Source organism: Vicia villosa, linkage group LG2 (assembly GCF_029867415.1).
Source record: "Vicia villosa cultivar HV-30 ecotype Madison, WI linkage group LG2, Vvil1.0, whole genome shotgun sequence".
Taxonomy (NCBI): Eukaryota; Viridiplantae; Streptophyta; class Magnoliopsida; order Fabales; family Fabaceae; genus Vicia; species Vicia villosa.
The window spans coordinates 218,397,161-218,458,683 of NC_081181.1; the positions used below are offsets into that span (position 1 = coordinate 218,397,161).

A 61,523-nucleotide genomic window follows, 5' to 3' on the forward strand; every position below is an offset into this window, starting at 1 on the left:
GCCTGGGACTTAAAGAATGAAAAATAAATAACAGAGAGCCAACACGGGTGCCCGTGTTGCTCAACACGGCCCGTGTTGGGTGGTGACGCTGATTTCAGTGATTTTTATTATTTAGTTCAGTGGTTGGCCTGCAGGGGTGTTTTTGGGATTTCCAACCAACTTAAGTGAGTCTGCACTATTTAGGAGGGTTTTCAAGATGAATTAGGGATCTTTTTGCCACACGAAGAATTGGAGGATTGAGAAAAGAAGCCTATGCAATTGGAGAAGAACAGAGAACTCTCATGAGCGGAAGCCATTGAAGATCAAAGTTCATCATCTCTATTGTAATGTCTTTATTTGATATCTTTGTAATTTCTTTGGATGATATGAGTAGCTAAACCCCCCAATGCTAGGGGGTGTCCCTTATTAACATTTGTGATGATTTTGAATTCCGAATTTCAATAACATATTTCTCTTTCATGTTCAATTTAATGGTATAAGGTTTTTAATGCTTTCCTCGTCGGACCAACTGGATTGATTTATGACTGACAATTAGGATTGACATCCATTGTTAGGGTTTTTATACCATTATACTATAGTAGATATCACCTAGGACTAGGGATACCCTATAGTAACCGGATTGTTCTTGATTATAATAATACTTGATTTGATCACTAATTTCGAAGGACTTTGGGATTAGGATTTCAATGTTCAAAGGTTTGCCCACTAAGGACTTAGGAGCAAATACCCTTAAGAACCAGTAATTGATAAGTTGAATTTTGTTAATGAAACAAGGGTTCAGAATTGTTACATGTTAATGCACACACCTACCCTGACATGTTACTCATATTTGGCTAAATCAACCTTTTTAAGTTTATTTGCAATTTAATTCGTACTCATAAAAACCAAAACCCCAAGGCTTTTTGTTTAATTGAATTCCTACTAACTCTGTAATATCACGCAGTCCTTGAGATCGACATTCGGGGAATTTCCCTATTATTACAACAGAGGCAAACTAGTACACTTGCTATTTTTCCGATCAAGTTTTTGGCGTCGTTGCCGGGGACTGACGAAGATTATAGAGTTTTTAGATTTATTTCAATTAGAATTTTGTTGCTCTGCGACTAAAATTTTATTTTCTGAAGAAAAAAAATTATTTTATTTTTGTTCCTCATTCTAATAATTGTCTAATCTGTTTATGCGAGGTAAGGCCTCAGCAGAATTTCTTTTTGACACAGAAATTGAAAGGACTTTTCACGCAAGGCGCAGACAAGCTCGTCAAACTAAACTGGAATCCGAGGAAGAAGTGATTACAGTTCATTCTGGTTCAGACACCGAAAGTGAAGAAGAGATCATGGGCGAGGTACCACCACCAGAGAGACTTCTTGGAGACTATGGTGCTAGAAACACACCGGGAGGAAGGCTAACTATTGTCAACCAACCGGTGAATGTTCCTAATTTTCAATTGCATCCAAGCACCATCATTCAGCTCGAAAGAAAGCTTTTCACCGGAAAGGTTAATGAAGATGCAAACAAGCACTTACAGAGGTTTCTGACCATGAGTACAACTTTAAAAATTGAAGGTCATACAGAAGAGGCCAAGAAGCTGAGAATGTTCCCATTCACCTTGGCAGAAGAAGCAGAAGAGTGGTTTTATTCCCTTCCAGCGGGCAGCATTACATCATGGGAAGAGATGGAAAAAGCTTTCTTAAATGAGTATTTTCCCGCCTCGGTCTTTATAAGGAAGAGGTATGACATTCTGAACTTCAAGCAGAAGGAGGGTGAGCCCTTAGGAGATGCATACAAAAGATTCAAAAGAATTCTAGTAGCATGTCCCACTCACAATATGGACAAGACTGAACAGATGCAAGTATTTGTCAATGGCCTCAGAATGAAAACAAAACAGTTAATTGATACAGCAGCTGGAGGCTCGACAAATTTCACAACAGCCTCAGGCATCATCAAAATCATTGAAGCAATAGCTGCAAATGAGCATTCGGAATTGTATGACAGGTGTGCTAGCAAACCGGAAGGAATCATTGATCTCAAGCTGGAGACTTCTAAAACTCGGGTTGAAGATGCGATAGCCGCGGAAGTTGAAAAGAAATTGAAGGCTATGAATATAGGTAAACAACAGGTGGCTCAAGTTCAACAAGCTCAACCTTTCAGCTGTGAAATCTGTAATGGGCCACACCAAACGGTGTACTGTTTTGCTACTCCCAAGCAGATTGAAGAAATCAAATTCCTAAGGCAAAACAACCCGTATTCTAACACCAATAATCCAGGGTGGAAGAATCATCCAAATTTTGCTTGGAAAGATCAACAACAACAAGGTACCCAGAAGGCAGAGTGGGAAGTGGCAATTGAAAGATTAGCTGGGCAGTGTTCTCGGTTCCAAGAAGAAACAAGAAACAACCACAGAAACACTTCGGCCTCAATTAAAAATCTGGAAGTTCAAGTGGGGCAGATAGCACAGCATCTCACTCTACAGGCACAAGGTACCCTTCCGAGCTCAACTGTGAAAAATCCGAAAGACCAAGAGAAGATTAATGTTGTTACTACAAGAAGTAGGAGAGTAGCGGAATCTGAAAAAGAAAAAGAAAAAGAGGAAATAGATGACCCCATGGTAATAGAGGTGGATCTGGAAATAAGAGAGAATTCAAAAGAGCCAGAAATTGTGGTCCCACCGGTTAAACCAATTGAAGAAAAAAATAAGAAAGACGCTGAACCGGTGATAAAACTACCTTTCCCCTCCAGAGTGACAAAGAAGGTTTCAAGAGAGAAAGACTTTGAAAAGTTTACGAAATTGTTCAAAAAGTTAGAGGTAAATCTACCATTCTTTGAAGCACTTGAACACATGCCTTTGTATAAAAAATTTATGAAGGAGGTGTTGGCGAAAAAGAGATCACTGGGAGGAGAGCAAAAAATTGCAACTAAGAAGTGTGGTATAGTCTCGACAGCAAGAAAGATCCCGATAAAGAGGAAAGACCCTGGGGCGGTGGCGATACCATGCACTATCAAGAATATAGCATTTAAAAAGGTACTCCTCGATTCTGGGTCTAGTGTGAGTTTAATGCCTTTGTCCATTTTCAAAATGCTTGAATTAGAAAAGATTAGTGAAAGTAAGACACAGTTAAGGTTCGCTGATCACGCCGTCAAGAAATCCTATGGGGTAGCTGAAGATGTACTAGTGGAAGTTGATAAGTTTGTATTCCCTGTTGACTTCCACATCATGGATATTCCGGAAGACGAAGAAACTCCTATCCTTCTTGGGAGACCATTTTTGTCGACAGGCCGTTGCAACCTCGACATTGAAAAAGGGACACTAACGCTAAAATCATTTGATGAAGAAGTAACCTTGAAGATGTTAGGAGTTAAGAAAAATAGGGCAGGTATGAATGAGAAAACTTCAGCTGGTATGACAGAAGGTGAAAAAGAAGACAAAAATCCTAAAAATCTCCAAGAAAAAGTGTCAAGCATAGCCTCTCGGGTGGAACCAACTTATGTAGCTGTCAAAAGTCATAAGAAAGCGAAGGGAGTCAAGAAGAATGTGGGAAGCAAATTGAAGAGAGAAGTTAGTGTTGCACCCCAAAATTTGCCCTCTTCACTGTGCTATAAGTTATCAACGACGTTTATTTCGTCGTTCAAAAATCGAAGAAAAAATAATAAAAAGTTTCTTATACACGGTGTCTACAATCGTTAATTCAACTGAGCTTCATTAGATCTCATGTGCAGGAGTTCTTATGCGCTTAATTTGTATATTCCTCAAGAATTCCTTAAAGCTTCATTGTTATGTCAGTTTGAAATACCAATGTGAGTCATGACACGAGGGGTGAATTTGTAGATTCATTGTGATCAAAGAAGTTTTGTTCTCATCACTGTTACTCGTTGTTTGCAACATAAGTTGACTTGGATCTAAGACGGCGTACAAGGTTTTAATTCACATTCTTGTGCAAGTATGAGGTATAAAGTTGTGTCGATTCAAGAGACTACTTAATAACATGAATTTAGTTTTGTGTTCAAGACTAATTGGTTCGTTCTTAAGCATTTGGCAAAGAATTGGTTCAAGTTGGAAGTTTCATTCATATGTATTTTGATATACAAGATTCAAGATCATTCAACCATATTTCAATTCAAAGTCCAATACAATACACCATTCTAAAAGCCCATTCAAAATTCATTACAAACATCATTCCTTATCCATTCCAATTTCATTACAAAATTCTTTACATCATTCAAATATACCAAAATTCTTTACATCATGAATAAGACAAAAAACTTAAGCCTAAAAGAAGGAGTCTTCTTCTTTCATCTTCCTTGACCAAGCATCTTCTCTAACCATTCGGTTAACATAACAAAACCGACCCTGCCTTTGCAATAGAAACCGGTTCAACAATTTCCAGCTCTACACCATAAGAAAATCGAAACCGGTTCACAAAAAAACAGTAACAGGATTTTGCATCAGGAAAAGCCAACAAAAAGAGTGCATATATCAGAAAAAGAGAGAGAACTCATGAAAAAAGGAGGAGGGAACCGAAATTGAACGAGAGCCATAACAGAATTTTGATACCAGAAAAACTCACCAAGAAAAAATGTAACAAACCCGAATCTTCATCTTCCTCCATTCACCACAGCATAACAGAACCTTCACTATCTCCATTGAAAAACCTCATAACAAACTTTCAGAAATCTTGATCGCAAATTGAATCTTCTCCAACAGAATCTTCAAATTCATCATCGAACCTTCATAACTTCTTCATCAAATCATCAATAATCTTCAACCTCTTTCCCTTGGAATCGAATCATCATCACCATAACCTTGCTCTCTTCTTCAATCGGAGTTCTTCAAGATGATGACTCAGTGCTTCATCAACGACAAAAGAAATCTCTTCCATCATCAATAGTCTTCAACTTCAATCAACAAATTGCTTCAGTCTCAAATCCTCTCTCCATCTTCATCTTCTTCATTTTCATCACCATTCTGATCCAAAAACTCAGAAAAATTTCTTGAATCTCCTTATCTGAATTCACATCGATCTATAACCTCCATTCTTCGTCAATCATCTTCAATCATCACCTGAAATCGCCACGCTCCATACATCATCAATCAACTTCTTTCATTCATCACCATAGCTACAAATTACCTCTGCATCATAACCGCAACGCATCTTCGCCGCCACAACAACAATACATCGCATCATGAATTCCAAAAGAAGAAGAAGAATTGGTGAAAGAGGAAGCGTGATTACCTGGATTTCTTGAAGATGTTCTCTGGTTGTTCACTATCATCCGGCTTGAAGAGATAAGAGATCGAAGACTAACGATTGAAAGGGAAAAGGAATCGAGAATGTGAGAGCGGAGACTCGAGGGAGTTGAAGCAGATACGAAAACGGTGACGGCAAAAGAAACTCGCATCGGAGAAGGTTGTTGCTGTGCCGCCGTTCGCCGCTCACGTGAAGAAGAGGATGAGGTTTAGGTAACTTCAACATCCATATCTTAACCTAACCCCTCTTTCAATTTCTTCTGGAATTAATATGTATTAATTAGCATAATGGCAGGATTAGGTATTAATTTTGATGTTAATTGGAGATTAAGTAGAACTGATTAATTGCTGATTTGAATAATAAAATCTGATTAGCAAAATATGGATTGGATCATGACCCTGGGCTTCCACGAAATTCAGTGTGTTCACCCCCATTTCTGGCCCAGCATAACGCCAATTTTTTGGCATGAATTCAAAACTGTGACAAAAAAAGCTGTTCAGGGCCAAAACTTCTTGGGCCTGCGCCCTTGCTTCTGCCACCACCGTTTTCAGCTCTCACCCCTAAGAACCCATGCACACCATGTTTTTTTGGCCAAAAATCTGAAACAAAAATGACTCTGGGCCTCCTGATTGGGCTCCTAGCGCCCTTACCTTTGCCAGCACCACCAGTTTCATAATAAACCCCCTGTGTACTTGATTTTACATAGTAGATTTGTTTTTGTTTTACTATTTTGTTTTCTATTATTGTTAGCATAGTAAAGACATGAGATCATTGATATTTTTGTCGGATTTTGAGCATGATAAAAATAACCAAAAACATGTGATATTTCCTTGTTAGAATTTAATTGTTTTGTACATGGTTTAGTTCTAATTCTTTGATAAAAATGAATGAAACATGTAATATTTCTTTGTTAGAATTTAATTGTTTTGTTACATAGTTTAGTTCTATTTCTTTGAGAAAATGTCTTTAAAAACAATTTGCTCTTGTTAGATTTTGTTTTAGAATTTAATTTCTATTATTTTCTATGGCGGGTGCGTGCCTCCTTGTTATTACTGATTCAGTTGTTGAGATGTGCGAGGTACTTCGAGAGAGCCTTCGGTTGTGATTCGATTTCTTCGTGTTCCACTTTATTTGTGGGACACTAATTCGCTTCTGATGCGACTTGATTTGCATCGTGTTCTACTTTATTTGTGGGACACGAATGTATTTCCGATCGATTCGTCTGATCTCTCATTCATTGAGATGTATATTCCTGTATTGTCTGGCTTGTGTTTCTCTTGCAGGTTAGTGTGGTTATGCTCGACGTGTACCACATGTGACTCGTGATTTATTTTCACGACGACGCTTTCTGACTTGCTTTGCTTGATGCTGGCTTACGCGAAGTATTTCGGACTTCTCTGCTTACGCTTGCTAGCTCATTGCGGATTTGCTATCCGTTCGGTATTGTCTCCTTGTCCCCTTTATCGCTTTCTCGCATCATCCCTTAACATGAGAAGTAGGACTTAGACATGCATCTGGCCAAGCCCTCGAAAGAGGCTCTGTTTTTGTTGGTGTGTTTACATTTGTGCTTTGCGGCAGGGAGTCACGGTGTAATAAGTCCTATATGGCACTCCGTTAAGTCCTCATGGAAGGCATGCGGAAAGGGTTAGCAATCAACCCCCGCCCAGTCTCATTGAGTCTGTTCGGTATGCGCATGCTACGCGTTGCTCGCTTCCGAACATGCACAAGATCTTGTTATCGAGTATGTCAGGAAAAGGGTTCATGCAGTCGGACCCCCGCCTTTCCTATAGCTCGCGTCGCTCGACGTTGATGCTCGGTGTACGCACACACCGTTTTCCTTTACGATCCGTGACGGCTTGGTTGCTGAGGGGGGTCCGCCCTCTTGTCTATGGCCTGATCATTTTCACGAGGTCTAATGCTTGGTTGACTTGGGTTGAGCTGCTCCCCTTGGCTATGGCGGGACCGCTTTTCTACCATTCGGTCAGTACCGTTGGTTTTGTTTGCTTCACGAGCGGATGCTCGTTTGTGTGATATTATTGTGTGCTTCCCCTTTTTCTCGTAGGTTGTTAGCTTAGCTTAGACTTGTACCCTTTGTATGATAACATTAGGTAGCAAGCTTTCCCTCTTAGCTTAGGTTTTCCTCATGCATTCTTTAAAACACAAACCACACTCTTTGATTTTCTTTTCTTAAGAGCTTGTTATTTCCGCTCCATTCCCAAGCATAAGTCTCCAAAGGTCGAGCAGCGGAGTGCGAATGTAACTCGTTCACCTAAAAAACACAAAACAAATAGAAATTAGTTAGCCGAGCTACGGTAGCTCTGATTCTGCAAAACAGATACGTAGGCAGCGGGGTAGGGCCCGTGCGAGCATAATCCTTTCTTTTCCCTACATTTTGCATTCATTTTAGTCCAGATTAGCATAGATTTGTTACACACCCATAGTTTTAGACACAGGCGTGGATACCATCGAGTACGATGGGCGCGAGGGGTGCTAGCACCTTCCCCTCGCGTAACCGACTCCCTTACCCTTTTTCTCTAGTCGTGAGACCGTTGTTTTGTTTTGTGGTTTGCTGGCATTCCCTTCCTTTTCAGGATAAATATGTTAGTGGCGACTCTGTTAATTTTCGCGGTAGCGACAGCTGGCGACTCTGCTGGGGACGTCTCGACCTGTTGCTGGTCCGGACCTAGCGAGTCGATCCTAGCGCTTGTGTGTTTATCTTTGGGTGCTTTTTTTGCTTTGCATATTTACTCGTTTGCATTGCATTCTATGTGCGCTTTTACTTTTTGCATCATATTCTGGACTGTCTGGATCTCTGTTTGTTGGGTGGGTGTTTCAAGAGGTAAAAGGCCCATTACCCAGGCTATGAGTGATACCATAGGAACTAGGACTAGAGTGGCCGTGACGGACAGAAGGCGTATGCCTGATTGATCTGATCACGTATCCACGGGCAGAGCTTGGTGGAATGAGGCAATATCGTATGATAACGCCTACATTCGATCCTCTGTTGGCTTTTCGACCTACCTTGGCCTAGATTTACCCGTGAGTGGGGCGGGAATCAATCATTGCTTAACAGGTACATTGTTGGTGACCGCTGTTCTCGTTCGTGGGTTACCGTTGTTCTTGTTCGTGGGTTACCGTTGTTCTTGTTCGTGGGTTACCGCTGTTCTTGTTCGAGTTTACTGTTGGTTCTTGTTCGTGGGGTACTATGGTTCTTGTTTGAGCGGTAATCTATGTTCCATGGGTTTTGGTTCCGTGGATTGACATTCCGTGTTCCATGTGGTATACTATTTGGGGCCGAACCTTTGAACTTGTGCCGTGTGATTTCTCGGCATCCCAGATATATCCAGTATTGTGGTTCCCACCACCTTGCATCATTGCATATTTACTTTCCAAAAAATGATGTACAAAAAATAACTAGCATACTAGCATGCATGTTCCTTCCATTTTCAAGGAATCATATCTTTAAGCCTCGTGTCAAGCTCTTTCATCTCTTGCTAAAAATCAAAACATGAGGATTCCTTGGAAATCGAATGAACATGGCATTGCATGCATATCATGCATCTCACACATTCCATGCATAACAGGTGTTCAGGATCGATGATCTCTTATTCAGATTTGGTATTCTCTCCAGATTCAGAGACTTGATTTGTTCTTATTGGGTGTTCAAAGATCAGTCATGAAACAATTTTGTGGGGTGACCAAGAGGAAAGCTCAGTTGGGAGTATTTCTAAGGAAGTATCTTATGCTCATTTGCTTCCATGCTTGCTTTATTTGCAACTGGTTAAGCTCCATGTTGTGGGGATATCCATAGATTCTATGCTTGATGAAGATGACACTAGGTGTGAGTTCTATTCTGGGGCACCTGGTCGTGATGTTAGTATCTACAAGTCTTTGAAGTTGCTTGGGGCTCCCGCACGAGGGATAAGCAAGACACTGTCTATCTTGAGTATTGCACCATTTGCATTGCTCGAATCCCTAATGCACTTACAAATTCCGTGTGACTTCGCCAGAATCTTCTGCCAGACAGTAATCAAAAGTGTTCTACAGAGACGCCTCTCATTCTCAAGGATCTACTTCACATCCTGAGTCATCTCTTCCTGGAGTTTCCTTTTCAGCAACCTTTGCTTGTCAACCGAGACGGAAAGAGTAAGAGAAACAAGCTGATGAGAATCGTAACGCCTTGTATCTGAGTTACTTCCCCGCTTAATGGAATTTCAGTTGGTTAAGATTCATGCTTTGGTTCTTCCTCACCACAAATAACTCTCCTAATTTTGATGACGATACTCGGTGTGTTCCATTCTGGGGCACCTGATCCTAATGTTAAGTCTTACAAGGTGTTGAGGTACAAAGAGTCAAGGACTTGCTCAATGCAGAGATGTTTGTGTCTATTCATATTGGTTTCCACCTGTCAATCCCATTCCATTTGCTGCAAGTAAAATGTTTGTTCTTCCTCGAGGAAGTAACTCATGAGAATCACATGCAATTGGTACTGCCAGAGGTTTCCTTCATAACAGCTATTGTGTGTTCCAAGTAATGACTTTGATAGCCAAGCGTCAGAGGCTATTGTTGTTCGCTGATAGCAACACAAAGTTCCTCCATTCATGATGGTGATTTCTGTTTCAACAACTATATTTAGGGCTCCCGACCGAGGGATAAGCAAGACTCTGAGTTCTTGAGTTCGCATCATTGGCAGCTCAAATCCCTAAAGCATTCACAAACTCCATTCGCTGTTGTTTTGGGCTCCCGACCGAGGGATAAGCAAGACGCCTTGTATCTTGAGTTTGTGCACAACTTGCATGGCTCAAATCCCTAAAGCTGAGCTTACAACTTTTGTATGGCCTCGCCGAAATCTTCTTCCAAGAAGTAATCTGAAGTGTTCTACATGAACATATGCAACGCTTGGCGTGCTTCCCATGCTGGGGCACCTGGTTATCTGATTGAGGATTGTCATCCGTTCAAAGACACGGTTCAAGACCTGATTGACTCAAAGGCTATCACATTTGCACCTGAAGGCCAAAATTGAAGTTCTCCTTTGACTTAGCGGATCTTCTGAAGCAACAAGTCCATACGGAGAGGATCTCCTCAACATTGGCAGTTCTTAAATCATCGTGCATGTTCATGTTTAAGCTTTCTTGTTTTGTTCAACATTGTTGCATGCAAAACTTGTTTGTTTTTGAACTATAATCATAATGCATTGAATATGTTTGTCTTAAAAAATCCATTCGTTTTTGCTCTTATATGTGTTATATGCTTTTTGTGATACTCAACTCTTGTGAATAAAGCATGATAACTCCGTAGGGAGAATGATGAACATAATACCAATAACCTCAAATGGTATGATTTTGAATATGATCCTGCTGATGATGTACAGGCATTGTTTCAAATTCCCAAACACTGGAGATATAAGGGAGTGAAACCTTCGTTAACCCCTCTGAGCCTTCGAAGTAGGAGTTTTCTTTTCTATACGAAAAAACCCTCACATTTAACCCAGGGGAGGGTAGTATTCAGTTGACCTGATCAAGCATTCAAAATTCATCAGGAGCATACATCTAAAGATACAACAATGGCTATCTTTCAACAGATTGAGGAAAGTCAAATCCACAACGATTATCCCTCACCTCAGGAGGTCGAGACATCAAATTTATCCCTCACATCAGGAGGTCGAGACCAACATCAAAGCCGTTGTGGTTTATCCCTCACATCAAGAGGTCAAAATATGATGATACCACAATGATAATTCTTCATCAATCAAAGACTCAGGCAGTCACAATCACTTCCAACAAATCTGAGATTCAGGATCACACGACTTGTTCAAAAAAAAAGAATGAAAAAAGAAAAGAAAAAGAAAGCCCGCTAAGTCAACAAGTTGAAAGCATGTGACTTAGGCAAAAGTTAGGGCATCCCGCTGGACATCCAAATCAAAATTCAAAAGAATTTGTCCAGGCAAAAATTAGGGAAACAAAAAAAAAGAAAAAGCAAAGCAAAAGCGAAAAACAAGGATTACAAAATAAGAATCCTCATCAAAAGAACAAAGTCGTGTGATCAGACACCAGAAACAAAAGGTAAAGTGACTGCCGTGTCCAAACGCCTCATTGATTCCTCAATCATTTCCAAACTCCTCTTGAAGGATGAATGCTCGCATCGAGTTAACTGAACATAGGACTGGAGAACATCATGAAGGGGGTGGGCACCAAATAATTTTGAGCCTAAAAATCCTTTTTTCTAAAAACCGTGAACCTGGCCACGTTACAACCCTGAAAAGTCCTAATTGAAGCAGGGTTAATTCGAAAGCAGACTATACACGAGAATACGGTAAGCTGACTCCTAGGAGATCCGCTAAATGCTTGAGTTGGTATCGCACCATCTTTTTTTTCATAAAAAATCGATGTTACAATATCTTTTCATAAAGTTTCTTTAAACTTCAAGACAAACATGAACTTTGCATTAGAATTATATTTCTCATAATAAACATTCTTTGCATATAAACAAGTGTTTAACATCAGGGAAGTTTCCACAATGAACTTCAGATGAAAAAGTTTTATCCTCCTGAAGGACAGGTTGTCTTCAGAACTCCGTTGAGTAGAGGCAGCAATATTTCAAAGTCTGATCACCCTCAGGGGCACAAAAGCAATTGAATACTCTGTTGAGTTAGTTTTCAGTCAATATGAGGCAATCAGGTCAAGATTCGAAGAATCTCTCAAAGTGTTAAGCAATCAGGGGCATTCACCCAAGCACAGTCGAAATTACTTCCAACACTGATCAATCAAGGCACGGTTTCAAAGTTCATGATACTGGGGCAAGTTGGTTTGATAGGCACGAATATCAAAAAAGTATTTACGAGACTAATCTCCTCAAAGTCCTTACAGGCTGGGGCAAAGCAATATGCAATAGCATTTTCTCCTCATCAGGAGGTGTTCAGTTTAAAGTTCAGGTGTGAGCTAAACAACTTATGAACTTGAGAACCGTCAGGGTCGTCATCCTCAGCAGTCAGAAGCTGAAAGTCCAATACTTGCTTGACCCATTAATCCCACTTCCCGGTGGCATTCTCTTGGAGAACCAATGTCTGTTTGATGCTCCGGCTGATGCTTGTTTGGTGTTCTAATCACTGCTTGCTTGTCAACTCGTGAATCCATTGCTTGTTTGGAAAGTTTCAAGCTCAGATGTCTGACAATCTGTTTGCTCTTGCATTTTCCCATTGTGGGTGAGCATCACTATTCTCTATCATGTGAGGAAACCCCGTGAAGATGTTATGCTATATCCTGGGGCATTTTCATCTGTTTATCTCGCGGGTACATTCTTTCGAGTACACCCTCAGTGTGTTGGCGAATTTATCCAAGTGAGAGATTCTCATTCCCCAGCTGAGTACATCCAGATGAGGTTTTCTTTATTCCAAGATTCTCATATCCTCAGCAAAGCATATTTCAACGAAATCTCCGTGCTTCGGAAGTCTTATTCCCCGGTGGAATATTTTCTCCCCAGTTGAATCATGATTGAATGGTATCTGATTCCCCAGCAAGCTCTTAATGAGGTTCTTTGCCCAAATGCCTCTCTTTCCCTAGTAGAGCGCTTCTCTCTCCATCAGATGGACCTGTTTTCCCCAAGAGAGTCATCTTATTCCCCAATGGAGTTGCCTTAATAAAAGGTTCTTATGTCAAGTTCCTTATCCCCAGCGGATCTCTCATCTCCTCAGTGGGTCGTTATGCAGAAGTATTCATCTTCCCCACTGAATCTTTCCTCAGCAGAGGTTCACATGTATCCTCAGCATAATCTGTGTCCTTCAAGGATTTCCCCAGCGGAATGCTTCATGCACCAGCAAGTTTGTCACTCCCCATCAAAGTTGTCTTCATGACTTGCTCACATCTCCATATCCCCAGTATGTCGAGAATTTGCTTCTCCAATGAAGTTGTCAGGGTATTCCCCAAGCAGTTAAGTGGGATGTTCTTATCTTCAAGCAAGATTTATTCCCCAACCAGAGCTCGCGTCCAGATTTGATCGTCTCTAGCAGATTTCTGATCCATCTTTGCCAGCTCGCAGTTTGTGACTCCTGGTCACTCATCTTGTCCTCCCCGTAGAGTTCTATACTCTCTCCAGGACTTCTTCAGCAATTCAGAGCTCATCCGTTGTTTCCCCAAGCAACGTCCGAATCATGCATCATTCACATTGCATTCTTTAAGCGTGTAGCGTCTTCCTTATCGGAAACGTTATTCCGTACACATTCATACATGCATCATGCATAAATCATATCATATCTGTTTCTTTCTGCAGGAAAGTTATCCAGATTCAAATGCTCCCTAGAGAGCAATATTTGCCTAGTCATTACAGGCGCTTATCCTGATGTTTTGAATCATAAGAGGATTGTTCTACTTATTTTCTGGCATAGCTCAGATCAGTTCAAAGACATTCCTATTCCCGATGCCCCCAGATCGGTGGAAGATATTTGTTCCTATCCTGATATCCAGCTCAGTTGAAGGAACCGCCTCCGGATCTCTATAGATCTTCCGAAGGAGCAAGCCCTCTGATACATCAGATCAGTTGGAAATATCTACTCCCTGACGATTTAGTTCGTTCAGAAGAAGAAATTCGTTTGCCCAGTCCTGATGCCTAACCATCAGTTGAGGACGTTTTCTTTACCCGGCGTACACAGTTCGGAAGAAACATCCGTTCCTATCCTAATATCCAGTTTCAGATTAGTTGAAGGAACCGCCTCCGGATCTCCCAAGATCTTCCGAAGGAGCAAGCCACTGATATCATCAGATCAGATGGAGATGTTTGCCTGATTGACTTTTTCAATCAGATGAAGATTGTCCTACTTATTTTCTGGCATCATGTCCAGATCAGTTTAAAGGCATTCTTTCCCCGGCGTACACAGTTCGGAAGAGATATTGTTCCTATCCTGATTACCAGTTCAGTTGAAGGAACCGCCTCCGGATCCCCGTGGTCTTACGAAGGAGCTAGCCGCTAATTCCCAGATTAGTAGGAATATCTACCTGATGATTTAATTGCATCAGAAGAGATGTCTGCCCAGATTCCCAGATCATGATTCCCAGATCAGAGATACTTTTTACCTGTTGATGCCCAGATCAACCGATGTATCTCCCTCGATTCCCAGATCGACCTAAGACATCTATCCCGATGCATGTTCGGAGACATCTGCTACGTCTGATACTCAGATCAGTCGAGATGTTCCTTCTCTTGATGCCCAGATCATTTGAAGTGTTTCCCCTGCCTGTGGGTGTCCGTTCCTTCTTATCACAAGTGGGAGCTTATTTAATTGTCCAGGTCAATTGAAGTTTTTTCTCCCTGCTTGCGGGGTGGTACATTCCTTCTTATTGCAAGATGGAATCTTCTATTGATCAAGAGCGCAAATTTTCGAGTTCATTCTGGTATTCAATCTCCTTCCACCTCAACGGTTCGAAACTTTCGTTTCTCACTCGTCAGGTTCAAGAAGTTTGAATAGGGGCAGCTGTTGCACCCCAAAATTTGCCCTCTTCACTGTGCTATAAGTTATCAACGACGTTTATTTCGTCGTTCAAAAATCGAAGAAAAAATAATAAAAAGTTTCTTATACACGGTGTCTACAATCGTTAATTCAACTGAGCTTCATTAGATCTCATGTGCAGGAGTTCTTATGCGCTTAATTTGTATATTCCTCAAGAATTCCTTAAAGCTTCATTGTTATGTCAGTTTGAAATACCAATGTGAGTCATGACACGAGGGGTGAATTTGTAGATTCATTGTGATCAAAGAAGTTTTGTTCTCATCACTGTTACTCGTTGTTTGCAACATAAGTTGACTTGGATCTAAGACGGCGTACAAGGTTTTAATTCACATTCTTGTGCAAGTATGAGGTATAAAGTTGTGTCGATTCAAGAGACTACTTAATAACATGAATTTAGTTTTGTGTTCAAGACTAATTGGTTCGTTCTTAAGCATTTGGCAAAGAATTGGTTCAAGTTGGAAGTTTCATTCATATGTATTTTGATATACAAGATTCAAGATCATTCAACCATATTTCAATTCAAAGTCCAATACAATACACCATTCTAAAAGCCCATTCAAAATTCATTACAAACATCATTCCTTATCCATTCCAATTTCATTACAAAATTCTTTACATCATTCAAATATACCAAAATTCTTTACATCATGAATAAGACAAAAAACTTAAGCCTAAAAGAAGGAGTCTTCTTCTTTCATCTTCCTTGACCAAGCATCTTCTCTAACCATTCGGTTAACATAACAAAACCGACCCTGCCTTTGCAATAGAAACCGGTTCAACAATTTCCAGCTCTACACCATAAGAAAATCGAAACCGGTTCACAAAAAAACAGTAACAGGATTTTGCATCAGGAAAAGCCAACAAAAAGAGTGCATATATCAGAAAAAGAGAGAGAACTCATGAAAAAAGGAGGAGGGAACCGAAATTGAACGAGAGCCATAACAGAATTTTGATACCAGAAAAACTCACCAAGAAAAAATGTAACAAACCCGAATCTTCATCTTCCTCCATTCACCACAGCATAACAGAACCTTCACTATCTCCATTGAAAAACCTCATAACAAACTTTCAGAAATCTTGATCGCAAATTGAATCTTCTCCAACAGAATCTTCAAATTCATCATCGAACCTTCATAACTTCTTCATCAAATCATCAATAATCTTCAACCTCTTTCCCTTGGAATCGAATCATCATCACCATAACCTTGCTCTCTTCTTCAATCGGAGTTCTTCAAGATGATGACTCAGTGCTTCATCAACGACAAAAGAAATCTCTTCCATCATCAATAGTCTTCAACTTCAATCAACAAATTGCTTCAGTCTCAAATCCTCTCTCCATCTTCATCTTCTTCATTTTCATCACCATTCTGATCCAAAAACTCAGAAAAATTTCTTGAATCTCCTTATCTGAATTCACATCGATCTATAACCTCCATTCTTCGTCAATCATCTTCAATCATCACCTGAAATCGCCACGCTCCATACATCATCAATCAACTTCTTTCATTCATCACCATAGCTACAAATTACCTCTGCATCATAACCGCAACGCATCTTCGCCGCCACAACAACAATACATCGCATCATGAATTCCAAAAGAAGAAGAAGAATTGGTGAAAGAGGAAGCGTGATTACCTGGATTTCTTGAAGATGTTCTCTGGTTGTTCACTATCATCCGGCTTGAAGAGATAAGAGATCGAAGACTAACGATTGAAAGGGAAAAGGAATCGAGAATGTGAGAGCGGAGACTCGAGGGAGTTGAAGCAGATACGAAAACGGTGACGGCAAAAGAAACTCGCATCGGAGAAGGTTGTTGCTGCGCCGCCGTTCGCCGCTCACGTGAAGAAGAGGATGAGGTTCAGGTAACTTCAACATCCATATCTTAACCTAACCCCTCTTTCAATTTCTTCTGGAATTAATATGTATTAATTAGCATAATGGCAGGATTAGGTATTAATTTTGATGTTAATTGGAGATTAAGTAGAACTGATTAATTGCTGATTTGAATAATAAAATCTGATTAGCAAAATATGGATTGGATCATGACCCTGGGCTTCCACGAAATTCAGTGTGTTCACCCCCATTTCTGGCCCAGCATAACGCCAATTTTTTGGCATGAATTCAAAACTGTGACAAAAAAAGCTGTTCAGGGCCAAAACTTCTTGGGCCTGCGCCCTTGCTTCTGCCACCACCGTTTTCAGCTCTCACCCCTAAGAACCCATGCACACCATGTTTTATTGGCCAAAAATCTGAAACAAAAATGACTCTGGGCCTCCTGATTGGGCTCCTAGCGCCCTTACCTTTGCCAACACCACCAGTTTCATAATAAACCCCCTGTGTACTTGATTTTACATAGTAGATTTGTTTTTGTTTTACTATTTTGTTTTCTATTATTGTTAGCATAGTAAAGACATGAGATCATTGATATTTTTGTTGGATTTTGAGCATGATAAAAATAACCAAAAACATGTGATATTTCCTTGTTAGAATTTAATTGTTTTGTACATGGTTTAGTTCTAATTCTTTGATAAAAATGAATGAAACATGTAATATTTCTTTGTTAGAATTTAATTGTTTTGTTACATAGTTTAGTTCTATTTCTTTGAGAAAATGTCTTTAAAAACAATTTGCTCTTGTTAGATTTTGTTTTAGAATTTAATTTCTATTATTTTCTATGGCGGGTGCGTGCCTCCTTGTTATTACTGATTCAGTTGTTGAGATGTGCGAGGTACTTCGAGAGAGCCTTCGGTTGTGATTCGATTTCTTCGTGTTCCACTTTATTTGTGGGACACTAATTCGCTTCTGATGCGACTTGATTTGCATCGTGTTCTACTTTATTTGTGGGACACGAATGTATTTCCGATCGATTCGTCTGATCTCTCATTCATTGAGATGTATATTCCTGTATTGTCTGGCTTGTGTTTCTCTTGCAGGTTAGTGTGGTTATGCTCGACGTGTACCACATGTGACTCGTGATTTATTTTCACGACGACGCTTTCTGACTTGCTTTGCTTGATGCTGGCTTACGCGAAGTATTTCAGACTTCTCTGCTTACGCTTGCTAGCTCATTGCGGATTTGCTATCCGTTCGGTATTGTCTCCTTGTCCCCTTTATCGCTTTCTCGCATCATCCCTTAACATGAGAAGTAGGACTTAGACATGCATCTGGCCAAGCCCTCGAAAGAGGCTCTGTTTTTGTTGGTGTGTTTACATTTGTGCTTTGCGGCAGGGAGTCACGGTGTAATAAGTCCTATATGGCACTCCGTTAAGTCCTCATGGAAGGCATGCGGAAAGGGTTAGCAATCAACCCCCGCCCAGTCTCATTGAGTCTGTTCGGTATGCGCATGCTACGCGTTGCTCGCTTCCGAACATGCACAAGATCTTGTTATCGAGTATGTCAGGAAAAGGGTTCATGCAGTCGGACCCCCGCCTTTCCTATAGCTCGCGTCGCTCGACGTTGATGCTCGGTGTACGCACACACCGTTTTCCTTTACGATCCGTGACGGCTTGGTTGCTGAGGGGGGTCCGCCCTCTTGTCTATGGCCTGATCATTTTCACGAGGTCTAATGCTTGGTTGACTTGGGTTGAGCTGCTCCCCTTGGCTATGGCGGGACCGCTTTTCTACCATTCGGTCAGTACCGTTGGTTTTGTTTGCTTCACGAGCGGATGCTCGTTTGTGTGATATTATTGTGTGCTTCCCCTTTTTCTCGTAGGTTGTTAGCTTAGCTTAGACTTGTACCCTTTGTATGATAACATTAGGTAGCAAGCTTTCCCTCTTAGCTTAGGTTTTCCTCATGCATTCTTTAAAACACAAACCACACTCTTTGATTTTCTTTTCTTAAGAGCTTGTTATTTCCGCTCCATTCCCAAGCATAAGTCTCCAAAGGTCGAGCAGCGGAGTGCGAATGTAACTCGTTCACCTAAAAAACACAAAACAAATAGAAATTAGTTAGCCGAGCTACGGTAGCTCTGATTCTGCAAAACAGATACGTAGGCAGCGGGGTAGGGCCCGTGCGAGCATAATCCTTTCTTTTCCCTACATTTTGCATTCATTTTAGTCCAGATTAGCATAGATTTGTTACACACCCATAGTTTTAGACACAGGCGTGGATACCATCGAGTACGATGGGCGCGAGGGGTGCTAGCACCTTCCCCTCGCGTAACCGACTCCCTTACCCTTTTTCTCTGGTCGTGAGACCGTTGTTTTGTTTTGTGGTTTGCTGGCATTCCCTTCCTTTTCAGGATAAATATGTTAGTGGCGACTCTGTTAATTTTCGCGGTAGCGACAGTTAGCCACGCTTTTCATCTTCATGAGTTCGTGGTTGCAAAAGTGACAAGCAACAAGGTGTGGAAAAGGAAATACCCTCCATAATAAAGGGTAATGGACCGTCGAGCTATGCGACGTTAAACGAAGCGCTTCGTGGGAGGCAACCCACGGTTTTAATAATTAATTTCTCTGTTTGTTTATTTTATTTTCAGGAAATAAAAGAGGACGTCTCTGGTGAAAGCTTGGAAGTGATCATTAGAGTGCATTACCCTCTGTGAGTCACCTCTCTCAGGCTCGTTCTGAAACATTGAGGCCAATGTTTAGTTCAAGTTTGGGGGAGGCTCTTCTCTTTGCATTTTAATTTTTATGTTATTTTTATGTTATTGGTATGATGTGAAACCATAAAGTGAAATCTGCCCAAATTTTGACCGAAATTTTAATTTTTGTTGAAGAGTTTTGATCTTAAAGAGCGATCGGGAATAGTATATAGAGATGAAGCGAGGGTTGTTTGAGGACAGGAAGTTCAGAATAATGTGACAAGAAGAGGTTTGTTTAAACACCCTTGGTTCCCTAAAAGAGATATGAGTCTAACGTGTAGATTTGCATCATAGTTCTTGTCTCCTGAGAAGTACTTCTCGAGTAGTTTATCGATACAGTCTAGCAGAATTCAGATTCACTTGCATGACGACTGGTTGAAAAAAAAAGATATAAAGTTGGCACCAAATGATGAAAAGGCGGTAAAAGGCAATCGACTCGCTAAGTTGGGTAACCCTCACCCGGTTATTCAGCCCAAAGGAGATTGATCCCCAAACATCGTCCAAAAGGATAATATATAACTGCGAAGTTTGAAAATTTCATCGGGAATAAAAAGTAGCCAATGCTGCTAGTTTGGTGCCAGGAAAAGAAAACCAGAAGCCTTGATTCATCTCATGCAGGTGATGATTATTAGAAGAAATGCAGTGCCTTAATATGATTGTCCAAATGAAAGAGGAGGAAAATCGGAAAGAGACTTAAGTGCAAAGCATAGTTGGAGAGGTATCCGAAATGGGAGATTGAGGTTTAAAGTGGTAACAGAAACTCGTCGCGTCATGTGAATGCCGAACCAACTGTTTCTTGATCAATACAGACGGATATCTCACGTATGAACACCGTGTGCTTTGAAGGTCGTTAACTTTTGTAATTGTCGCTTGAGGTCAAGCAACGGTTTAAGTTTGGGGGAGTTTGATCAGTGGTTTTCACACATATATTTACCGTGGTTTTTAAGTATTTTTAAGTTATGTTATTGAGTGTTTTATTTCTTTATTCGTCATTTTATGCTTTGGTTGTATGTTTTAATGTTTTCAGACTGATATGGAGAAATCGGAGTAAATCAGGGCAAAACTCGGAGTTTCGAGGAATTTCAGAAAACATGTTTCAGGAGGTCTGACACGGGTGGCTGTGTTGCTCAACACGGGCCGTGTCAGGAAGAGAGCTGGGAGTGAAGTTTGAGAGAAAGGAAAAACAGGGGTGCAACACGGGTGCCCGTGTTGCTCAACACGGCCCGTGTTGCTAAGCCTGGGACTTAAAGAATGAAAAATAAATAACAGAGAGCCAACACGGGTGCCCGTGTTGCTCAACACGGCCCGTGTTGGGTGGTGACGCTGATTTCAGTGATTTTTATTATTTAGTTCAGTGGTTGGCCTGCAGGGGTGTTTTTGGGATTTCCAACCAACTTAAGTGAGTCTGCACTATTTAGGAGGGTTTTCAAGATGAATTAGGGATCTTTTTGCCACACGAAGAATTGGAGGATTGAGAAAAGAAGCCTATGCAATTGGAGAAGAACAGAGAACTCTCATGAGCGGAAGCCATTGAAGATCAAAGTTCATCATCTCTATTGTAATGTCTTTATTTGATATCTTTGTAATTTCTTTGGATGATATGAGTAGCTAAACCCCCCAATGCTAGGGGGTGTCCCTTATTAACATTTGTGATGATTTTGAATTCCGAATTTCAATAACATATTTCTCTTTCATGTTCAATTTAATGGTATAAGGTTTTTAATGCTTTCCTCGTCGGACCAACTGGATTGATTTATGACTGACAATTAGGATTGACATCCATTGTTAGGGTTTTTATACCATTATACTATAGTAGATATCACCTAGGACTAGGGATACCCTATAGTAACCGGATTGTTCTTGATTATAATAATACTTGATTTGATCACTAATTTCGAAGGACTTTGGGATTAGGATTTCAATGTTCAAAGGTTTGCCCACTAAGGACTTAGGAGCAAATACCCTTAAGAACCAGTAATTGATAAGTTGAATTTTGTTAATGAAACAAGGGTTCAGAATTGTTACATGTTAATGCACACACCTACCCTGACATGTTACTCATATTTGGCTAAATCAACCTTTTTAAGTTTATTTGCAATTTAATTCGTACTCATAAAAACCAAAACCCCAAGGCTTTTTGTTTAATTGAATTCCTACTAACTCTGTAATATCACGCAGTCCTTGAGATCGACATTCGGGGAATTTCCCTATTATTACAACAGAGGCAAACTAGTACACTTGCTATTTTTCCGATCAAGTTTTTGGCGTCGTTGCCGGGGACTGACGAAGATTATAGAGTTTTTAGATTTATTTCAATTAGAATTTTGTTGCTCTGCGACTAAAATTTTATTTTCTGAAGAAAAAAAAATTATTTTATTTTTGTTCCTCATTCTAATAATTGTCTAATCTGTTTATGCGAGGTAAGGCCTCAGCAGAATTTCTTTTTGACACAGAAATTGAAAGGACTTTTCACGCAAGGCGCAGACAAGCTCGTCAAACTAAACTGGAATCCGAGGAAGAAGTGATTACAGTTCATTCTGGTTCAGACACCGAAAGTGAAGAAGAGATCATGGGCGAGGTACCACCACCAGAGAGACTTCTTGGAGACTATGGTGCTAGAAACACACCGGGAGGAAGGCTAACTATTGTCAACCAACCGGTGAATGTTCCTAATTTTCAATTGCATCCAAGCACCATCATTCAGCTCGAAAGAAAGCTTTTCACCGGAAAGGTTAATGAAGATGCAAACAAGCACTTACAGAGGTTTCTGACCATGAGTACAACTTTAAAAATCGAAGGCCATACAGAAGAGGCCAAGAAGCTGAGAATGTTCCCATTCACCTTGGCAGAAGAAGCAGAAGAGTGGTTTTATTCCCTTCCAGCGGGCAGCATTACATCATGGGAAGAGATGGAAAAACTTTCTTAAATGAGTATTTTCCCGCCTCGGTCTTTATAAGGAAGAGGTATGACATTCTGAACTTCAAGCAGAAGGAGGGTGAGCCCTTAGGAGATGCATACAAAAGATTCAAAAGAATTCTAGTAGCATGTCCCACTCACAATATGGACAAGACTGAACAGATGCAAGTATTTGTCAATGGCCTCAGAATGAAAACAAAACAGTTAATTGATACAGCAGCTGGAGGCTCGACAAATTTCACAACAGCCTCAGGCATCATCAAAATCATTGAAGCAATAGCTGCAAATGAGCATTCGGAATTGTATGACAGGTGTGCTAGCAAACCGGAAGGAATCATTGATCTCAAGCTGGAGACTTCTAAAACTCGGGTTGAAGATGCGATAGCCGCGGAAGTTGAAAAGAAATTGAAGGCTATGAATATAGGTAAACAACAGGTGGCTCAAGTTCAACAAGCTCAACCTTTCAGCTGTGAAATCTGTAATGGGCCACACCAAACGGTGTACTGTTTTGCTACTCCCAAGCAGATTGAAGAAATCAAATTCCTAAGGCAAAACAACCCGTATTCTAACACCAATAATCCAGGGTGGAAGAATCATCCAAATTTTGCTTGGAAAGATCAACAACAACAAGGTACCCAGAAGGCAGAGTGGGAAGTGGCAATTGAAAGATTAGCTGGGCAGTGTTCTCGGTTCCAAGAAGAAACAAGAAACAACCACAGAAACACTTCGGCCTCAATTAAAAATCTGGAAGTTCAAGTGGGGCAGATAGCACAGCATCTCACTCTACAGGCACAAGGTACCCTTCCGAGCTCAACTGTGAAAAATCCGAAAGACCAAGAGAAGATTAATGCTGTTACTACAAGAAGTAGGAGAGTAGCGGAATCTGAAAAAGAAAAAGAAAAAGAGGAAATAGATGACCCCATGGTAATAGAGGTGGATCTGGAAATAAGAGAGAATTCAAAAGAGCCAGAAATTATGGTCCCACCGGTTAAACCAATTGAAGAAAAAAATAAGAAAGACGCTGAACCGGTGATAAAACTACCTTTCCCCTCCAGAGTGACAAAGAAGGTTTCAAGAGAGAAAGACTTTGAAAAGTTTACGAAATTGTTCAAAAAGTTAGAGGTAAATCTACCATTCTTTGAAGCACTTGAACACATGCCTTTGTATAAAAAATTTATGAAGGAGGTGTTGGCGAAAAAGAGATCACTGGGAGGAGAGCAAAAAATTGCAACCAAGAAGTGTGGTATAGTCTCGACAGCAAGAAAGATCCCGATAAAGAGGAAAGACCCTGGGGCGGTGGCGATACCATGCACTATCAAGAATATAGCATTTAAAAAGGTACTCCTCGATTCTGGGTCTAGTGTGAGTTTAATGCCTTTGTCCATTTTCAAAATGCTTGAATTAGAAAAGATTAGTGAAAGTAAGACACAGTTAAGGTTCGCTGATCACGCCGTCAAGAAATCCTATGGGGTAGCTGAAGATGTACTAGTGGAAGTTGATAAGTTTGTATTCCCTGTTGACTTCCACATCATGGATATTCCGGAAGACGAAGAAACTCCTATCCTTCTTGGGAGACCATTTTTGTCGACAGGCCGTTGCAACCTCGACATTGAAAAAGGGACACTAACGCTAAAATCATTTGATGAAGAAGTAACCTTGAAGATGTTAGGAGTTAAGAAAAATAGGGCAGGTATGAATGAGAAAACTTCAGCTGGTATGACAGAAGGTGAAAAAGAAGACAAAAATCCTAAAAATCTCCAAGAAAAAGTGTCAAGCATAGCCTCTCGGGTGGAACCAACTTATGTAGCTGTCAAAAGTCATAAGAAAGCGAAGGGAGTCAAGAAGAATGTGGGAAGCAAATTGAAGAGAGAAGTTAGCCACGCTTTTCATCTTCATGAGTTCGTGGTTGCAAAAGTGACAAGCAACAAGGTGTGGAAAAGGAAATACCCTCCATAATAAAGGGTAATGGACCGTCGAGCTATGCGACGTTAAACGAAGCGCTTCGTGGGAGGCAACCCACGGTTTTAATAATTAATTTCTCTGTTTGTTTATTTTATTTTCAGGAAATAAAAGAGGACGTCTCTGGTGAAAGCTTGGAAGTGATCATTAGAGTGCATTACCCTCTGTGAGTCACCTCTCTCAGGCTCGTTCTGAAACATTGAGGCCAATGTTTAGTTCAAGTTTGGGGGAGGCTCTTCTCTTTGCATTTTAATTTTTATGTTATTTTTATGTTATTGGTATGATGTGAAACCATAAAGTGAAATCTGCCCAAATTTTGACCGAAATTTTAATTTTTGTTGAAGAGTTTTGATCTTAAAGAGCGATCGGGAATAGTATATAGAGATGAAGCGAGGGTTGTTTGAGGACAGGAAGTTCAGAATAATGTGACAAGAAGAGGTTTGTTTAAACACCCTTGGTTCCCTAAAAGAGATATGAGTCTAACGTGTAGATTTGCATCATAGTTCTTGTCTCCTGAGAAGTACTTCTCGAGTAGTTTATCGATACAGTCTAGCAGAATTCAGATTCACTTGCATGACGACTGGTTGAAAAAAAAAGATATAAAGTTGGCACCAAATGATGAAAAGGCGGTAAAAGGCAATCGACTCGCTAAGTTGGGTAACCCTCACCCGGTTATTCAGCCCACAGGAGATTGATCCCCAAACATCGTCCAAAAGGACAATATATAACTGCGAAGTTTGAAAATTTCATCGGGAATAAAAAGTAGCCAATGCTGCTAGTTTGGTGCCAGGAAAAGAAAACCAGAAGCCTTGATTCATCTCATGCAGGTGATGATTATTAGAAGAAATGCAGTGCCTTAATATGATTGTCCAAATGAAAGAGGAGGAAAATCGGAAAGAGACTTAAGTGCAAAGCATAGTTGGAGAGGTATCCGAAATGGGAGATTGAGGTTTAAAGTGGTAACAGAAACTCGTCGCGTCATGTGAATGCCGAACCAACTGTTTCTTGATCAATACAGACGGATATCTCACGTATGAACACCGTGTGCTTTGAAGGTCGTTAACTTTTGTAATTGTCGCTTGAGGTCAAGCAACGGTTTAAGTTTGGGGGAGTTTGATCAGTGGTTTTCACACATATATTTACCGTGGTTTTTAAGTATTTTTAAGTTATGTTATTGAGTGTTTTATTTCTTTATTCGTCATTTTATGCTTTGGTTGTATGTTTTAATGTTTTCAGACTGATATGGAGAAATTGGAGTAAATCAGTGCAAAACTCGGAGTTTCGAGGAAGTTCAGAAAACATGTTTCAGGAGGCCTGACACGGGTGGCCGTGTTGCTCAACACGGGCCGTGTCAGGAAGAGAGCTAGGAGCGAAGTTTGAGAGAAAGGAAAAATAGGGGTGCAACACGGGTGCCCGTGTTGCTCAACACGGCCCGTGCTGCTAAGCCTGGGACTTAAAGAATGAAAAATAAATAACAGAGGGCCAACACGGGTGCCCGTGTTGCTCAACACGGCCCGTGTTGGGTGGTGACGCTGATTTCAGTGATTTTTATTATTTAGTTCAGTGGTTGGCCTGCAGGGGTGTTTTTGGGATTTCCAACCAACTTAAGTGAGTCTGCACTATTTAGGAGGGTTTTCAAGATGAATTAGGGATCTTTTTGCTACACGAAGAATTGGAGGATTGAGAAAAGAAGCATATGCAATTGGAGAAGAACATAGAACTCTCATGAGCGGAAGCCATTGAAGATCAAAGTTCATCATCTCTATTGTAATGTCTTTATTTGATATCTTTGTAATTTCTTTGGATGATATGAGTAGCTAAACCCCCCAATGCTAGGGGGTGTCCCTGATTAACATTTGTGATGATTTTGAATTCCGAATTTCAATAACATATTTCTCTTTCATGTTCAATTTAATGGTATAAGGTTTTTAATGTTTTCCTCGTCGGACCAACTGGATTGATTTATGACTGACAATTAGGATTGACATCCATTGTTAGGGTTTTTATACCATTATACTATAGTAGATATCACCTAGGACTAGGGATACCCTATAGTAACCGGATTGTTCTTGATTATAATAATACTTGATTTGATCACTAATTTCGAAGGACTTTGGGATTAGGATTTCAATGTTCAAAGGTTTGCCCACTAAGGACTTAGGAGCAAATACCCTTAAGAACCGGTAATTGATAAGTTGAATTTTGTTAATGAAACAAGGGTTCAGAATTGTTACATGTTAATGCACACACCTACCCTGGCATGTTACTCATATTTGGCTAAATCAACCTTTTTAAGTTTATTTGCAATTTAATTCGTACTCATAAAGACCAAAACCCCAAGGCTTTTTGTTTAATTGAATTCCTACTAACTCTGTAATATCACGCAGTCCTTGAGATCGACATTCGGGGAATTTCCCTATTATTACTACAAAGGCAAAATAGTACACTTGCTATTTTTTCGATCAATAGGGCCTTGAGACAAGTTTCTCAAATGGAGTATTTCGGGAGTCGGTGCAACAATGCTATACATTCTCTCCTTAAACCATGCTGGGAATTGAGCATGGATGACACCAGATGTTGATTGTACACCGGTAGTATGAAAATAGGTGTTGTTGAATTCCCTAAAAACATGTTTAGGTAGAGAACCAAATGCAATTGGTAGAAATTGTTCCATAAAAACATGGCAATCATGACTTTTCATACCATGCAACTTCCCAGTGTTGGCGTCAGCACACCTTGCTAAATTTGAAGAATAGCCGTCGGGCATTCTCAATTCTTTTAACCATCGACAAACCGCTTTACCTTCTTGGGAGGTCAGACTGAAACAAGCCTTCGGTTTCAATAATTTCCCATTTGGTTGAGGCTTCAACTCCAACTCTTTTCGATTGCACCATTTTTCCATGTCATGTCTAGCCTTCTCATTATCTTTCGTCTTGTCTTTAACATCCATCACAGTGTTAAATACATTATCAAAAAAATTCTTCTCAATATGCATAACATCTAGATTATAGCGTAACAAATTATCTTTCCAATATGGAAGATCCCAAAATATACTTCTCTTTGTCCAATTGTGATCGACCCCATATCCTTCAATTCTACATGCCTTTCCAGTATCTGTAATTTTTGGTAGCCCACAAACATTGTCCCATACAGCACCTGGTGACAATCGGGGCGGAGGCATATCTGTTACCTGTTCGTCTTTTATGAAATTTGTCTTGTTCTTTCTATACGGATGATTTTTTGGTAGAAATCTGCGGTGACAGTCAAACCACGAGCTTTTCTCCCCTTTATCCAACGTAAACGCCTTCGTCTCTTTCATACAATGCGGGCAACCCATTCTGCCATGTGTACCCCAACCAGACAACATGCCATATGCTGGAAAGTCGTTGATGGTCCACATCAAGGCAGCTCACATAGTAAAATTTTGTTTACGTGATATATCATAAGTCCATTCTCCACCAATCAACAACCTCTTCAAATCATCAATTAAAGGTTGTAAATACACATCAATTCCGGCTTTTGGACTCGAAGGTCCTGGAATGACGCACGTCAAAAACATATATAGTTTTGTCATGCACATCTCGGGAGGGAGGTTGTAAGGGGTTACAATAACTGGCCAACAAGAATACGCACTTCCCGACGCTTGAACATAAGGAGCAAAACCATCTGAGCATAATCCAAGCCTGACATTTCTAGGTTTTGCGGCAAAATCAGGATGTATTCGATCAAAGTGTTTCCATGCCTCGCCATCAGATGGATGCCGCATAGTGTCTGCACTTGTTTTGTTTGTATGATGCCATGTCATCTGACTTGCACTGTGCATTGAAGCAAACATTCTTGTTTTGTCATGCACATCTCGGGAGGGAGGTTGTAAGGGGTTACAATAACTGGCCAACAAGAATACGCACTTCCCGACGCTTAAACATAAGGAGCAAAACCATCTGAGCATAATCCAAGCCTGACATTTCTAGGTTTTGCGGCAAAATCAAGATGTATTCGATCAAAGTGTTTCCATGCCTCGCCATCAGATGGATGCCGCATAGTGTCTGGACTTGTTTTGTTTGTATGATGCCATGTCATCTGACTTGCACTGTGCATTGAAGCAAACATTCTTTTTAACCTTGGAATTATCGGAAGATAAAACATGGACTTTTCTGCTACACGGTCTTGATTAGTGTTAATGGCTCTACTGCGAACTTTATATCTTGGACTCATACAAAATTTGCATTCCTCCAACAATCCATCTTGAGTACCAAACTCATTGTCATAAAACAACATACAACCATTAATGCAACAATCAATCTTTCTTACTCTTAAGCCCAACTTCGACACCAACTTCTTTGCTTCATAAAATGTTGTAGGTAAGTTGTCTTTCATTGCAGTTGAGTCGAACATCATTTTTACAAAGAATTCCAAACACAAATCAGGAACATTTCAATTTGACTTGGCGGCCAATAATCTCACACACATTGATAACTTGGAGTCAGACGAACCGTTAAACAACGGCGTATTCATCTCATTCAACAATTGATAAAATCTCTGCGCTTCTTCGTTCAGCATCTCTTCTCCATCACAATCTTCAGGTTGATCATAGGTCACATTCACACCAAATGCATCCTCAACCATGTCACCGATCTGATTAAAGTTTTCCTCATATTCAATAGGCGATCTTTCCTCATATTCCATTGACGGACGACTACTTGAAGCATGCGTACTGCTAGTCTCTGGTACGTTACTCGGCAATTTTTCACCATTAAACGTCCAAACCCAATAATTTTCCATGAAACCCCTTCTATACAAATGCCTGACCACTTCATCTGGGTCACTAATTATAGGTCTACATTCACATTTAAGACAGGGACACCTAACTCCTCCTTCGCTTCGACAACATTCTTGAGCAAACGCCCACGTGATAAACCCGTTAACTCCTTCTATAAAATTGAGTTTAAGTGCACGTCTTCCTGGTTCCACTCTATCGTACATCCAACTACGATAATACAAATAATATTCCATACTGCACATATATCCAATCATTCTCTTTTTTAGTAACAATAATTAAACATTTACTTATATCAACTATAAGTAAATAATTTTCTACAATATAATTTTCTAACAATATATACATTCTAACAATATATACATTCTATAACATTCTAACAATATTATATACATTCTAACATTCTAACAATATATACATTCTAACAATAATACATGTTATATGTAATATTTTCGTTTTTATAAAATCTATAATTATAACGACATTCTAAAAATTATACATACTATAAATAATATTACATTCAAAAAAATTATTATATAATCACATAAAAATTAACATTCAATAAATAATATACATTCTAAAAATTAATCTAATATATATACATACTACAAATAATATACATTCTAATTATTATAACATTCTATTAATTAACATTCTAAAAATTATATATCAAATTAACCTATAATCACATCAAAAAATAAATAATACATACTATAAATAATACAAACTATAACATATATATATATATATATATATATATATATATATATATATATATATATATATATATATATATATATATATATATATATATATATATATATATATAATCACATAAAAAAAATCTGAAAAATTATATAAATAAAATTGAAAAAAAATACCTCAATGAAGTTGAACAATGAGTGAGTTCTTATACTTGAATCAAAATCAAAAATCTTCACCTACAAATATTAAATCAAAATCAGTTTCTTAACAAAAAAATTAAAAAAAAAATGGACAAGAACAAGTGGAGATTGGCTGCATACCTGAAAATGGGGGATTGTAACAAAAATATAGGATTGAAAATGGTGGATTATGGAGGAAGTGGAAGAAGAGAGGAAGAGGGTTTGGGGGAAGAGGAAGAAGAGAGAAAAACGCAGAAAGGAGGTTCTGGGAAGAGGAGCAACACGCGAAAGGGTATATCAATTTTAGCGACGTGATTTTCACGTGTCTAGGTTGCAAAGTGAAAATCACGTCGCAACACCCACACAGTAATTAATGTGTCAGTCAAACTGTTGGCGTGGAATTCTAAACAACTTTGCGACGTGAAATACACGCCGCAACAGAAAAATATGAAAATTTGAAATTCCCCCCTTTGAAATTCCCCCATTTGTCAGACTACTTTATCTGTTTTCATTTTACTTTTTTTTATTTAAAGGTTGCGACGTGTTTTCACTTCGCAACTATTTTTTTAAAATAAAATTTCAGACACCCCATGTGCCAACGTTGGTTTTATTTTTTTAATATTAAAACCTTATAGTGACGTGATTATCACGTCGCAACTCACTTTTTTGAGCCACGTGATAATCACGTCGCAACATTACGTGGCTAGATCCAACTTTTCTTGTAGTGTTTGTATTTGTTTTGATGTTTTCTGTGTCACTTTTGCTTTGATAAGTTGGGGTTTCGATCCTTTTTGTCGTACCCCATACTTGTTGTTACCTTACATAGCCACAAATAAAATAGTTATATCTCAAAATTTTCAATCTATTCATTAACAATTGTGAGCTCATTATATGCTTGTAAGAAAATTGATTATATGGAAATAACATCAAATTCAAATTTGAAAACATAATCAAGTGGTCTAGCCACCGCTTATTCTCCTTGTTTTCTTCCTTGTTCAATATTGGGAGGTCGGGTGCTCATCCTTCTGAGTTGGTTAGCCAGGTACGCTATGTTGATTTCCATGGTCTAGTTCTTTCCTTCGTCCTGTTGGATTTCTTGATATATCTTTTTGCCTCCTTCAAGATTAGTATTGATTATGAATGACTCACCGTATAGGTTGTGAAATTTGAGCTTCATACTTCTTGATATATCTTATGTCAAGATCAACATTGAATCTGACCGGCTATCCATTGAAGTTGTGAAATTTGAGCATCAGGTGGACCGATGAGGCCACAACAACTAGGGTAGATTCGAAGGGTTTGGCAAGGATGCATTTGTAAACACATTCTCAAGGGATCACAGGAAAGGCAAGTTTACGGTCTGGACGTCTCTTCCTTCTTCTACGGATATCATCAACTTGACATACCCCCACAGACAGATTGTGGTACTATTAAACGTTTCTAAGTATGACCCTTCGTACGGCCACAAACTTCCTCTCTCAAGGCCCAACTTCTTGATCAGTTTAGGGTACATTATATTACATGACTTTCGCAATCGATCAGGACTCGAAAGACGTCAAAATGTCTGAATGTAGAAGTTATGGCTAAAGGGAAGATTTCATTTGGGATTTTTCTGATTTTCTTGCAGTCTCAAAACTCGAGCATCAACTCATTAGAGATCTTGGTTGATGTGCATCCATCCTTCTTCTGAACATCCTTCATTTAATCAATTTTCCTCTTCATCATCCCTTTGGATGGACTATTCACATGAAATGCTTCTCCAATGATAACAATAATGTATCGACTCTTTCCTTTGCATGCTCCTTTCTCCTCACCGGTGGTCCCTTCTCTGCTGGTTACGACATCCCAACTTTTGAGGAGGATTTCCCTTTGGGAGACTCTTCCCTATCTATTTTACTTGTTTGATCCTTAAAAAGTGTTTTTGCTGAAATCAACCTACAACTTTAAAATATAAGAGTAATAGAGTAACATTACAAAAGGTAATAAAAAATAATAATATGTGCATTCATTATTATTTCAATAATAATCATAAAAAATAATATATATTTCGTTCTACTTATTTATATATTTTTATTTAAAACCTTTTATGTTTAATAATTATGATATTATGGATGTGAGTAATAAAATATAACAAAAAAAGTTGAAAAAAATATGATGAGCAAAAAAATGTGATGAATATATATATAGGTGTTTTTAAATTCATGGTGTACTGTAGACCTTCCTGGCCTTTTTCTTTTCCTCCTTAGTCAAGGTCTTTTTTATAAAACTTTTCAAGTCCAATGCAACCTTAGCATTAGAAATGCTGAAACATTACTATTCACAAACCATTGAATGTATTTGAGACCGTTTTGTACAGCAAAACTAATACATGAAAAACATTCAGACATTTTGTGTTGCCACGTGTCTGATTTTAATTAGAGAATAGCAGCACCGTAATAACTGCAACAAAATTCTTTGACGAAAAGGTGTCTGGTTCGGTTATCAAATGTCATTTTTAAAAGTTTTGTTTCACTAACAGTAACAAAAATCTAATTCAAAATAATCCAACGCATAGTTTCAACTCGTCACCTTTGGTTATAAAGGTAGTGTCTCTTCCACTGAACTGAGGCAATGGTTGGAATCTTATTTAAACGACCTACCAATATCTTCTTCATCAAAACCTTCATATTTCTTTGTTTTAGTACTGCTATATCTTTTCCAACAACCATATATTTCCAACATGATGAACCGAAAAACAGAACATACCCGTGAATCTGATTTGGATTACTACCAGCGTAGATATTCCGAAGAGTTGAAAGATAATTACCATAAGCTCCAAATCTCCGACGCAACATTTCGGTGTCCGTTCTGTTTGAACAAGGATTATTATTCTTTGACTGACCTTTTGAGACATGCTTCAAGGATTGTTGCTGACGTGCATGGAGAGACTGTGAAAGAAATTGCTAAACATTCTGTCCTTGTAAGGTATCTTGACTCTAAAATTTCTGAAAATAAGTCGAATGATATGAATGTTGATGATACTGTTAAGTCACTTAATGGTAATGCTACTCAAGATGAGTTGTTTGTCTGGCCTTGGGTTGTAGTTCTGGCTAACAATGTTGCAAAATTTGACCCAAAGTCTGGTAAGTATTTAAGGAAGAGTAAAAAGGAAATTCAAGAGGAACTGCTTGTGAAAGGGTTTCGGCCGCTGAATGTTACACCAAAGTGGAATAGTGGAGGGCAAACAGAGTTTGTGATAGTTGAATTTGGAAAAGAATGGGATGCTTTCGTCAATGCTTTCAATCTAGAAAGAAGATTTGAAGAAGAACATTGTGGTAAGAGAGATTACTTTGGTTTAAAGGAGCAAGGGCGAGGAGATAAACTTTTTGGGTGGATGGCACGTAGCGATGACTATAATTTCAGGAATATTGTGGGCTATCACCTTCGGGAAAAAGGGGATTTGAAAACTATTTCTGGAAAAGAAGATGAGGATAATAGGAAAGCCTTAAAGCTTAAATCTAGTTTGGAAAACACTTTAAAGCAGAAGAAGAAGGAATTGGAAGAAATAACAAGAAAGTGTGACGAGAAGGTTGATATTAAGCCGGTTGCGGAGGCATCCAAGAGAAAGTTTTCTGATGAAGAGAATTGGAAAGCATCTAAGATAAGACATGATGATGAAAGAAAAATGAAAGCAACTCAGTGGTGCTCACAGTTGGATGACTATCAAGGGAATTCTAAGGTATGTATATTCACTTGTAGAATTATTTTTGTTCAAGTTAAAGTTTGTTTTCATGATGCAAACTGCATGGACCATGGTTGTAATATATGTTTGATATATCATGCATGCAGGAGATTTTAGATGAAAATGATGAAAAGCAATGGACGTGGTCAAAACAAAGGAAGGAATGTTAAACTTCATCAGACCAAGAATGGGGGATGCAGTGATAGTCACATGCAAGTCAGATAATTTGTTATGAAGTTTAGAAGAGAATCTTGAGATGGATTAATAATATGATTATTACATGAATAACAGTTGTTGATAATTCTTTGAAATATTTATAATATTAATATTTAGTTAAGAGCATGACAGAGACAAGTGATGAATGAATTTGGTTGTTTATTTTCTTCTCTAATTAATCCATCAAAATACTTCAGTAGTATAAACCCTAAAAATATATATGTTTTTTCATTTACAACTTTCCCTCAATCAACTAACAAAGCCATTTTGTACGTAACCCTATAGAAAGATCGTATCTATTTTATATATTGAAAAATTGTAGCAGTTAAGTTTGCCCAGGATCTTACCACCTTGGAAAATTTGTTTTTAACATGAATTGTTGTTTAATGTCGATGGATATTGTTGTGTCGATAGAGCTGCGATTAGGAAATGTTATAAATAGTTGAAATATGAGTGGGATCTCCGATAAAAATAATTAAGGGATTTCCGAATTAGTTGGAATCATTTTTTACGCCAAAGTTTCTAATGAATTTTTTATTTTAGGTAAAATCAATGACCGACAACAGCATCTAAAATAAAAAATTGTATCTGAGTCTAAATATATATAGTAAAACAATGAGAAGTTGAATTAGAAGTTTAAAACGATTAGAAGTTTAAAACTACACCTACTAAATTTCGATGTAACAATGTATTTATTCAATTAATAAATTAGTACTTATATAAGCACCGGAAGTAAATTTTATCTTGAGGAATTAAAATAAAACTAAAATGTCGTATATACTAAATGGTCTTTTATGGAATTAGAAGTAGTTGGAAATAAGTGGTGTTATGTTGATCTCTAATTTGTATCCATAGGGGAGTGAAAGGTTATTTAAGTTGATTTTGGAAGCATGAGCAAAGATAGTAAATAATATTGTTGGGTATCAAAAGGAACAAATCTCAAAGGTCACACTTATAACCCTAACAATCGTCTATTGTTTTATGAATTTTTTATAATTGTAGTCCTTTATCTCTAAGTGAACTAAGTGAATGAATATCTCTAACATACTTTTAAGTATAATTTTTGTTAGATCTCTCACAACAACAAGTTGTTATTTGTTTCTAAACTGATCATTCAAAGGAACAGATTTATAAACAAGTTAACTTTAAATTAAGCAAAAACGCATTAAAACAATAAAAGAGAACACCTATTATGCTCCAAACAAATTACTATCAAAACACTTAAAATGAAATAAAATTGCAACTTAAAAGCACTATTAACTCGCCATTAACCCATAAATTATTTCAAAGGACTTGTTAAGGGTTACTTTAATTTTATTTATACTTACGGGTTACTTTAGTATTTTTTTTTATATTCATTTATTGTATTTAATATATATAAATGTTGAATCAACTATAAGGGCTCATTTGGCGCGCTGGATAAGGAGACGGGGCATGATAAAATTATCATATCCTAATATAATCTGTTGTTTGGTGCACCAATAGAAAAAGATGATTTAAACCTATTATTAGTCCTATTCTATTTCCCCTTTGTTATTCTTATCCTTATTTTAAGTTGGGTTAGCAAAATGATAGGATAATTAAAACAAAAATACACGCTTCTGATATTTTTTTCCTCTCACGTTCCCTTTCATCTCTACGGTTTCATCATCTTCGTCGTCACTAAATCAGTCGTGTTTTCTGCTACGGTAATATTTTTTTGTTCCAATTTCTCTATAATAACGATTTCTTCTTCATCAATATTGATTTTTCTCAAAACCCTAATTTTTATCCTTATTGTTTGCATGCTTTTAACCGTTTTTCAAAATAAAATTAGGTTATTAGCTGTTTTCTACCATAAGTCGATCGCACTTCACGCATCGTCATCAACCGTACTTACACGTGTGCACTTGCACGCATTCATAGCTTGATCCTGAGCTTTCTTACAGATAGACCTACTCAATTAATTGTTCTGGTTGATCGTTTAGAGGCTAGTCTTTGGCTAGTTCACGAACACTTTTGTTTTACCCCTTTCATGTTCATCCTTTTAAGCTTGAACCTTTATGCTTGTTTGTATGGGTTTTACCTGTATGAGCTTGTATGTTTTCATTTACTTCTTCCATCTTTTCTTCTTTAAATAAATTATTCACCCCCGCATTACTTGGTCCATATACCAAGCCCCAACCAACTCTTTGTAAGTCGATTGCCTTGCGCATCGCCATCAACCTTGCTGTTTCAAAGTTCAACTCAAATGTCTGATTACTACATTGTTCAATTGCTTGGAAAGCTTATGACATCACTCATGTTCTTATTGCACACAATGAAGATGCAACGGACGTTCTCCGTTAGGTATCATCGTAGCTCTATTTTTTCCTCATTCTTGCATCATTAATCTTGACATGAGAAATAGGATAAAGATGCATGACTGGAAGTCCTACTGTTGTAGGCAATGTTTGATCTGAAGCCCTACCATTGTAGGCATTATTTTGTGATGTTTGATCATGTATGTTCCTTTCTGTTCTCACCTTAGTTGATATGCTTCTCTTGTATGTTAGAGACCTAGTGCCAAAACTAGGTGCGTGTTTGTTTCGTCACTTGTGTTATCTTGTGAAGTATTTTCTTATTAGCCTTTTGAGCTTTGATCTTGTATGCCATGTTCCCTTAGGATATGATTCTACCTTAGTCACCCTCTATCCTAACTTTAAAATTTGACATATTCATAGATGACGTACTTTAAACTATACACATAAATGAATTATTATAAGAAAAAGAAAAAAATAAAACTTATAATAATATAAAATAAAATGTATAAGAGAAATAATAATTAATAATAATATTATTAATAATAATGTATATTTAAAGAGAATGTCTCATTACACCCTTTGATTTTGTTAGGCACCTAGCGAAATTTCAATTTTGTCCCTTGTTTCCGTAGATGCACATCCAGAAACATCTTTTTTGTTAAAAATTTAATTTTTCCGTAGGTACATCTACAGACGTATTTTAAACTAGTGTATGTTGGGAGAAATTGCAGATTAATTCAGTTCAAGGATTTTTCTGTAGGTACATCTACGGAATAACTTAGCGTCGGAATTTCCAGTAGATGTATCTACGGAAGTATCTCATGTAGTTTGAACCAGCATTATCACTCCTCCATTGTTACATTTATTCTTCAACACTCACACTCACCACCCTAAAAAACCCTACACCATCAATATCATTTTTCACTCTAAAGCTTCAACTTTTTGGTGCAACAAATCAAAGGGAGCAAGAGAAGATAGAATTTCACGTAAACATTCATCTTTATTCGTTGCATTGCTCACATTATCAATCAATTTTCTGTCAAAAAATTAACATTGCTTCCGCAGGTACATCTACGGAGCATGTTGAATATGAACACATTTTGGAGGTGCATCTACGGAACGTGTTTGTGCTGTTTTTTCCAGCATTCTTTTGATTTTGTGTTATTTGTGTTATTGTTTATAAATAGGTATGGTGCACCCCGACAATATTTCAAGAGAATTAGTTCATTTCGCAATTGTTTCTCTGAATGTTGAAGGGGTAGTAATAAAGGCGGTAGATGTCGGCGTTGACTTTAATAACAAGCAAGAGTTTGATGATTGTGAAAGCATGCTCACATGGATTCGTAGGAATGCAACAAACCTTGGTTTTGGTGTGGTAATAAGAAGATCGGATAATGGTACGATAAGAAGAAACGCTTTTGTAACAATATTATGCAAAAGAAGCGGGAAATTCCATACTCCTCTAAGGAAGTTTAAAAGAGACGACACGAGTACTAGAAAATGTGAGTGTCCATTTAAAATCTGTGGTTATATGTAAGCTAGCAAGAAGTGGAAATTTAATGTTATCTATGGTTTGCATAACCATGGTTTGTGCTCAAAGTTACAAGTTCATCCTAGTGTATGTCGGCTCAAACCGAAAGAGAAGACATGTATTAGTGACATGTCCTTGAATCTTGTCCAACCGAAAAATATACTTGCCACATAGAAACGGAAGGAACCCGACAATGTATCAAATATAAGGCAATTGTATAACATTCGGTACCGCAATAATATGGAGAATAGGGGAGATATAAGTGAGATGAAACAATTGTTGAACTTGTTGGATGATAACAAATACGTGTCACGGTACCAAAATTGCGATGATGAAGTTATAGTCTGAGATATTTTTTAGACTCATCTGGATTCGATAAAGTTGTTAAACACGTTTTCGACAGTGCTCATTCTCGATTCTACCTACAAGACCAACAAGTATAGACTTCCATTATTTGAGATGGTCGGTGTTACATCCACCGAGAAGACATATGCAGTTGGTTTTGCTTTTTTGGAGTGCGAAAAATAGGATAGTTTTACATGGGCATTAGAGGTGTGTCGGTCACTTTTGAAGGAACAAGTCGAGATGCCTTAGGCAATTATTATGGACCGTGATACTGCGTTGATGAATGTGGTGGCAAAGGTATTTTCTTCTTCTAACGCATTACTTTGTCGATATCACATAACATGTAATGTGAGAAGGAAGGTTAACCCTGCGGTAGGGATGAAACAAGTAGAGACCGAAGGTGGGAAATCGGTGAAGGCCGGTGTGGTTGTTGAATAAATAATGAATGCATGGAGTCGTATTGCAAATTATTTGACAAAAGAATTAAATGTCGGTTTTGTCATTCAATTTCAGAAAGTGTGTGAAAAGTATCTTGATTTATTGAAATATGTTGAAAGCACCATTCTTGATAAGGAGAAGGAGAAGTATGTGTGTGAGTGGACTGATAATGTCCGACACCTTGAGAATACAACCACCAACAGAGTCAAGTCGGAACATGCTAGTTTGAAAATTTGGTTGGCTAATAACAAGGGTGACTGGTGTCGAGATTGGGACTCTGTAAATCTCATGATTAAAAACCAACACAAGGAGATACAAACAACATTTGTTCGGAGCATAACAGTGTTGGAACATCGATTCAAGGACAACATACTTTATTCTCAATATATCGGTAATGTATCTCGGGCCGGGTTGAACTATATTTTTTACGAGGCCAAACGAGGTGAAGTTATAGGTTCCGATAACGCAAAGTGTGGTTGTACTATTTCTAAAATGTATGGTCTCCCGTGTGCGTGTGTTATTGATAAAAATATAGAACTAGGTGAGGCAATAAGAATGGACGAAGTTATCCTTCATTGGAAAAGACTTAGTTTTGATGATGATGGTTGCATTGAAAGAGAAAAATCACATATATGTATTATTTCCGAATTGGAAATGATACAAGAGAGGTTTTCAAAGGCCGACGACAACATGAAAATCTACATTAAAGAACTATTGCAGAAGATTGGATATTGCGAAACAACCGACATGAAACCGCTTTCTCAAGCGGTTAAGAAAAAGGTTGCTCCGAATAAATTGAAGCCTACACCGAATGACAACTCGACTACACGGGCTCCTTCGTATTGTGAGCATGTTGATAAACTTTTTTCCAACTCACTGACGCCTAAATCTCAAAAATCTCAAACAAGTTCAAACAAAGAAGCTCGCATAAGCAAACCGCCTCCGACACCTATTTTGTCGAAAATTCCAATCACCAAAGAGACGCCTATTCCACCAAAAATTTTATTCATCGAAGAGATGTCGGTTTTTAAGCACAGGTACAGCGAACGAATCGTCAATGTTGTGGGGGATGGTAATTGCGGTTACCTGGCCGTCTCGAGGTTGCTTGGTAATAGAGAGGATAGTCATACACTTTTTTGTCATCAACTTATCCAAGAGTTGAAGACGTATAAAGACTCGTACACACAGTTATATGGAGAGGAAGCTAAATTTGAAGCGGTTAACGAAGCTCTTGTTCCTTGGTTGGGCGCTTACGCACCAGTGTTAAAATGGATGAGATTCCCGGAAATGGGACATTTTATTGTATGCGGGTATGATAGGGTGTGCATTGACTTGACGCATTATGATTTTTTGGAAACCTTTTTCCCCCTTCGGACCGTACCACCAACAAATCCAAATGATTGCATCATGTGTATTGGATGGCTTTCAAAATCGAGTCATTTTATGCAAGTTTACCTGAAATCGGGATGCTCCATACCTCCTACGTCACCAGAATGGATGCTTCATCATACCGAAGATGTCAAGACGTAGCCGGATCTTTTTGTTGATAGGATGCATGGATTTGAAAGATTGAATAACATCGAGAAGGAAGCGAATAAGGAAAAGTCAAAATTGGAACCACCAATAGATTTAGTCAACGATAGTTCTTTTGATGTGTTTTGTAGTTTCAAAGTGTAATGTATGCACTCTTTAACATTGCAATAAAATCATTTTTTGCCAATTATAATCATTTTTTGTCAATATATGCATTCTCATAATTCTGCCCTGCTATATTATTTTGTTTTGGTAAAAAAACATACAGGGAAAGTTCCGTAGATATATCTACAGAAGACTTTAAATTTGAGAACTATGGGTTTTTTCGTAGGTACATCTATGAAAACAAAATATCTAGGTTCTTTCCGTGGATATACCTACGGAAGGTTTTATGACAGAAAATGGGTGGTCCACATTCAACTAAGATTTCTATAAATTTAGGGTTTCTAATCTTGTATTTCACACAAACACAAATATGTCTCAATATGAGTAGAACGTCCGTTGGTATGTCGCAAATATCTCCTACTCCGACGGCAGAACATCTGGGCGGACGTCCAAACTCAACGAGTACACCTCGCTCGATGTCATCATTGACGAAATCTACTATCGTCTACCTTATGGTGACAAACGGAAGGTTGTGAAGCTCAAGTATCGTTCACTTTCATTTGACAACGGATGGAACGTCATTTATAGCAACTTTGAGCTCAAGAACCGAGCAGATGTTTTGGCGATGTGGCGAACGTATTTCGGTTTCGAAGAAAAAATATCGCCCTAGTTCGTAGCGACGATGCAAAGAACGGTAGAGCAAATTTTAGAGATGTGCAAGCGTCCACCGAGCTATTGAAATGTAACATTTAATTTGTTGTTGAAATTATCGATGTAATGCCGATTTTAATCTATGAATGTTGTTTTTATCGTTGCAAATGTTGTTTTTCTGAATCTGATATATTCGTAGATAGACATACGAAAATATTCCGTATATGTGCACGGAAGGTTTTCACGCAAATGTAAAAAAAAAAAATCAAATGTACATCTACAGAAACATAGAGACATTATGAAAGCAAACATGATGCCTAAGAACTCTAATAAATATAGTAAGAATTTTCCTATTTAAAAAGTAAATGGGAAAGAGGAAAAATTAATAATATAAACATAAAAAAATCATCTGAAGTTAAAATTTGACATATATTAATGACATAATTTAAATTGAAAATTGAGATAATTAATGTAAAGATAAACAAAGTAGAGAGAAAATTAGAGATAATGACAATTAATAGGAAAAGTGATGGGAAAAAATTTAAAATTTAAAACTAAAATAGTATTAAAAAAATAAGGGTATTAAAATTTATTTAGTTTTAATAGAAAACACAAAATAAACAAACAGAAGTTTTGGCATTTAGTATAGCCACGTGTTATATTTTAATTAGTTAATAGCAACACAGTAATAACTGCAACAACAAAAAAAGTTTGTTTGTACAATCAGCGCGCGGAAGAATAAAGTTTATGAACGTTCGAAGCAACACAGCAAGCAGGTCGCGATTTTTGCGCTGCAATGTGAGTGTGAGCATTTCTCATAACAAACTCCTTCGTACCAAAAACATTCTTCCACTCTCTCTCTCTCTCTCTTAGGGTTTCTTCTTCTACTTTACTCGTTCATCCTCAGCCTAACATTCGCTCAATCTTCTCTCTGAAAACCATTCATTCTTCTCCCGCCACACAAGGTATCACTCAGTTTCTTCTTCATTATTACATTGCTCTTTCTTTGAACTTGATTTTACTACTATCGTTTTCAGATGTGCTGAAAATCAAATCATCTAGTATTTACTCACTCTATCTAGTTGTTTGTGTTGCTCTTTCTTTGAACTTGTTTTACTGTTATTGTTTTCAGATGTACCGACAATCTGATTTGGAATACTACCGGGGTAGATATTTCCTTGAGTTGAAACATGATTATCACAAACTCGAAGTCTCCGACTCAACATTTCGGTGTCCGTTCTGTTTCAACAAGGACTATTACTCTTTGACTGAGCTTCTCAGACACGCATCAAGGATTGCTGCTGACTCGCATGGTGAAACTGTGAAAGAAATTGCTAAGCACTCTGCTCTTGAAAGGTATCTTGACTTCAAAATTTCTGGTAATAAGTCGCATGATATGATGAATGTGGATACCGATATGTCACTTAATGTGAGTAGTGCTGAGGGCCAGTCATTTAATTTGAATGTTGCTAAAGGGAAATCACCTAGAGTGAATGTTGCTGATGATCAGTCACTTGCTATGGTTATTGCTAAGGATAGGTCACTTGATATGGTTATTTCTAAGGATCAGTCACTTGATGTGGTCATTGCTAAGGATAAGTCACCTGTTGTGAATACTACTGCTGAAGATGAGTTTGTCTGGCCTTGGATGGTGGTTCTGGCAAACAATGTTACCAAATTTGACCCCAACTGTCGTAAGTATATAGGAAAGAGTCATAAGAAAATTAAGGAGGAGCTGTACGCGAAAGGGTTTCAGCCGCTGAAAGTTACTGCACTGTGGAATATTAGAGGGCAAACACCTTTTGTGATTGTTGCATTTGGAAAAGAATGGGATGGTTTCAACAATGCTTTGCAGCTAGAAAGAAGCTTTGAATCAGAACAGTGTGGTAAGAGAGATTACCTGGGTTTAAGGGAGCGAGGAGAGAAACTCTTTGGGTGGATGGCACGTGCCAATGACTATAATTCCAGGGATATTGTGGGCAAACACCTCCGCGAAAACGGGGATTTGAAAACTGTTTCTGGAAAAGAAGCCGAGGATAATAGGAAAGCTTTGAAGCTTGTATCTGGTTTGGCTAACACTCTAAAGCAGAAGAACATGGAATTGGAACAAACGGCAAGCAAGTATGATGAGGCTAATGCATTCCTAAACAGAGTGATGAACCAAAAAGAGGAGATGCTTGAACACTTTAACAAAGGTATGTTGATGTTTACAGTGGACTGTTCAAATTAATATGAGTATTCTGTTTCACTATGTTTAGAGGTGAAGCATTGTGGTTTCTGTTATTTTATTTATCCTTTCTGTATAGCTTATGGTCTAATGTATTTTGGATGTTTGATATAATTTTTTAATATTTCATGGTTATTGAGTTTGTTCCACTCTGTTTAATTAGAAATAAGCAAGATGCGGAATGTCGAACGCAATTATATGGAAAAGGTGTCCAAGGATCATGAAAAAGCCATGCTGGAATTGGAGGCTAGGAGAAAGGAACTTTCCTCCCGTGAAGAGAATCTGCAGAAGCGTCAAGCAGATAATCATAGTGAGAGAAATAAGCTATACCTTGAGAAGAAAAATGTAATTCTTTTGGATCTTTCAATTTGTGATAGCAATGCTGATAATTCAATCTTTTAAACTCTCTGTAGCACACTTGTTCTGATAGGTCTATTTCTTAAAATTTTAACAAAATTCTTTGAAAGTGATCAATTTACAAGAGAGCTAAATTGACCTCTTTAAAAAATGGACCGATTACAAAAAGAGCTGATATCATTCCTTAATATATCGACGATTTAGTCAAATCATGTACACCAATCCTTCTTATTTTAATTTTATCAACTTTAGACTGATTAAACCTGTTCTCCATCTTGTTATTCACAGAATGAGATGGCCATAGCAGAGCAACAAAAGGCTGACGACAAAATGATGCGTTTGGCTGAAGAACATCAGGCACAACTTTCATTTTCCTTTTATCTGCATTAGTTATTTAAGTTGCATGTATTCACTGTAACTTTGAGGACTCTTTTGGTTGGATGTTGCAGAAAGAGAAAGACAAACTTCACAAGAAAATCCATGACCTAGAGAGAGGACTTGATGCAAAGCAAGCATTGGAATTGGAAATTGAACGGCTGAGAGGAGCTTTCCATGTAATGAACCACATTGGAGAGACTGATCTGGAAGAGCAGAAAAAACTGGAGGCGATCAAAGTGGATCTGCGTGAAAAGGAAGAGCAACTGGAAGGGGTGGAAGATCTTCAACAAACATTGGTTATTCAGGAGCGCAAAACTAATGACGAGTTGCAAGATGCCCGCAAAAAATTAATCAGTGTACGTATCTTTCTCAGCATTTCCGTAATCTGATTAGTCTTGTAAGCATCTTTCCTAAAAAATTAAACATTGGTCTATGAATGAACAGAATTTCTGTAATCTGATTAGTTTTGTTCATGTAATCTAATTTCCTTGTTCAAAGTGGATTGGCTGCCCAAAGAACACTTCTCGAGTCATAATTTCTGTGAAAAGGATGGGAGAGCTTGATATTAAGCCGTTTGAAGAGGCATCCAAGAAAAAGTTTCCGGCTGAAGGGAATGGGAAAGCAGCTCAGAGAAAACTTGCCGATGAAAGGAACATGAAAGCAATTCAGTGGTGCTCACAGTGGGATGAATATCTTAGAGATCCAAGCTGGCATCCATTCAAAATTGTGACTGATAAAGAAGGGAATTCCAAGGTAAAACGACTTCTAGAATTATGTTTGTTCAAGTTAAAGTTAATCTTTTCTCTTTCTCAATTTTGAGGATGATTATACAACTCAAGCATGTGACTGCAGCTTCAACTATTGTCTTGTATCAATACATTCCTTAGGACATATTTATTCCCTTAAAATATAATGCATCATTTCTTAATTTCTTAATGATTATAAAGTGTTGAAATTCTAAAACCTTTGTGGGAGTTGGTTGCTACTCACAACTGATTCATTTCATTCTACAAGATTACACTGATGGATCAGTATAAAAGCGTGATATATCTATTTTAAAAAAATTGTGGGACGCATAGTTGTTGGCACTTATTTGGCATGTTACTTTTCATGATGCAAACTGCAAAGACCATGATCTGATATATGTTTGATATATTATGCAGGAAATTTTAGATGAAAATGATGAAAAACTTAAAAGTTTGAGGGATGAACTCGGAGACGAGGTGCATGATGCAGTAGCTACAGCTCTGAAGGAATTAAATGAATACAATCCTAGTGGCAGATATCCGGTACCTGAGCTCTGGAATTTTAGGGAAGGAAGGAAGGCTTCGTTGAAAGAGGGTGTTGCCCATTTGATAAGGCAATGGAAGTCATCAAAGCAAAAGAAAGCTTGAGGCTTCATGTGGGCCGTAAGACTTAAAATTAGACTTACATGCAGAAAAACTTTACTGCGTACTCGAATGATCATTTGTGTCCCTTATTTAGCTGGGTTTAAACTTTTATCTTGAATGAGACCAACTCCCAAAGGCCCATTATCATCCCAACCCACTAAAACAATTTTCTTTACATGTTTAAGCTTTATAAACTCTTATCTAGTACTAAACTAATCGATGTTGGAATTAGTGATAGTTGTAATTTGAGAAGCTTTTCATTTCCCTGCCGGTTCTTTTCTGTTATTTCAATTTCATTGTTTTCTGCTAGTGATACATCACAATATTTGCCATGCATTTTACTCCATAAGAGAATTAACTTACAATTTGAATGTCCAAGGAGTTATTAGGTTCAATGAGGAGTAAAGAATCTACTTATTGTTATATTTTGGCCTTTTGTGCTCAGTCTCATTATTCTCTTGCAGTTATATTACTTCAGATGCCATAACTAAGGATTACCACAGTTGTTAGCATATATTTTTAGTTATCCTGCATGGAGGATAAAAAAAGTAGAGTGATTGTCATGTGGTTTGCCAAAGGAATACACAACATATCAAGGATATCAAGGGGGAAAAGCCAATTTAATAAAAGAGAGTGATTGTTGTGATGAGATTAAAAGTTTCTGATTTTCATGTGTTTAATGATGTTTGTTTTTTACATTTACCCAAGTATGTGTATGTGTTGGTTGGTTAATGTTTATCCTCGTATTCTTTCATTTTGATGTAATTTTCTGTGAGACTTGAAGATGCTGCCAATTTAATTTAGTAAACATTATGATGATATTGTGTATGGTGTTAGGATTATACTAGTTTTTGTTTGCTTACTGAGATTACTAACATAGATATGTCCCTCAATCATTTTCGCACATTGAACTTTTGTAACATATTAAGAACTTCAGAAGTTGTTGTGGAAGTGTGTATGGTAAGTTGTTGGTCTAAACAGGTGCATTTGATGAGCGAAATGCAGCAAATTCCAAATAAACAGGATTAACTACTTGATTTGATGGGATGCTAGCAGAGATTGCTTCTGCCAAGCTAGGCGAGACTACTACTTGCTCCAGCCGTGTGATAAACCTCGACCTTTCTTCTACTTAGCAGCTACAATATCTTGAGCTAGTAACTCCATCAAGCTGCGTAACCGTTCATAATATTTTAGTAGCTGGCTCTTTGAAATCCTATATAAGATCCAAGACAACCAGTTAAGTAATCACACAGATAGTTTTTCCACTCAAATCCAATATAAAATTGATTCTGGAGTTGAAGCTGATACCTTGAAGAATAGACAAAGGTTTATTAACTCCCACATCGTTTTATCTAAATAAAACATGTGAGTTTATAGTGCTCTTTTACACAGATCACTTTCATTGTGTGTATTGGGCTTCTTCTTGAATGAATCACTTTAGCCTTTAAAATGTATTATTTTCCAAATAAATTTAAAAAAAAAAACTAACTGAAACTATTAATTTATTTAATTAATAAATTATTCTATTCATTCATCACATGCCATATAAAATATTTTTTTTAAAAAGCTAGATTTTGAAATAGGAGGACTAAGTTTAAAAACACCCAAGTAGAGGGATTAAAATTAAGCCTACTATTTATTTAGCTAGAACTGTTTCGTAACAATTAGCAGCAAGTATTTATTTAGCTAGAACTGTTTCTTAACAATTAGCAGCAAGTGTAAAAATGGAGTAGATGATATGTTAATTTGTACTCCAAGATAGATACATGTTAAATTGATTTCATAAAATAGATTTTCACTAAATTTTTTTACTAGAACTGAGTTGAAATAAAATAAATACTCATTTAACAAATAATAAATACTCATTCCTGTATGGAATGAAATGAAATAAAATAAATACTACTTTGTACCAATAGTCATTTAAATAATATAATCATGCAGCATTACTGATTAAAAGTAATACTACTGGTTACCTACAACACCTAACTGGGTTGGATGCAGTTATTTCTAATTTTAACTTTTCAAAATGTTATTAGGTAATCCAAGTCATTCGTTGAATTGCATCCATAAATTTGTGGGTAGTTGTTGCAGTTGAAGCTTATAAGGATTCATACCAAATCAGATTTGTTAGAAATACAGTTAGCTACATTCTACAGTCTGCAGCTTCTGCAAACATTTTACAACTACCTTCCAACCCAAACGGTTAAAGTGCAAGAAGAACCAATAGAACAAATTTCCCAATTTAAACTTTCATAACAAAAACACACTTCCACGGTTACATAAATCATTGTAGATGTTACAGCAACATATAAAATTGTATAACTAATTCGCTGCGGGCTACTACCTTTTTTTGCCTAGCCACTTCAGCATTTTTTTCCTACACTTTTTTTAATCCTCTCCATATAACCCTACCCTAATCTCTTCTTTTTTCATACAATTAAAAAAACACAACCTTCCCACCCCCAATACATTAAAAAAAAAAAAACTCACAAAAAGTCTCACTACACACATCTCTATGAAAACCTTTCCTCTTAACCCGTCACAGTCTCCAAAACATCCAGTCAAAAAAGCACCAATCTACTGTAAAATTGCGCGCCGAATACACAGTTGGTGGAAAAACAAAACAAAACATTGTAGTAGTACTTTTGTCACATCATATATTGAAAAATAAAATAACAATGTGAACTTTGACCGGTAACATCCGGTAACCGGTAACCAGTAACCACAACTCTCATCAAACACGGAAATTCTTCCCGGTAAAAGTTTGACCAAATTGCCAATTTTGTGGAGCAATGTTCCACGAAGTGGAAGTGCGACGGTCACTACCGGTAACTCTAAAAGACAAAGCCTGACCCACCAAAACAGAATTCGATTGCCAATTTTGCCCCCAGTTTCTACTCATCGGCATCCACCCTGTTCTCGTTCCTTTAACATAGGTCCTCACAATATCCCCTGCACCCGCGACGTTGCTGATTAGCACCAAGTTAAAGTAACGGAATCCGTTAATAGTGAACCGAATCCCACCACTCTTCCTACACGGCACCCTACGATAAGCAACAGGGACAATCCCGGCGCGGTATTCGGCGATTTTGAGGAACATAGGCATGGCGAGATCGAAGTGAGGACGTGGAGGGTTGCACCAACCGCCGTTGTCGCTGGCTTGAGCGAAGTTGGGAGGACAGAAGTTTGTAGCGGTGATGAAAATAGAAGGACTGCCGGAGTGACACCATTGTTTGTCGTTAGCGCACTTCAGTTCAAAACATGAACCGCAACTGAGTCCGCTGTTGAATAGTGCTGTGCTTAAAGCTGCAGTGTTGACGCCGTAGCCTTGACTGTATAAGTTTCCATAACCACATGCTCCACCTAAATAGCAACAAGAATATTAATTAATTTATTATTAATGAAATTTAAAAATTAGTTAAAGACATAGTACTAGGTTGTTGTGTTAGATTATGGTTTAATCATTAATGTAACATACCCATGGTGCCGGAAGCATCGGAACCACCGTAGAAAGTGGCGTGAGCGGTTTCCCATGCGCCACCGTTGTAAACACCTGGGATACGAGACTCTACCGTCCACATTGTTAATGAGATTATTAGAGATGCAATGTACACGACATGATTCATAGTACTCATTTGTGTTTTTTGTTTTGTTTAGTTTGGTTTCTTTCAGACAATGGAGAAAGAAAAAAATTGAGGAAACGCAGAGAGAGATTTGTGGTGGGACGAGTGTTGTGTGGGGATGGTTGGGGGTACTTATGGAGAATGCTTGCTCTGGTTACACTGTACAAAAGGAAGGGTAAATTTGGAATTTGAAAAATCTGTTTCCTCGAAAAAATAATAAATTTATTAAATACTGTATTTGTGTAATTGTAAAATGCAATAATTAAAGTGACTGAATTGTCGAGCCCCGTGTCAATAACTTTCCAATTACAAATACATTCACATGTTGTGTGAATTCATTTTTGGTTCTGATCTTGAACTGCCACGGATGAAATAAATTTGGAGTTTAATCTTCACATTTTTTGGTATAGAGTAATTAAATATTTTTATGGAAATTAAATTGAATTGTAGTGTTTGAGAGAGGTAATTATGATTGTATTTAGTGTTTTCTAAATTAATTCGTGTAATAATTTTTTTTCAATTCATGGTAGGTCGGTATAATTTTTTTTTTTTTTTGATTGGAAATACGCTCTTCATTAAACGGAAAGTCCCTCGAGGGGATAAACATCAGAATAGCTGGGGGGATCCACTATCCAGGATCGAGCCCCAATAGCTTTGCCCCATTTGACAAGGTTATGGGCTACAGAGTTTAAAGATCTACTGACATACATAACAGAGCAAAAAGAAAAACTATTACAAAGTTCTCTAACATCACCAGCAATTAAATCCAGCTCAGCCACATAGTTTATAGAATTGATGCTGTCAACCACCGAAGATGCATCTGATTGAACCAGAATTTTATTCAACTGAAGCTCCTTGGCTAACTGCACACTCCAACGGATGGCCAACATTTCAGCAAGAGCCGGAGTAATGCTCATATCATCACGTCTACAAGCTGCATAGATGATCTTTGAATCCCAGGTCTTGATCACACAGCCAAAAGCCACCACTCCATTGCTAAAGCATCCTGCGTCCACCTGAACAATAGCCAGCTCAGAAATTTGCTTATCAGCCCTCCAGCCACTTGGTTCCCGAATGCCTTTCTTGGCCACCGGGTTAGCTTCGTTGAACTCAGCAACCGAATCCCACGCTTCCATAGCCACCCTCACCGGATCCGGACAGGTCTGTTGGAAATGCATACTATTTCTAGCATTCCAAATCTTCCAAAGTAAAGTGCAGAGCAATTGGGAACGAAGACAATCGGAGCCATCAAGACACAACATCAACCAACTCAGGGTGTCCATATTGGGGGGGATGCGAGTTCCAAGGGGGGATGAGAAGTGGACCAGCCGAGAAAACTCACAGTGTAAAAACAGATGGTTTGAGGTTTCAGTTTCCATGCCACACAGAGCGCAAGAGCAATCTAACCTGATTCCTTTCCTAGAAAGGTTTGCTTTTGTAGGGAGGATGTCTTTCCCTAGTCTCCAGATGAAGCTTTTCACACGCGGATGGAGGTGCGTATGCCAAACCTTCTTCCAGAAGTTTTCCAGATTTGAGCCCGAGGGACCAGGTTTCCTGCTAAGAGACACAGCTTGAAGAGCATGGTAGGCAGTCTTCACTGAATAGACGCCAGTTTTTTCTTTGGTCCAGCATAGTTCATCCTCAGGCCTGCGAAAAGACAAAGGAAAGCTAAAGATTTTATGAGCAATTGAGGGGTTGAAATTCTGCAGAATCAGCGGCCTGTTCCAACAATTGAGATCATGGTCAATGAATTCGCTCACTGTTGCATCAGCACTGACGCTACTGTCTTGAGGAAAAGGCAGACACCCCAAGAGACCCGGTATCCACTTATCCTTCCACACCTTTACCTTAGCTCCAGTACCTATCCTCCATGATATTCCATTAGTGACACACTCTTTGGCACTCAGGATGCTTCTCCAGGCGTAGCTAGGGCTATATCCAAGCGGGGCATCTTCAATGGAGCAATTGGGATAATAACGACTCTTGAAAACTCTAGCAAACAGTGAATTTTCCACCTTCAGCAAGCGCCAGAATTGTTTTCCCAAAAGGCTGATGTTGAAATTCCCAATTCCCCTAAACCCCATTCCTCCACCTCCTTTTGCGCACGCCAGTTTGTCCCACGACATCCAGTGTATTTTCCGCTCTCCATTCTTTGATCCCCACCAAAACTTGGCCAACATGCTCTCAATCTCTTGGCACACTCCTGATGGGAGCCTATAGCAGCTCATGATGTAGTTTGGTATAGCCTGCGCAACCGCTTTGATAAGAACCTCTTTCCCCGATCTTGACAGAAATTTTTCTTTCCACCCTTTGAGTTTCTTCCATACTCTCTCAATCACCAGCTTGAAAATTGCCTTCTTCGACCTGCCAAAGATAACCGGGAGCCCAAGATATTTAGAGTGCCTTGTCACAGTCTTTACTTGAATCCGGTTTTGGATCATATTCTTTACATCTTCACGTACGTTTCGACTATATGACACCTCAGATTTCTCTAAGTTAACCACTTGTCCCGACGCTTCCTGGTACCTCTGCAGAATTTGTATAATAGCCAGGCCTTCGGTCTCACTTGCTCTTGCAAAGAGAAGGCTGTCATCGGCAAAGAAAAGGTGAGTGATGGTTGGGGCTTTCCTGGACACCTTAATACCATGGAGACTTTTGCTTCTGCTAGCCTGCTTCAAAAGACCTGAAAAAACATCAGAGCACAAAATAAATAAGGTATTTTTAACAGAACTCGAAGTAGGTAAATAAAGTATTTTTTGTTCAAATGGCGTGATATGCGGTGTGATTAGAGTATTGTTTAATACGACTACTAACTACAGTAATCTAATACTAATACTTGAGTTAAAAAAAATTTAAAAAAATAATAATAGGTGATGTAAAGTGGTGCGACAGTCAATCATCAACGACAAAGAAGAATGACATTACAAATCAATGTGTACTTATGTACGAATCTTATTTGACTAAAATTAGTTGTAATATGGATGGAAATTGTTGTACATACATGACTTTTTGTAATTATCCATATTGAATTTGTGAGTATTTATGTGGTAATCAATGTGAAATTTTAGGGACTAATTTATTTATGGGTAATGTTAATACGTGTCCTTAAGCTATATGTTAAAAAATTTAAAAATAAAAAAATTGTGTTGGAAAAAATAATAGAAAAATTAACTATCAACTTTTAATTATTTTTTTAATAAATAAAGGGTTAAATTCTTTGAGATTGGCTGCCGCACAGTGGCTGGAAAAAATCCGCTCATGTGTTCCCCCGTGCAAGGAGGATGCTACTGATGTTTGCTTTGCAGGTACAGGAGATGGTACATTCTCAGTTCAAGAAATGTTTCGAGAAATTGAAGGTTACGACGACTCGACTATAGATGAGGATTGGAAGTTAATTTGGAAACTAGACGTCCCAAAGCGATGTCGTAGCTTTCTTTGGCTGCTGAAGCATGACTGGCTTCTAATAAATTACAGCAAGAGCAAAAAAGGATTGGGCAGTGCAAGTTGTGTCTGTGTGGTGCAGTTAATGAGACAACTCTCCATGCGTTGCGAGATTGTAGAAAGATCGTGCAAGTGTGGAGAAGCTTAGTCCCAAGTGATATAATCGATTATTTCTTCCAGCTAGAGCTAAAGGATTGGATCACTAGTAACTTGAAATACATTGGGATCGAAAACGAGAATTGGAATTGTGTTTGGGCAACAGCTTGTCACACGTTGTGGAATTGGAGAAATAAGGAAGTGTATAGCGATAACTTTGTTCGTCCTTATGATCCAATAATAACCATTCTGCAAAGGAGAAAAGATTATGAGAAAGCCTTCAAGCTCCAACAATTGTTACAGGGAGAGAATGGTAGAAGAGATAACATTCGTTGGCAACCCCTAGTGGCGGATATGTTAAAACTCAACACCGACTGCGCGAGCAAAAACAGTGGGATAGCTGGTTATGGCGGGCTGGTCCGTAATCATAAGGGCACGTGGATAAAAGGATTTGCAAAGTTTTTGGGTAATTGTAACGCTTTACTTGCAGAATTTTGAGGAGTATATGAAGGCCTTAAATTAACCAAGGCTTTGGGTGTGCGGAGAGTGGAGATTAATGTTGACTCTATAATGGTAAAAATAACTATTGATGAAGGATCGATAAAACACATAGAATGTGTTGCAATTCTCCGTAAGATTAAACAACTTATTGCTGAGTATGAGGTGGTAATAATATCTCATTCGTATAGAGAAGTAAATAGATGTGCGGATATGTAAGCGAATCATGGTTGTTCGATGAAGGACTCTCGCATTTTTTATGAATTCTCAGTTTTTCTTAAACCTCTTTTAGAAGATGATGCCTTAGGCATTTTTAGATCGTTAGAGTGTGATTTGTAGTTCTCTTTTTATTTTAGGCATAGGCCCTCTATCTAATAAAAAATAACTAGGGGTGTTAAAAACCCAAAACAACAAGAGAAAAGAGGAGGAAACACAACCCCCAACCTCCAAACAAAGCAAATTACTCAAAAACAAGCCTAAGATTATTACACAAATCCTCCCAAGAACCATTAAAAATCCCTTTAAAAAACACAAGCAACCACTCCCATGATAATAATTTAACCACACTCAAACCATCAAAAGATAACAAATCAAGACTATTAAAAATAACATCATTTCTACACTTCTACACCACCCAACAAAATCTCAAGTCAAACAACCAACCCACATCCAAAGAAAAAATCACTTTACATGAGGTATCTAACCAAAGAAGATAATCAAAAATAGAAGTTCTTGAAATAACATTAACTAACCGAAGCCAAGCCAACAGTTGATTCCACCACAACTTAGTAACTCCACAGGCAAGAAAAATATGATATACATCCTCATCTACTTGTTAGCAAAAGGGGGCAAAGCACCATATTATTATTATCTAAGATGCCACGCTTTGATAGCTCCAATTTCGTGGGAATCCTATTCCAAATCAACCTCCACATAAAAAGATGAATCCTACTAGGAACTTTTGACTTCCATAAACGAGAAAAAGCCAAAGCTCTAGAGGAATTTACCGAGGACACCGAAGGCAAACACAATATTAAAGAATCATAAGCATTACTTACCGAAAAACGGGTAGTATTCCTCCACCAAATGAAGCGATCTATAGCCTCTCTACAAGGACTTGATGAGTGAAGAAGAATCAATAAATAAGAAAGTTGTGAAGCAGGAGAGAGAAGAGCATGGAAGACATGGAGGAATTGAATTAAGGTGGTGAGTTGGAAAAATAATATAACTCAAGTAAATGCAACAGGTTAACATATCAATAGGTTACACTCTGGAAGTTTTAGTTAAAAATTGAGTTAGTAGCTAGGTGCAACCGATTGACACTCTACAAGTTTTAGTTAAAAATTGAGTCAATATCTTTTTTTTTGGCTTTATACCACCGGTTTAGTCCGGTTCGGGGACGAGTTCTGGCATCAAGTGGTTTCATCCCCCTCCCGATCGCAGTTGCGGGGGATCAAACTGTGGTTCTCCCTACCAAGTCAAACGCCAATCACCACTAGACCAACTAACGATTGATAAAGTTTATATTATTAGTGAACATAATTCATATTTTCACCATCACATTTACTCTCCCTAATTTTTCTCACTCTCCCCCTCTCCATCAAATTATCAACTTTTAATTAAAATAATGCACAATTTTCAAGAATAAATTTTTTTATTTAACTCTTAACATGTGCTCTTATGGCACATGTTAGAATTATTCTTTATTTATTTATGTGCAAATTTATGAGTCAATGTTAAAGTTGTTTTATTTTATATTTCACTAGTTTATTAGTTAAATAGTACGAATCGACAATGGTACTATTAAAGTACGTTTGGGTAGTCTTTTAACTAAAAGAGTGTAATATTATTTGAAAAAATTAAATGATTTAGATAAAATTTATTTTTTGAAAATAAAAAATAAAAAATTTATAAAAATGTTATAAATTTATGGAGTTTTTTTTTAGCAAATAATAATTTTATTTTAAAATCAATCAAATACAATCATCCTTTGGAGATTCAGGTAAGTAGACCCCAACTAAAATTTATGTATTATTTTATTTAAATTTAATTTAATTATTTTAAAGTGACACATAAAACATAAAGCGCACAAGAATAGCCTCGAAGCATACTGAACTGTTGAGGTCTTACCTAATTAATTTCGGGGAGGTTATGCAAAAGTGCTTTTGAAGAATAAGAATGATGATGGGATCCTTGTGTTACTTGTGCAATACGCAATCGGATTTGACATTTAGTGTCTGTATTGTGAGTATATGTACTGACAGATCGAATGTGTCTTACTTGGCAGTAGTGAAGAGGATTCTAAGATATGTCAAAAGATCCATTGGCTGCAGAATTCCTTTTTCCGCAATAGACAAGGGCCAAAAATTCAATTTGCTCGATTTTAGAGATTACAGTTGGTGCAGACATAAAGATGATCAGAAAGTATATAGCTGGATACATCTTTATGTTCGGTGAAACACCAATCTCGTGGTATTCAAAGAAGGAATCAGTAGTGACACTCTCTTCTTGTGAGACCGAGTATATTGCAGCTTCATTGTCTGTGTGTGTGTGTGTGTCAAATCGTGTGGTTAATGAATATGTTGAAGGAGCTGGGCATCGAAGAGAGTGGTGTTGTAACGCTCATGATTGGTAATTATCTGCTATAAAGCTTGCTAAGAACCTTATTGCAAATGGGAGGAGCAAGCATATTGAGACGAGATGTTTCACTACTTGTGAGAACTTGTTAGTGAAGGAAGATTGAGGTTGGGGTATTGTAGAATTGAAAAACAAGTGGTTGATTTGCTTACCAAATGAGTCACAATAGAAGTGTTCAAGAGATTAAATAAGCATACGAGCATGGAAGACTTGGAGGAATTGAATTAAGGTGGTGAGTTGGGAAAATAATATTATTCAAGTAAATGCAACATATTGACATATCAATAGGTTACACTCTGGAAGTTTTAGTTAAAAATTGAGTTAGTAGCTAGGTGCAATCTGTTGACACTCTAGAAGTTTTAGTTAAAAACTGAGTCAATATCTTATTATTAAACATAATTCATATTTTCACCATCACATTTACTCTCCCATATTTTCACCATCTTATTATTAAACCCTAAACCATAAACCCTAAACTGAGTCAATATCTTATTCATCAATTCAAACCCAGTACGACGACTTGCTACTTGTTTTGAGCGGCCTTGGCATATTTTGGGCGCCCTTGGGGCTTGTGTGGTTTTAGGCAATTTGTGGCTCTTGGTTGTGCACTTCTCCAATATTGATGTAAATGACTTGGCTTGTATCCTTTTGAGTTATTCTTTTTCAGAATTCAAAAAATTATCTCGATTTAGTTTTTCTGTACGAATCTTTGTTCTATTGATAATGATACTTATTCTTTAATGTGTTTTTTTCTAAATTTTGCTATGTGATATGTATTTTATTGAATTTTTTCTTGATAATTTTTATAATTAGCCTTTTTTTTCAATTTAACTCAAATCTATTGATGATTTTTTTTAACTATCTATCTTATCTTAATTTTAATCTTAATAAATTCTAGATTGTCATAATAACAACCATAGCCACTTGTCATTATGATAATCTATCATTTATTAATTTAATTCTATATTAAAAATAAATAAATAAATAAATAATAATAATAATAATAATAATAATAATAATATAATCACTCTTTGAAATTTTTTGTATTACAAATAGTTAAACTCTCCTTTTTAATTGATATAATTTTTATATTAACTAGACACTACAATAAGAATAAATAACAATAACGATGATGATGAAGATAATAATAATAATAATAATAATAATAATAATAATAATAATAATAATAATAATAATAATAATAATATAATATTCAATCACCACTATTAATAATAATATAAATTATAAATAAAAATATAATATTTATAATAACATTTACTCTCTCTCTATTGATGATTTTTTTAACTATCTATCTTATCTTAATTTTAATCTTAATAAATTCTAGATTGTCATGATAACAACCATAGCCACTTGTTATCATGATAATCTATTATTTATTAATTTAATCCTACATTAAAAATAAATAATAATAATAATAATAATAATAATAATAATATAATCACTCTTTGAATTTTTTTATATTACAAATAGTTAAACTCTTCTTTTTAATTGATATAATTTTTGTATTAACTAAACACTACATTAAAAATAAATAACAATAATGATGATGATGATGATGATAATAATAATAATAATATAATATTCAATCACAATTATTAATAATAATATAAATTATAAATAATAATATAATATTTAATTAATAATAATAATAAAATAATATTATTATTAATATAATATTCAGCTACCACTATCAAAAATTTATTAACCACTCAATTATTTAAATCAGTTTTAGAATATCAATCAATTAAAAAAAATATTTAAACAAAGAATTAAATTCAGCTGCTTTACTTGATTTAGATTAAACTCTTTTAACCACTTAATTTATTAAAATTGGTTTTAAAACATCAATCAGTCAAAATCGATTTAAAAAATTAAAATTGTATTTATTAGTTTCCAAGGTACTTATAATATTAGCGACTTTTATAATTCTTTGCTACCTTTATAAATTATAATCATGATTAATCTTGAACGTATTATTTTTAAACCACTTTTACATTTTTATTATTGTATATTTCACCAAATCATATTTCTCTAAAATTTACACAATATTTGTCAAGTTCGGTATTTTTTTTCTTTTTCAATATTTTCTTATTCAAAGAAGCTAATTTATATATTCTTTCCTTTTTTAAGACTAAAGGACTCACAAATGATTAGCATCATATCTTTCTCTATGATCTCATTGATATTATATCAATCAAAATCAAAATCTCACTAATATGGTATAATTTGAACATAAACTAAGCTAAAGGAATTTATTAACATTATAGTTTAATTTATAAAAAAAAATTCAACTATTTTTTACATTAAATAGTTAAATATTGTAACTCATCTTTGAATTATAGGTATGATGTACTTTTATTTTTGACATGATATTTTTTTCCTCAAAATTCACATATATTTCGACAATTCTTTTTATTTCAATTATTTTCTCTAATAAGAAAAGTGACCGAATGTACAAAAAAAATTTAATTTCGCACAAGAGAGAGTGTGTCTAACTTTTATACTTTACAAAGAAATTTATTTAATTTCAAAAACAGAAGGATTAAAAAGAATAAGAGAAAAAAGTCTCAATAAGATAGGGTGGGAACTGAGAATCCGGCGTAGGTGGCGTGACGAGTATTCTCCTGCCCTTAATTATCGCTCCAATCTAAATGCCTTTTAATTAACCATAAGTGGGCCACCCCAATATACTTTCATAAATCAAATTATTCAAACTTTAATTTTCACTAGCTTCATTTAAATGAAGAATTTTTATACTATTTTGCAATATATTGAATAAATAAATAGATTGGGAAGTACTAGTAACTTAGTAAGTAACATTGGATGCTTCAATTACATCAAAAGATGATTGATAACGACCATCCTCTATTTACGTTCTATACTATTTCGTCACTTGTTTCTTCATCATTTCATTCCTTCTTTTGGAACATTTTCATTTTGTCAATATATAACAAAAGGAGGGAAATTTTGAAAACTCAGCAACTAGAGCAAAATTTGAAGTAAAGCTCACGCTAAGATGAAAAGATTCAAGTTCAATATGAGTTGATGGGAAATGATGTGATGGAGGGAAACACTTTCTTTTTAACAATTATAAATAATTTGAACCATGTCTTAAAAGGAGTGTTTCATTTTACTTAACCATGCACGACATCATAAGTTAACATTGTCTTAGACCTTGATTAAGAAAACACAATCACACCACTACACAAGCCTATGACTTTATTTTTACTCCCTCCGTTTAGTAGTAATTAATAACGGAAAAGTTTTAAGTATTGGCCCAAACATCATTACTCATATTATATATATGCATTGCTACTTGCTTTGCAACCACGGGAAAACATGTTTGTTTTTACTTTATTTAAACATGATTTGGCACTCAAAATTAAGGTTTAAAAAAATAGTTGCGGTCGTATTGCAATTTTATTAAGATTTTCGCGATTTCAATCAGTATTGGTGTTACGACAAATAATATAGTCATCGCGGTGTTAATTAATTGCAATTTATTCTTTAACATAAAAATAAATAGTGAATAATGATATCGATATCGACATTTGCAGATATCGTTGTTGTGAAAAATCAATAATTCAGGTGTTGTAACCGGTTATTACATTTTGATAAAGTTATAGTATTTATGGCCTTTGAAAAACTTATAATTGGTTACTACATGTTAGAATTTGGAATTATAAGGTTGATAAAAATGGAGTAATTGATTGTGGAAAGGGAGAAAATGAGAAAGAGAATTAGAGAGATTAATTGAGGGTGAAAATATGCTCATAAAGCATTCTCATTAACTATACAATGATATCTCAAAGATATATATACAAGTACAATAGACCAGGACATAAGTAACAAACTGAAGTAACAGAAAATCTGAAACTAACTTCATGTAACTGGTTACTCTAAACCTGTAACCGATTACAACTGTTTCTATAATTAATTTTCAACTCAGTGGTAACCGGTTACCAAAACGCATTAACTAGTTACACTTGTTCTAACAGCCAAAACCATTACACCTTGTAACCAATTATCAAAACGCAATAAACGATTACAACACTTGGATTATTGATTTTTCACAACACATCACCTTAATTCAAGTGCTCTAAGTCTTCTATGCCCGTGTTTTTCTATAATCTCTTGAACACTTAAAATGTGACTCCTTTGGTCCAGCAAATCGGCCACTTGGTCTTCATTTCTATAATATCTCAATCTCATTCTTCCTTCACTAACAAGCTCTCTTAAGTAGTGAAACTTCATCTCAATATGCTTTTTCTTCAATGTACAATTGGGTTATTAGCAAGGTTTATAGCGGAAATATTATCAACCATGAAGTCACCCTCTTTGCTCCCCAACTCCTTCAACAAATTCATTAATCACACGACTTGGCACAACGAATCAACATTGTACTATAACTCACAAGAAGCGAGTGTTATTATTCGTTCCTTATTAGAACACCATGAGATTAGTGTTTCACCGAACATAAATATGTATTCAACTATAAACTTTCTATCATATTTATCTATGCACCAATTGGAATCGATAAAATTGAGCAAATTGTATTTTATGCCTTTGTCCATTGCGGGAAAAAGAATTTTGCTGCCAATAGATCCTTTGATGTATCTTAGAATCCTCTTGACTGCTTCCAAGTGAGACACCCCCAATCTCGCCATGAATCTACTCACAATATCGATACTAAACGCTAAATCCGGTCGCATATTGTAAAAGTAGCGCAAGGATCCAATCAACCTCTTATACTAAGTTGGAATAACATCTTGCTCATCCTCATTCTCTGTCAACTTCAACCTTGGTCCAAGTGGGGTATTGGAAGCATTACAATGTTCCATTTCAATTTTTTTCAAAATCTCAAGCGCATAACTTCTTTGGTGCATGAGCTATCCCATTTTGGACATGTGTAACTCAATGCCAAGGAAGTATGTCATGAGGCCAAGGTTGGTCATCTTAAACTCTTTCACAAGCTCACTTTTGAACTTAGAAAAGCATTATTTTTATTGCATGTAATTAACAACTCCTCTACGTATAGACAAAGGATTATCACCCCTTCATTTGTATCCTTCTTCACATAAGCACTATGTTCGGATACACGCTTCTTAAAGACAATCTCCTTTAAGAAACCATATATCCTCTTGTTCCAAGCTCCTGAAGCTTGTTTCAAGTTGTGCAACACTTTATTTAATTTGTAGAACTTTGATTCTTGGTTTTTAACAACAAAACCAGAGAGTTGTTCCACATAAACTTCCTCTTCAAGTTGTATGTTCAAAAATGAAAATTTAACATTCATTTGGTAGATGAACTAATTGTTGTTATCTGCAATATCAATAAATAGCCTAATGCTTTCAATTTTAGCGACCGGTGCAAATACCTCTTCAAAGTCTACTTTTTCTCTTTGCAAAAATCTTTTTACAACTAATCGAGCCTTATGTTTGATTATTTCACCATTGAGATTTGCCTTCACTTTGTACACTCATCTTACACTAATTGGTTTCTTTCCTTCCAGTAGAACAACTAATTCCCAAGTCTTATTCTTCTCAATAAATTTCAACTCATCCTTCATAGCATAAATCCATTTTGGATCACTCAATGCCTCTTTCATTTTAACGGAGGCAAACCTTGGAGTCTTGGAGTCTTGGAGGCAAACCTCATTGCCTTGTTGATCTTCTCACATTCTTTCCCATTCGGGTTTCGACAAGGACTATTTATGCACTATTAAGCACTGCATGAACGGTTTCCTTATTGTTGTAACCGATTATAGGTTGTTGCAGCTTCTTAATTTAGTCGAAAACGACATCTCGGCCGATCACAGTTCTTTTATTCGCTTCATCGTACAGCTTGTAACCTCTGGTAGAGTGATACACTATCATTAGTTGGTTAAGTGGTGATTAGCGTTGGACTTGGTAGGGAGGACAACCATTCAATCCCCCATAACTACGATCGGGAGGGGACTGAAATCATTTGATGCTAGAATTGATCCCTGAACCAAATTAGACAGTCTAGTGGACCAGATACTGGTGGTAAAAAAAACTTGAGAAGACAACATTGGAGGAAGCATGGTATGGATTTAAACCGAATACAAATCAGTTGAGATTTTTCGATTCAGTAACATATCGACATGTGTCGAGATAACTTAGAAAAGAGCTAGATGGTAAGAAAGAATTG

At 37.1% G+C, this 61,523-nt stretch overlaps 4 protein-coding genes across 4 annotated transcripts; 3 read left to right on the forward strand and 1 right to left on the reverse strand.

The window, feature by feature from the left end:
* Positions 1-32,580: 32,580 nt before the first annotated feature.
* LOC131651352 (protein INVOLVED IN DE NOVO 2-like) lies at positions 32,581-33,752 on the forward strand. The gene is made up of 2 exons (XM_058921015.1): positions 32,581-33,579; positions 33,690-33,752. The coding sequence occupies exons 1-2, from the start codon at positions 32,581-32,583 to the stop codon at positions 33,750-33,752; spliced, it is 1,062 nt and encodes a 353-aa protein (XP_058776998.1).
* Positions 33,753-38,214: 4,462 nt separating this feature from the next.
* LOC131651353 (uncharacterized) lies at positions 38,215-39,924 on the forward strand. The gene is made up of 2 exons (XM_058921016.1): positions 38,215-38,382; positions 38,530-39,924. The coding sequence occupies exons 1-2, from the start codon at positions 38,215-38,217 to the stop codon at positions 39,922-39,924; spliced, it is 1,563 nt and encodes a 520-aa protein (XP_058776999.1).
* A 1,552-nt stretch (positions 39,925-41,476) lies between these two features.
* LOC131651354 (factor of DNA methylation 4-like) lies at positions 41,477-45,177 on the forward strand. Its single transcript, XM_058921017.1, has 7 exons — positions 41,477-41,648; positions 41,816-42,878; positions 43,074-43,255; positions 43,556-43,624; positions 43,717-44,001; positions 44,144-44,398; positions 44,809-45,177. The coding sequence occupies exons 2-7, from the start codon at positions 41,816-41,818 to the stop codon at positions 45,037-45,039; spliced, it is 2,085 nt and encodes a 694-aa protein (XP_058777000.1). The 5' UTR covers positions 41,477-41,648; the 3' UTR covers positions 45,040-45,177.
* A 2,092-nt stretch (positions 45,178-47,269) lies between these two features.
* Positions 47,270-48,771, reverse strand: LOC131653947 (expansin-A6-like). Its single transcript, XM_058924296.1, has 2 exons — positions 48,515-48,771; positions 47,270-48,399 (listed from the first exon to the last, which is right to left on the reverse strand). The coding sequence occupies exons 1-2, from the start codon at positions 48,669-48,671 to the stop codon at positions 47,771-47,773; spliced, it is 786 nt and encodes a 261-aa protein (XP_058780279.1). The 5' UTR covers positions 48,672-48,771; the 3' UTR covers positions 47,270-47,770.
* Positions 48,772-61,523: the final 12,752 nt, after the last annotated feature.

Excerpts from the sequence above, each read along its gene's own strand:
- LOC131651353 (XM_058921016.1), top strand. The coding sequence starts at position 38,215 with ATGGACCGTGATACTGCGTTGATGAATGTGGTGGCAAAGGTATTTTCT. Across the intron at positions 38,383-38,529 it reads AATCGGTGAAGGCCGGTGTG|GAGAAGGAGAAGTATGTGTG; the intron begins GTTGTTGAATAA and ends ATTCTTGATAAG.
- LOC131653947 (XM_058924296.1), bottom strand. The coding sequence starts at position 48,671 with ATGAGTACTATGAATCATGTCGTGTACATTGCATCTCTAATAATCTCA. Across the intron at positions 48,400-48,514 it reads CGATGCTTCCGGCACCATGG|GTGGAGCATGTGGTTATGGA; the intron begins GTATGTTACATT and ends GTTGCTATTTAG.
- LOC131651354 (XM_058921017.1), top strand. The coding sequence starts at position 41,816 with ATGTACCGACAATCTGATTTGGAATACTACCGGGGTAGATATTTCCTT. Across the intron at positions 42,879-43,073 it reads GCTTGAACACTTTAACAAAG|AAATAAGCAAGATGCGGAAT; the intron begins GTATGTTGATGT and ends CTGTTTAATTAG. Across the intron at positions 44,399-44,808 it reads ATAAAGAAGGGAATTCCAAG|GAAATTTTAGATGAAAATGA; the intron begins GTAAAACGACTT and ends TATATTATGCAG.
- LOC131651352 (XM_058921015.1), top strand. The coding sequence starts at position 32,581 with ATGATGAACCGAAAAACAGAACATACCCGTGAATCTGATTTGGATTAC. Across the intron at positions 33,580-33,689 it reads ACTATCAAGGGAATTCTAAG|GAGATTTTAGATGAAAATGA; the intron begins GTATGTATATTC and ends TCATGCATGCAG.